This window comes from Malus sylvestris, chromosome 15, assembly GCF_916048215.2.
Source record: "Malus sylvestris chromosome 15, drMalSylv7.2, whole genome shotgun sequence".
Lineage (NCBI taxonomy): Eukaryota > Viridiplantae > Streptophyta > Magnoliopsida > Rosales > Rosaceae > Malus > Malus sylvestris.
The window spans coordinates 20,811,055-20,882,354 of record NC_062274.1 but is presented as its reverse complement, the minus strand read 5'-3'; the positions used below and the strand labels follow the sequence as shown (position 1 = coordinate 20,882,354).

At 37.7% G+C, this 71,300-nt stretch overlaps 5 protein-coding genes across 8 annotated transcripts; 2 read left to right on the top strand and 3 right to left on the bottom strand.

Moving 5' to 3' along the window:
• Positions 1–8,863: 8,863 nt before the first annotated feature.
• Positions 8,864–14,430, top strand: LOC126603394 (beta-galactosidase 3-like). Its single transcript, XM_050270223.1, has 19 exons — positions 8,864–9,253; positions 9,387–9,482; positions 9,614–9,726; positions 9,844–9,910; positions 10,049–10,141; positions 10,256–10,399; positions 10,579–10,667; positions 10,767–10,872; positions 10,970–11,057; positions 11,185–11,303; positions 11,395–11,559; positions 11,714–11,892; positions 12,190–12,299; positions 12,376–12,485; positions 12,574–12,684; positions 12,768–12,881; positions 12,965–13,167; positions 13,302–13,638; positions 13,733–14,430. Exons 1-19 carry the CDS (start codon positions 9,083–9,085, stop codon positions 13,877–13,879), a joined length of 2,562 nt encoding a protein of 853 aa, XP_050126180.1. The 5' UTR covers positions 8,864–9,082; the 3' UTR covers positions 13,880–14,430.
• Positions 14,431–15,201: 771 nt separating this feature from the next.
• On the bottom strand, positions 15,202–17,010 carry LOC126603395 (thioredoxin H-type). The gene is made up of 3 exons (XM_050270225.1): positions 16,844–17,010; positions 15,637–15,759; positions 15,202–15,526 (listed from the first exon to the last, which is right to left on the bottom strand). Exons 1-3 carry the CDS (start codon positions 16,931–16,933, stop codon positions 15,383–15,385), a joined length of 357 nt encoding a protein of 118 aa, XP_050126182.1. The 5' UTR covers positions 16,934–17,010; the 3' UTR covers positions 15,202–15,382.
• A 990-nt stretch (positions 17,011–18,000) lies between these two features.
• On the bottom strand, positions 18,001–20,368 carry LOC126603408 (protein RTE1-HOMOLOG-like). 4 transcript variants are annotated; one of them, XM_050270238.1, is made up of 3 exons: positions 20,132–20,368; positions 18,591–18,880; positions 18,001–18,456 (listed from the first exon to the last, which is right to left on the bottom strand). In XM_050270238.1, exons 2-3 carry the CDS (start codon positions 18,858–18,860, stop codon positions 18,088–18,090), a joined length of 639 nt encoding a protein of 212 aa, XP_050126195.1. In that variant the 5' UTR covers positions 18,861–18,880; positions 20,132–20,368; the 3' UTR covers positions 18,001–18,087. The 4 variants fall into 4 exon arrangements, with proteins under 4 accessions (XP_050126195.1, XP_050126194.1, XP_050126193.1 ...); XM_050270237.1 differs by having other exon boundaries at positions 18,001–18,510; positions 18,591–18,877; positions 20,132–20,363; XM_050270236.1 differs by having other exon boundaries at positions 18,001–18,510; positions 20,132–20,362.
• Positions 20,369–20,685: 317 nt separating this feature from the next.
• On the top strand, positions 20,686–32,302 carry LOC126603407 (uncharacterized). Its single transcript, XM_050270235.1, has 13 exons — positions 20,686–20,921; positions 21,032–21,190; positions 21,271–21,519; positions 21,623–21,742; positions 22,282–22,362; positions 28,917–29,012; positions 29,303–29,398; positions 29,777–29,830; positions 29,932–30,135; positions 30,217–30,342; positions 30,452–30,517; positions 30,791–31,090; positions 31,343–32,302. The coding sequence occupies exons 1-13, from the start codon at positions 20,859–20,861 to the stop codon at positions 31,814–31,816; spliced, it is 2,088 nt and encodes a 695-aa protein (XP_050126192.1). The 5' UTR covers positions 20,686–20,858; the 3' UTR covers positions 31,817–32,302.
• A 14,729-nt stretch (positions 32,303–47,031) lies between these two features.
• Positions 47,032–49,623, bottom strand: LOC126601251 (protein SHORT INTERNODES-like). The gene is made up of 2 exons (XM_050267936.1): positions 48,395–49,623; positions 47,032–47,794 (listed from the first exon to the last, which is right to left on the bottom strand). The coding sequence occupies exons 1-2, from the start codon at positions 49,080–49,082 to the stop codon at positions 47,391–47,393; spliced, it is 1,092 nt and encodes a 363-aa protein (XP_050123893.1). The 5' UTR covers positions 49,083–49,623; the 3' UTR covers positions 47,032–47,390.
• Between the last annotated feature and the right edge of the window lie 21,677 nt (positions 49,624–71,300).

The following is a 71,300-nucleotide window of genomic DNA, read 5'->3' as shown; positions in this document are numbered from 1 at the left end:
TTTATCTACTAGTAAGCCTGAAGTTTTTTTGTTTCCTTCTCTCGATAAAAAATAAATTAGTTTTTCCGTGTTTCTAAATTACTGAGTTTGAAGTGATTTTCTAAATATAATTTTATCGATGTCTTACGTGTAAAAATAAATATTTTTTTTTATATGAAGTGAGGGCACATTTTTTTGCATCGGCCCGAGCCTCAAAAGTATCTAGACCGGCCCTTGTTATATATAAAAACCAATAGCATGAATGTTTACTCATATATATGCATTACTCACTAAATAATCGCCAAGATGGGCCCGACACTCAAGCTCGATGGCCATTTAGATAAAATAAGAAGAGCGAACCATTTCTTCTTACTCTTTTTCAAATTTGATAAATGCTGGTTGATCGTATATTTCATTATAGTTCTATGATTCAGAGTATCATTTCTTATTTGATCCATTTGAATTCCATATTCGAAGTTGTGATTAGATTTATTCATTATAAAGAATCAATCTCCCTTCAACCCTTTGATCGAAATGTGGCAAAAGGAAAAAAAATTCATGAACCAACCCCATCTTCTCCACCCCGTAGGAACTATGAGAACACCCCAAAGACACATTCGACATACAGGGGTCGCAGACCGACCATAAAACCTTATCCAATAAGTGGACCGCCTAACAATGTATTTTCACAAACCAAGAACTACGAGATCGCTCCTTTCATTCTGGGGGTGATGGAAGGCCGTACCATTCGAGCCTTTTTCTTCTTCTTCATGTTTTGGTGTTCAATGTGGTGCTTGAGTATGGTCGAGATACACGTTAAACAAGGTTCTAAAAGACGCTAGGCGTTAGTTAGGCAACGGGTTAAAGCCTAGCGCCTAGGCGGCCAAGTGGGGCTTAGGCGGAATAGGCGGATTTGAGTAAATCTATTATATTTCATGTAAATAAGTGTCTGTTTATACTTAAAATGAATATAATTTCATTATAAACTACAAAATAGAATGACATATGTATTATGAAGTATGAAAACATTGGGAACTAGCATATAATATGTGTTCATTTAAGCATTCAACAAGTGTCTTGCAATTTATTGAACAAAATAAAATGCAAAATGAAAGTTATCTATTTTCTGTCTAAATGACTCACAATTTAGGCAGGTGCATAGGTGAGTCTAGGCGGGCTAGGTGAGTGCCTAGGCGGGCCAGGTGAGTGCCTAGGCGGGCGCCTCAGTAGGTTTAGACGCAATTTCTTAATTTTCAAATGCCTAGGCATTAATTGAGGCAGTGGCCAGCCGCCTAGCGCAGCGGGATTTTTATAACAATGATGTTAAATGCAGCCTCGATATATATCATACATCACGACGTGTCTTAATTGGCAGTTTTTTTTCTCACTAACAATCTAACAACAAATATATAGATATAGTATAATAAATTTGTAGGTTAGAGACAAGGTCGACCTTGAGGGTAGTCCATAAAGAGCCCCGCCTAGGGCCCCCACTTCGAAAGGCCACCAAAAAAATTATATATCTTGTAAATAACATATAAATATAGAAAAAGTAAGATATATCATAATTCATTTGTTGGTGTAGGGGAAATGTTCAGCTTCAATTTTCGTTGGGGTGTTTAATTCAAAACATGGAGCTGCATTTTTAGTCTCTAGTTTTTTCTTGTTTTTTTAAATTTGCTCCCAATCCATCCGTCCAAATGCATATAAAGTTATAAAACTCAAGTCCATTTGCAATTTTTTTTTCTTTCAACTTTCCATATGTCCATTTATATCGAATGTTTAAATCAACTATCACATGGTTTTTAAGATTATAATTTAGGTAATCAGAACTTTGAATTTATATTTTGCTTTTCAATAATGTATTATTTTAATATTTGATTTGTTAGTGTGATGTTGATTTAAAAAAAAAACACAAGAAAAACAATTGGCATTGTTCAATCTATTATACTCGTCAATTAAGTGTTATTGTTCATTACTCTCTTGATCATCAAGTTTTATTGTTCTTCACTCTCAATCTCAGATTCTTGAATGCAAATATTTAGTACATTTGCGTCTAAAAATGTGAGACATATAATATTTAAGTAATGTTTGTATATCTACCTTATTTTGATATTAATTTTTAATTATATTTGATGTAGAAATAGAATTTTTTATGTATTTAGTGAATTATTTTTTATACGTATCAATGTATAAAGAATCGGGAGTTAGAAAACTATAGGGCCCCACTTTGAAGGCTCGCCTAGAGCCCCCAATTCTCAAGGCCGGCTGTGGTTAGAGAGATTATATTCTTAGGCCACATTTTTAATCAAGGTAACTACATTGGTAATGTGATTAAATTGGAACCCATATTCATTAAGAATTTGATTTACGATGTGTCGTAAAGAATGGGGTAAAAATATTTACTAGGGTTCGTTGATGGTAATTAACAAAATTAATGCTATTGATGATTTTGTGCTCGGATAAAGAAGCTTCGAATTTACTTAGGATCATGCACCAGCGAGGATGTATCTAGGGTCCTAGGGATCTACACATGGCCATTTGGATGGATCCCCCACAAGTTATTAGTACGTTGAACCGGAAAAAGGATTCTCGCCGGATTCTTTTTTTCTGGGGATCCTAAGGATCCCGATATCGTTACTATTTATCGTACATTGTGCGGTCAGTTTTCGTTAGATACTATTTATATTTAATTTTAAATTTTGAAATGATTTTTGACCGCATGATGAACGATGAACGATGAATGGTCATGATCACGATCACGGGATCCCTCATATCCTTTTCCCGTTGAACCCTTTGGTGGGGACACAATTTATCCCCGCAAGTTATTAGTACGTTGAATCCTTCGAAAATTGATGCAATCTAGCAAAAATAAAAGATAGGGTGCTTTGGTACTCAACAAATAATAAGGTTATTTAACCTATTTTAATGATGTTACTATCACTATGATTTAATTGTATTTCGTTTTTATATAAGTTGAATGTCTTACGTACGATGTAATGAATGAAGAATTCAATATTTATTGTAAAGGAAAACTAATGAAAATGGCTTCAAATCTTTACATTTTAATCAAAAACCATCCACTAATTTTATTTAATGATAAGGACAAAAGAACAAAAACATAAAAAACATAAAAAACCTAACCTGCGATGGGCGTATCCCCCAATATAAACCGATACAACAAGTCCTTCATCCAAACATCCCAGAAACAAGAGAGGGAGAATGGATGCATTACCAACACCAGCCGACTTCAAACTCAACGACATTTTGTTGGAATTTGTGTCGGGCCTGGGGTTCGTATGCGCAGAAGTTGCAAAGGTTGAAACCCAGAAGACAAAAATCAGATTCGTCTCCATATCATGTCCAGGTACTCGGAAGACATAAAAGCAACCTCGCTGGTGAAGTTGGCACCTTGAGTGTAGAGTTGATAGCAATGAGGGTGTGACACCAAGCAACAGGCGTATGCTTTTCCGTCCAAGCATATGACTACCAAATGCTTAATCAACCATTTTGTGTTACTTCTGATCTCGAAACTCTCAAAAAAGAGATCGAATACCCAGAAATTCAAAAGTAAGTAGAGACCTCACTTGAGTTTGAGTTTGAGAGCTTCAAGCTCTCGAGCATTAATGGTGCCGAGGTCCACACTGTACCGATCCCACATGCAATACCACCACTATGATCTTTGCATCCCACATACTTCAAATATGCTAAGTTTGGGGTTGATTTGTGAAGGTAAGTGGGAGAGTGAGAGCCTTCTTCTCTCGATGCTAGAGAGATTGAGTTCGAGATAGGAGACAAGAATACCTTTAAGTTTCATAAACAATGTATTAAGTTTCATAAACAGTATCGTAAGTTTTCATAAAAAGTGCAGTATGTTTCATAAATAGTGTCTAAGTTTCATAAACAATGTGAGGACGTGTGGCTCGGTGTGTCAAATTTTTTTTATTAATTTTTTAATATTAAAATTATGTCATTTTCATTAAAATTTAAGTTCTTTTGTCCTTTTATTACAATTTAAGGATTTTTCATTAAAATTTAAGTCTTTTTAATTAAATAAAGTTATAGCATGGTTTTTTTTATTAAAATAAACTTAGTCCAAGCTTTTTTCATGAAAGTTCCCTTATTGTAATTGGCTTGTTATGTAACTTAACCTGCATTTCTGCCCTTTAAAATAGAATATCTTTAGGGTTTTTTATACTTCAACAATGACTGGTCAGTGTATAGTTTTACTGACCACCAATAAATAAAAGACACATGTCAACCAAAACTCTCTCTAAATCTATAACCAAACAACCAAGTCTAACATTGCACCCATAACCCAACAGTCACTCTCTCCTCCGTCCCTCTCACCTCCTAAGCCTATGTTGTTGTCTGCAGCAGATCTCGTCTGCAAAAACCTCTCCTTCGTTGAGCCTTCCCTTCCGCCAAAACATCTTCCGTCAAACCCAGCCTTGCCCACTCATAATCCAACCCTCTCTTTCGTCATCAAAGGATGTTTGCACCTACCCACTCATAGGTCGCGACTCGCGCCACCTTTCTCTCCTGGTTGCCATGGTTGCACCTGAAAAAAAAATGGTGGATTGAGGTTGGGGTCGAGGAAGGAGAGAGGCAGGAGGAAAAGACGTGAATGTTGTCGACGGAGGATTTGTCATCGATTTGGTATCATGGTCTAATTCGGGGTTTGAGGAGAACTCCAATGAAGGACGTTTGGCCGGTGGGAGCGGACGGTGAACAGTGCAAGTGACTAGTGGGAGATGATGGTCGCTGGAGATTTTTGGCGAGAGAGAATATGACATTTGATTAGAAAAATAGAGGTGTTAGGCTATAAGTTTAGAGAATTAAAATGGACAGCTGTCGTTATCTAGTTGGGCCACGTGCAACTGTCAGTGTATTGGATCCTGACCAGTCATGACCCACTTATCATATGTTGTTAACTGCATGTTAAATACCTACTACTTTGATGAATAACTAATCGATTTTCTTTCTTTCAGTTATTCCCTTCTCATATCCTAGTCGTTTAATTATAAAACTGATTCTTCCAATGTATAAAATTAAAATTTTTATGGCTTTTGCTATAACCTTCCGGCCACGATTTTTTTTTTCCCAAGGTAAAATGCCTAAGAAAAAAATTGTATTGATATTCACATTTACTTTTTAAATGAAAATATATCAATACATCTCACATACTTTTCAATATTACCCTTACATCCCACACTCTCTATACGCCCCCACATTCCATTTAAATCTCGCACCACTACTCCTCTTGGATGGAATCAATGGGCTGATCCTCCTATTCTTTAAAATCGTATGGGTTAAACAGTTATTTCATATTAGGTAAATAAGTAATTTAATAATACATTTTATGCGGAGTGTATACAACAATGCGTGAGATGCTAATAAAAAAACCTATCTTTGTATCAAAAAATAGAAGTACGTGGGGAGTTTGGCGTTTTATGGTCGTCTTATGGGCGTCTCATTCGCTGCTCATATTGAAATTTTGGCGATGGGGAGTTTGGCATTTTATGGTCGTCTTATGGGCGTCTCATTCGCTGCTCATATTGAAATTTTGGCGATCTGAAAGTTTGAAACTTACGATGTCATATAAAGTTTGTTTTGGAGAGCGATGCTTCGTTCATTGTAGAGATTGATTTTTTCACTTTTGGTTGTGTAACTGAGGAGGTTAAATATTTGGCTTCAAACTTACAAGTTCCATCTTAAATTTCAGGTAGACGGGTTATGGGCCTACTCCAACAATACCGATATTGTCCCCACTTGGAGACCTGCTCAATCCGTTATGTATGAGGTTTTAATACAAAAGGCCTCAATTTTAATTAGAATAGATTAATTTTACTCAAATGGCTTGTTCTCAAATTATGTGGCCGATGTGGGACAGAGGAATTCTAACATTCCAAGAGGTGAGCTTCGTTTTTGTTCCTTGTCGTTGCAATGGAGTGGCTCATCGACTCGTTAGGTTTGCTTTAGGCATTGATAGCGATGTAGTTTGGAAGGAGAACTCTCATGATATCATACAAGACGTTCTTTTGCAAGATTTTAATTATAATCCTTTTTTCTATCAATGAAATTATTATCGTATCCTTTAAAAAAGTTTAGGGTAAAAAGTTAAAAACCAAAGAAGGAAGGAACATAGGCAAAAGAGAAGCTTCCTGTGAATTGGTTGATTAATGAGGCTACTAGTTACACATTACGCATGCCACATGGGGACATATGAATGGACAGAGGATCATTACTTAGATCATGACCAACCCTGTTCCACTCTGGACTCACCAGTCACCACAACGGATTAGTATAATTAAAGAGCACATGAGGATATGATTATTATAGTCATAATTAAACCATTTTAGTAATTAAAAAACGACAAATTAAAGCAGGAGCTTTTGATGTTCACTATTTAATATTTAACAAAGAGAAAGCTGCAACGGCTAACTTTCTCCCGGCAATCAAAAAACAATTGGAGCAGGAATGTGATTTAATGTTGAAAGACGTTTTTTAAGTTTTCATACTTGAAAATATGAGAAGTTTCATTGATATTTCTTTGTTTAAATTGATAAACAAAAATAAAGTTGTTGCCATGGTAATGTTACGTATACTTTTCATTTGAAGTTTGAATTTACAATTTTAAAAGTACACATCGTATAGAAATTATATTGTTTGAAGGAGAATTTTATTTATCAATTTCTTTTATAGGCGTGAAATAAAATATATTATTAAGGGTCTAGTTGAACGGCTCACCGTTGATCCACTGACCGTTTAGGTCCCACTCGACCACAGTGAAAATGTTTCAGTCAATTATAGCTCAATCATAAATAGATAAACCGACGAGTGGGACAGGAACTTGATTCTCCATTAATGAGGTCCGGACAACCATATCACGTGATCGTCCAACCTAAGATACAAAAAAACCCTGTTCAGTTACATTTTTACATTTCCTATATTTTATCTACACTTGCCCACTAAAAATGAAATACTGTACGACAATTTAAAATTATAAATAACCCATTTAATGTGTCTTCAATTGAATGTTATATGGTTTAGTTGTTCGAATCTAAAAATTTCTCTTCTCGAAGTGAAACGGAAAATGGAAATAATAAATTTGACCATGAGAAGGTCACTACTCACTGGATGCAAGCTCTGTAATATAAAATGAAAATAATGAATTTAACATGACCGTAACATTGACGTACAGGAATAATATAAAATCAGTACAATAGCACATTCCTAAGAAGATTTCGCAATTATTTTATCACAATAAAATAATAGCTAGTATTGCTTCTAATCTTGAATGACAGCTGTCTTTGTGAATTGAGATCTTCGCCGACAGAGATAACAGATGTACTGACTACTAGTTGCGGCTCACGGACCAGAATTTTTTTACTGTGTTTGGAACATGATTAAATACGTTAAATGTTATAATATAAGTGGTTAAAAATTTTTTTTTTTATAAATATTCAACCATTTGTAATATAAAACTTGATGTACTGAGCAGTGTTTTCGGTTAGTTGCACATTGAAAAATATCTCCTTAGGAACAACAACATACATCGCAAGACACATTTAAACTGCCACGTGCCGACGTGCCGTTCTATATCAATGGAATAAAGACATTTAAAAAAAAAATGACATATTTTTAGAGCTCATTTATGAAGTGTTTTTGAATGATTGAAGGCCGATAAAATACTTTTGAAACCAATATTAGAAAAACACTTGAAGTGTTTCTTGCAAAAAACAAGTAAATGATGTTTTATGCAAGAAGCATTTCAAGTACTTTTGAAACCTACATCATTTTCTCTTAAAGCGTTTCAAGTAATTTAAAATCACTTTCCAAATAAAGCTCTTATTTATTAACACAGGATGTCACTATTTTTTTCTGCAGTGTAGTGGAGAGATTAAAACTTAGGCTGAGTTGGGAGAGAAAAGGTTTGGAGTCGGTGCGAAGGAAGAAATGTGCCAAAAATGTGACGATGGAGGGAAGGGAGTTTATTAGGATTCACATGAACCAAAGGGGTTTGTGGGTTCACATGGAACTGCCAATGTGTGGGTCACAAGAGAGGCATATAATGACGATATTACCCTTTGGTCATAGTTACCTTGACATGGTCAAAGCCCTCTACAAAAACTTTGGCCAAAGATAGAAAGAAAAAGAAACAAGATGGGTAATTTACCAAGTGTTATTTGTCTTTAATTTTTGAGAAGAAAATGAGTGCAAAAAGAGAAAGCGAGGCTGTGAAAGATAGAACTCTAATTTACTTCATCTGATTAACGTTCTATAAAATCTGAATATCTTTACTAAAATTTATTACCACTCATCATGCCTTGATCGTCTTTATAGACAACTTCACCTTCTATCAATATCCATATAATTTTGATGTATAACTTTGATTACCCAAACATACGATTTAAAAAAATTGATGGAGAACAAATTCGAACACATAACTTTAGATACAAATATATTTACCTTCAAATTCGTGATTTAACATTAAGATTATTGGTGAAAGAGAAAAAAAGGGGTCAAACTTATTATGCAATAAAACAATAGTACTAATGGAAATAAGCGCAAAAGTGGACTTTACAAGATTAAGGTTAAAAGCAACGCTCTACAGTTTCCAGATTAGGTCAAAAGCATGTAATTTCCTCCCCTTTATTTGACAGGTAATACTTGTAGCCAACGGCCACGCAGTGACGAGCCTTGACACTTGTGATTTCTCAACTGTGATCCCCTGCGACCTGTCTGCCTGCGTATGTTTTTTTCTCGGTCAAATCTGTCTGCATATGTTACACTAGTAATAAGTTCACTGGTAAAAAACATTTCTGTAATTTCCCAGTATTTTCCTATTTGATTCCTATATATATATATTTAGAGAATAGACACACAGACACACAGACACACATATTATATAGCTCTGCTGAGAGTCACAGACTCACAGACTCACAGACCTGTGAGTGTGGACACCTTGCTGCTTCACCACTCTCTGAGTTGCTGCTGCCCTTTCTCTCCTTCCTTCCACATTTCACAATTCCTCTCTGCTTTGAGTTTTGTCTACCATTTTAGTTTAGAGAGAGGAGGAGGAGAGAGAGAAGGCAAGGCCATGGAACCAAACTCAGCTTCCAAGCTGGGTTTTTTCATGGGGTTGTTTTTGCTGCTGGGTTTTCAGCTGGTTCACTGTGCTGTCACATATGACAGGAAGGCCATTGTGATTAATGGGCAGAGAAGAATCCTAATTTCTGGGTCTATACATTACCCCAGAAGCACTCCTGAGGTAATCCAAATCCTTTTTACCATTTCGCTAATTTTTCATTTTTTCAACAATTGTTTTAAGAAATTGCATCATTTCCCTCTTAAATTTTCTGGGTTTTTTTTTATTTGATTGGAGAAATGTAATTTTGGTTCAGATGTGGGAAGATCTGATTCAGAAGGCAAAAGATGGAGGGCTTGATGTGGTTGAAACCTATGTGTTCTGGAATGTGCATGAGCCTACTCCTGGCAATGTATCACTCTTTCACTTTTTAACTCTTCATTTTTACTTTTTACAGTCAATGTTTGGTACTTTGTTCTGCTCTGTTTGCTGTTTATTTTCCCCTCTAATTCTGAATGTTGCTGGGTTTGTGCTGGGTTTCAGTACAATTTTGAAGGGAGGTATGATCTGGTGAGGTTCCTCAAGACCATACAGAAGGCAGGGCTCTATGCTCACCTTCGCATTGGCCCTTATGTTTGCGCTGAGTGGAACTTTGGGTACTCTTTTTCTCTAGATCTTATAATTTTGGCTTCTTTTTTTTTAAATTTTTTAGGATTTTCCTAATTTTAGATAAAAAAAAAAGTATTTAATTTTTCTGATTGTGTGGTTTGTAGGGGTTTTCCTGTTTGGCTGAAGTATGTTCCAGGCATCAGCTTCAGGACAGACAATGAACCTTTCAAGGTTAATTTTCTTTGCCTTTTATCTTTTTACCTACTTATGTTGCATAATTTGTCCATGTTGAATTTATGGAGCTTTCTGGGAGGTATTTACTATTTACTATTCAGTAAAATTTCTTAATGTGTTCTTCTGTAAATACAGAGGGCAATGCAAGGGTTCACACAAAAGATTGTGGGACTGATGAAGAGTGAAAGTTTGTTTGAGTCCCAGGGTGGTCCCATCATACTCTCTCAGGTATATGAGCCATTTCAATTTTCTGCGTTTCTCTATGATTTCGTGTTTGACGGTCAATTAAAGTATTGCAGTTGAGTTATAAGAATAGATGTTAAATTTGGTCATTTGGTTCAGATTGAGAATGAGTATGGAGCGCAGAGTAAGTTATTTGGAGCTGCTGGCCATAATTACATTACTTGGGCCGCAGAAATGGCGGTTGGGTTGGACACCGGAGTGCCATGGGTGATGTGCAAGGAAGAAGATGCTCCAGATCCAGTGGTGAGCAATTAACACTCTTTATGCTGCAGATCTTAGCTTGTATAGTTGTATTGCTATACATTTCCTGTTATTTCGCATTCCTGCAATGGAGCACCAATTCTCAAGCTCTTAAAGTGTTTTATGACTTGTATTTGTATTAAAGCGGTCACTCAAATGTTTTGTGGATGGTGATGTGACAGATAAACACTTGTAACGGTTTCTACTGCGATTCTTTCTCTCCCAACAAACCCTATAAGCCTACGATTTGGACAGAGACATGGAGTGGCTGGTATGTTTGATATGCTTGTTTGCTTAGGAATACCAAGTTTGTTAATTTGCTATATGAAAATATATCCATTTGACTCTTTCTTTCAATAAAATTGTCAAGGTTTACCGAGTTTGGCGGTCCAATTCACCAACGACCAGTTCAGGATTTAGCATATGCAGTTGCGACATTCATACAGAAAGGAGGATCATTTGTTAACTATTACATGGTCAGTTTCCATACACTGTTATTTTGAGGCTACGAAAGATGTGCGGTATTAAAACCTATCATGGAAAACTGAATTCTTGTGTTTCCTTGTGAAACAGTACCATGGGGGTACCAATTTTGGACGCACAGCCGGGGGCCCTTTCATCACTACCAGCTACGATTATGATGCTCCATTAGATGAATATGGTGAGAATTAAAATATGCTTAAGCAAACTGATCTGGTGTCTCTGTGTGTGTTGTGAGATACCAGTTTACTGCATGTAAGTTTGGAACTTTGAGAATGTAGCTAACTGCTCCACCATAAATATAATAGGTTTAATCAGGCAGCCAAAGTATGGTCACCTCAAGGAGCTTCACAAGGCTATTAAGATGTGTGAACAGGCTTTAGTATCAGCGGATCCAATCATAACTTCACTGGGGAATTTTCAACAGGTTTGCACCCTTATTGTCAAACTAGCGTTTGGTGTTTGCTTGCATAAGTTAATCTTGTTTACTAAATTCTTGGTATCTTTTGGCATTCCAGGCTTATGTGTACACTTCCGAATCAGGAGATTGCTCTGCATTTCTTTCAAACCATGATTCCAAGTCAGCTGCGAGAGTGATGTTTAATAACATGCACTACAACCTGCCTCCTTGGTCCATCAGTATCCTTCCTGATTGCAGAAATGTAGTCTTTAACACTGCAAAGGTATTTGACATTGAACATGTCAAGGACTATGATGCATCTATTCTGACAGAATCTGAGACCCGCACTTTCGGGAACAGAAGTCTTTATCTCCTTTGAACATTGAAAGATTTAGAAGTTTTTGAGATTGAAACTTTTTGCCGTTCCTTCTTCTTAGGTTGGAGTTCAAACGTCACAAATGCAAATGTTGCCAACAAATATTCCGATGCTATCATGGGAGAGTTATGATGAAGATCTTACTTCTCTGGATGACAGCTCAACAATGACCGCTCCTGGTCTATTGGAACAGATAAATGTCACTAGGGATAGTACTGACTACCTCTGGTACATAACTAGGTGAGAGTTTCCTGAGACTAACTCTTTTGTTTATCACCATTCGTGATTTCTCCAAAGCAGGTCTGCGTTTCCATTTTCTTTGAAGTATTTTTGCCTCACACAAGAAAGATTTAGTAATGAATTTCTTAGGAAGCCTTTCAAAAGGATGTTCCGATTTGACCAGCTTGGTGTGCAATTTGAAAAGACAAACAACCCTCACATATGCCTCAATGCAGTGTTACATATGCCTTCAGTGACATCCTTCCTAACCTTAAAGATAGATATTAAAACATCATCTTTCTTTCAATGTGCCTGCAGCGTCGATATTGATTCATCTGAGTCCTTCCTGCATGGAGGGGAACTCCCGACCCTTTTAGTTCAATCAACAGGCCATGCTGTGCACATTTTCATTAATGGACAGCTTACAGGTACAATTTTGATTTGCTTCTTGCATGGATATTATCTTGAGGAACAATAAAAAAAAACTTAACAAACATATAACAGGTTCTGCCTTTGGAACAAGGGTGAGTAGGAGATTCACATATACTGGCAAGGTCAATCTACGTGCCGGAACAAACAGAATTGCACTGCTGAGTGTTGCCGTCGGATTACCTGTTAGTATTGTTTGCCACAATTATTATTTTTTCTTATTCTATTTGTTCTTCTTCTCTAATTCTGACAAGTTATTGTTGCTTGTTGAAGAATGTGGGCGGACACTTTGAGGCTTGGAATACTGGAATCCTCGGCCCCGTTGTACTTCATGGACTTAACCAGGGAAAATGGGACTTATCTTGGCAGAAGTGGACCTACCAGGTAGTCGATCTTACTTTGAAATAAAATCGTTTTACTTTTCTATGAAAAAAAGACATTTTTCCTTACCCCTGCTACTCTAACAGGTCGGACTGAAAGGAGAAGCCATGAATCTTGTGTCTCCAAATGCTTTTTCCTCTGTCGAATGGATAGGCGGATCATTAATTGCACAAAAACAGCAGCCATTGACTTGGCACAAGGTATGCAACTAAGGAAACTGGAACTCTATGTGGTAATGTAAACCCGGGAGAACAAAATTATTAATACTCACTCAACTTTGCAGACTATTTTCAATGAACCCGAAGGAAGTGAGCCATTGGCTTTGGACATGGAGGGAATGGGAAAAGGCCAAATATGGATTAATGGGCAGAGTATTGGGAGATATTGGACAGCATTTGCGAATGGTAATTGCAATGGGTGCAGTTATGCTGGAGGGTTTAGGCCTACAAAGTGTCAATTGGGTTGCGGCAAACCCACACAACGATAGTAAGTAACGCTATGATGAAAACTTTGTATTTTTACAACAACAATTTTAGTATGAAAGTATGGCATAAACATTTAGAGGATTGCTCAGTAAACAAATTCTCCTCTTAAATTCCATGTGAATTTCATTTTTTCAGTTATCATGTGCCTCGGTCTTGGTTAAAGCCAACTCAAAATCTGTTGGTACTTTTTGAGGAACTTGGAGGGGATCCCTCTAGAATTTCTCTTGTAAAGAGAGCTGTGAGCAGTGTTTGCTCTGAAGTTGCTGAATACCACCCAACAATCAAGAATTGGCACATCGAAAGCTACGGAAAAGTAGAAGACTTCCACAGCCCCAAGGTTCATTTGCGCTGTAACCCAGGGCAGGCTATCTCTTCCATAAAATTCGCTAGCTTCGGAACACCCTTGGGAACCTGTGGGAGCTACCAAGAAGGAACTTGCCATGCCACCACGTCATACTCTGTGTTGCAGAAGGTACTAAACAATGCTATCTGGTTTTCCGAATCTACTAGTATTCATAACCCTTGTACTGAACCGTGTTCTGTCATTTTATCTTTGATCATCACAGAAGTGCATAGGGAAGCAGAGATGTGCAGTCACCATATCCAACAGCAACTTTGGAGATCCATGTCCGAAGGTGTTGAAGCGGCTGTCAGTAGAAGCTGTGTGTGCTCCCATAACTTCAACAAACGTGGAACCCAATTCACGTGGTTAGTGAAAGAATGAGATAACATATCGTAATTGTTGCACCCTAATCCCTTAATTATACACCACAGCAAGAGAAGAAGCGAGTAAACAAGAATAAGAGATCGAGTACAGCAACATAGCAAAAGCGGTTAGGTGGGTGGAGTGCCATAGTTTTTTCTTTCTGATGAAGCGTAGTAGTAGTAGCTCTTGGTGAAGGGTATTTTCATATTCGGAGCCAAGGCGCAATTAGCTGTTAATTTAAGTTTAAAGGACTTGTGTAAGTAGTGATCTTGTTACATAGGTGAGTTTGTATATACCTCGGGGTTCGACAATTCGGACCCTAGGGGGAGTCAGGCTCCGGTACCCGGCCTTTTAACGGGATATATGGGCACTGGGAAATGATGTGTTTTCTGTTTGAGTGTTTTTACTGTTGACGTAGTGTTGGGGAAAAAGGATGCCCCAAATCCAATAAGTAAAATGTAGGTTCATGTTGGGAGAGGATCCTAGTGTGACACCATTTGTTTACGTTCAGTGCAGAGAGTTCATGAATGAAAAGAATCCAAGTCTTTGTGTTGTTCATTTCATGGCGTTACTTCCTCTTGTTTTTGCTTGTGTCTGATCATGACTCGGGACTTCCTCTTGTTTTTGCTTGTGGAAATCACTATCCTTTCATGTATTCGATGAGAAAGTGAAAAGGCACCTTCAACAGTAAAAGTTAAATTTTCGGGCTCTGCTGTGAAGAGATCTTGGGACCCAAGATTTTCATGAGCACAAATTATACCGTCGAACTGTAAAAGTAAAAACATCCGGGACTCATGTCAAACTATTTAAAATTCTATATGCCCCAATCCCATCCCAGGCTGCAGATTGGAGAGAGACTAACATACAACCTAGCATACTCTTTTGTGTGTTTGTTTCTCTCATCTAATTGATATCATGTAAGGAGAGAGATACAAAGGATATCACATTACATATAAATTTCTACCAGCAATTCCGGCCCACTCACAATGGAGTGAGAGTGAGACTTGGTATCAAAACATGTACTTCACGTGTCATAAAATAAGTAAAGAGACACGAACAAAGATATTAGTTCCTCTAATTGCATTATGACATGTAGAGTATCCCTTGAATACTCGGTACGAAAATCTCTCCTTACATGGAGGTTTGTGGGTACACAAGGCCAAGTGGTACCTAAATACAAGGGAGCTCATTTCTTTGTGAGTAAATCCAGCAGTCCACCTGGTCCGACAGTCAGACGATAGAATTCTCACAGTTAGGCCTTGTGCACCAACCTGCCACAACGATACATACAGAATTTCCACATCTAGTAACAACTATCCAAACCATGTATGAGCTAGATAGAACTGCATTTATGTAACAACCATATGAAAAATACCACACACAATACTCAGGACAGAGTCAGGACTCAAAAGGTTAAAATATAAGTCTACATTACTTGCACATCATAAGGTCTGTGGCCATGTGTGCAGTTTGCTATAGTATAGTCTAGATTGATCGGTATTTATGACATTCAGGCAGAAGCAGTGCCCAGATGCTTCGCAATCGTCTGCTGCAGCTCGTCCTTCTTCGCTCCGACCACCTTGTCCACGATCTTCCCTTCTTTCAGGAACATGAACGTCGGCATTGCCTCTACCGCCCAGTCTTGCGCGACCGTCTACACCAAAATTCACTTGCGACTGAGTTTCTCTTACAGTAGGCAGATTCTAAATCAAATTCTCTCTTTTGGAAACAAATGTCTTCATTTTGTTTTTGAATATTACGTACCTTCAATTCATCGACATCGACCTTTACGAATATGACATCGGGCAGCTTCTTAGCCAACTCTGCCAAGAATGGTGCGATGAAGCGGCATGGTCCGCACCAAGAAGCAGTGAAGTCAATAACCATCTGCATTTTTTATTGAAGAGCTCTCACGAGAAAGTAAATGAATAGCATATATGACAAATAACAATGTTTTCCCTCGTTCTGCAATCTTTCTAGCACTTCGTTTAACTCTATAAAACTCCACATTCAACAAAAAAAAAAAAAACAATTTGAGAATGTATAATCATGGAAACACTGTTGTTTTGTTATAAAATATGAAGAGAGACAATTGATAGTAAGTAGCGTCGAAACAAGTGCATGACATACATCGGAGCAATTAATATTTAGATGTGCGGTCAAGACACCATGATCTAATCAACAAGGATTCAACAGTCAAGGATCCTGGTACTTAAGTATGCATACACATGATAAATTAAACAGAGGTGTATACGGGGAGAAAAATTAAACAGAGGTGTATACGGGGAGAAAATGACTCCAAGCCAGAGGCAAATTAATGATGCAGTTCTGAATCCATTACCCTTTTTAGTAAGTCCTTTTCAACCTAGGATTCTTCTTAATTTACAACCAAAAAGAAAACCTAGGATGAACATATATGTGTCCTTTGTCTGCTCCCACATGATAAAACGTTAAAAGAAAATTTCTGGCTCAAATTTCCCAAGACCAGTTACAAAAGAAAGATAAATACGATTGAATTTGTACAAATACAGAAGAAACGAAGCCAATTCATTGAACAATTTCACCAAAATGTTCTCCAAGAACGAATCAAGCTAAGAGATCCATATAATTTCCATGGAAAAATAAAAAAATTTCAAAAGAAAATTCCAAAAATTCGAAAAAAGGCCCTATTTTCTAGGATCTCAATACCAATAATTTAGGACAATCACAAAAATCATAAGCATCTAACAAATATTTACGATTTGAACATAAATCTAGATTAATTAAACTAAGCAAATCAAATCAAATCAGATAAGAAAAAACCAAATCACCAAAAACCAAACGAAACCCAATATTCAGATTCATTAAAAACAAGAACCCAAATCACCAAAAACCACAATGGAAAACCAAATCGAAATTACAAAAATCAAACAAATCTTTCAAGAAAAAAAAAATGTAATGAATTTGTATTTGGTGCAATTCAAAAGAATACCAGCTTCTTGGAGTCGTTGCCTTTTTGGAGCTGCTGCTCCCATGCCTCCACAGTGTGGCAGCTGAAAACTTGTCCCTCCTCCGTTGCCATTTTTCGCTCGGTAAAATTTTCTCGAGAAACAAACAGCTAGAAAATAACACCTCACAAAATAAACGTGATTCCCATGGGTGGGAGATAAGGACTGTGAAAAAGGAGAGATTCCCATGCAACGTACGGACGGGAACGCGTAATGCATGCAGCTGGCAGGTGGGGCTTTTACTGCGAACGTATTGCGCACAAACCCATGGCATCATCTGTGGGTATTTAATTCCAACCGTTGGATCCTAAGAACTTGACCTAATTAATCAAGAGCATCATATCCATTGGTTCATATTTTATTCTTTTGCCAATCAATGGGGGCAAAAAAAAACTAGACTTAGTATCATTAGATCAATAACTAGTTGGTATTATAATCAAAATTAGAAAACGACTTTTGCATTTGTTAGTAAGAATGGTTTGGTTGAGTGTTCCATGGTTAGCTAAGTGGTGACAGAAGGTGATATATTGATATTAAAGACCGATTCTCTTCAATGTTGCAAAGTAATTGAATTGGAATATGTCGCATAATTGGTGTAGCACAAAAAATTCAATCATATCAAAACAGACAGTTCACTTTTTTGCTTTTGGGAAGGGGTTAATAAGAAGCTTTGGTGCATGGAAAATTTGACGAGTAAATGTTGCTAATCACTTAAACTACAACCCCCTTTGACATTTCTTGGCAAAGGGATATTTGGTTAACCATTGTGTCGAAAATTCAATCCTAATTAATTTGTTGAACGCCATTACTACTAATAGGATTGATATGTTTTATATTTTTTAGTACTAATCCATATTTATGGTCCAAAAATTCCACATAACTGTAACGGAATTTACATGTTTGATAATTATAGAGTCCGTTACACCCTTATTTTAGTCTAAGAACTTTCTTAGCACATGCAAAAGAGAGTTAAGCCAGTTAGTAACTACAATATGCCTGTCTCTTGCACCCCAAGTTTAAATCTCGTTCATCGTAAGCTAGAGTATTCTAATCCAAGAACTTTCTTCCGTTATATACTACAAAACTGGACCACGACCACGGAATTTTTTTTTTCGTACATTGGATTCTTGGAACGCATGCCTTCTTAAGAGAAAAGAGAACTGTTCTATACATTTGAATCACGTTTCTGAATCCAAAGTTTTTGTACGAAGACTTCAAATGACAGAATTTACAACTGGATCAAACTCTTGAAACAGTACGTACCAAGAAGAAACCAACCGACAAGAAGGGCGGTGAAGAAACCTAAGTACTTTAGGAAGGTTGAACCTACTAATGCAACTCCGAGACAGAATGTTATTAAAAACGGTAGTAAGGACTGCACCACGGCTGCTGTGCTCACCCACTGACCCTTGAGAAAGATCAGAGCTGCAAGGTTCACCACATTCCACCCACCAGACCGAAAGCCTAACCTGTTTAGGTTGTTGGCTACAAAGGAGAGGCAATTGCAGGTAAAGAGGTTGTAAGCTCGGTGTTGGAATTCCTGAGTGCCCTTCCGGAGCGCATCATCCCATGTCTTTATGTCGCTTCCACGTTCATTCTGCCCATATTGATCCTCACTTAGGTACTCAGACGGATCGGGAATAGCGCAACACTGCTTGTCAAATTTTAATGAGCATAAATGAAACAGGAACGAGAAGGTTATACGGGTTCAGATATGAAGAGGGTATGTACCTTTTCTTTGCTTATTTGGATGTAGCGAGTCGCTGCTCCAAAAGCAAAGTTATCCACGCACACGAAATTGGGCCCCGCAAAGTCCAATATCACACCATCTTCTCTGCATATGCCAATGTGGCCAACAAAAGGAATCAACCATGAAATAACAGGAAGGGGTGTCCACACAATACAGCATGGGAACCGGGATCTTTTGGGGTCAATTTGCAATGTCGGTGAATCACTTCCATCAATCATCAAGTTGTGCTCGGGGCCTGCACTTGTTTTCATTGCCAAAATTGGAAAAGCTGCTGAATTGCCTCAAAAACATTAGACACTTGTCAAATATGAAACTAGTTTATCTTAACTCTCACATCCGAGATGGAAAGACACTGCCAAAATTAAAGGCATCAACTATTAGACACAGAATTTTCAAATCGTGTTGTGTACAAGATAAAATGGAATGCTTTCTGAACATCTTCTGGCCAAACATTTCTCAAGTCATAACTGCTCCGATGCACACTCCATGCACTTCCAAAATGAAATTGTGAATCACATTGTAACAAGCAGCATAGTTCAGCAGGTCAATAAACAGAAAAAATGTAGGAGGTCGCGGGTTCAATGCTCCGGTGAGTCTGCTTGACTGTGGGCACAGGTATGGTGAAATTCCTCATAGCCTCTCTGGGCCCGGAAAAGGTGGATAATCGTGGCTTGCCATGTCCCCCTTTTGTCTTGGCAAAAAATATTAGGAGGCACAAAGAGCTCTAACTAAACTACGCAATAGCGTATTATCAATGAATCACAAACAGAAACGATTGTCCATTATCGAGTTGTGGTTGTCTAGTATTTCTCCTATGTAAAATGGCATGTGGTCGAAATAGCTCTGCATCCAACTCCTCTCCACACAACAAACTTGTCGGAAAAAAAATATGGGGATGAACATAATTTGGAAGCTAGCCCAAATTCAAGTATGTATCATAACCTAGCAATTTCCCAGTAAACATAGAATTCAGGCTACAATACTTACATGTATTTAATACAAGCACCTCCTCGATGGTCAGCCTGAAATATATCCGACGGCCATATGATGATTTCATTAAAAACATGCAAGTATCATAGCCATTCCCGCATTTGAAAACCAACACACAAATTGTTACTAGCCTATTTTGAAAATACCAATGTTTAGCTTCATCTTTACCATACTAAAGAGGACCAATTCTGCGGTAGTCGCGTAAACAAGTTGGTTAGTGCTGTATCCTCTCCTTTTCAGTTCAATTTCGAATCCCACAGTTTAAATTAAATTAGCATATGGCTCGATTAAAACAAAGTTGACCAACTTCCTTATCAGTTATCAATTAGGAACTCTAATTAAACATCTTTAATCACCGTTTCTAGCTAAGTGAAACCACTAAAAGGCGTGGAAGCATCAGAACAAATCAGACACCAAATACTAAGAGAAACCGTCAGGAAAAGTTAAAGCGGTTGAAGAACCGTGGCTAAATGTAAGAGTAGTAACACAAACACAAATCGTGGACACAGAGGAAGATGAGCAGAGGGAGTACCTTTGGATGGGCCGCAGTGGAGAAAATGAGCGCAGCACCGCCGGCGGTTGTTGAGGGTTCGGATCAAATCAGACCCCGGGGGCGTATAACTTGGGTCAAAGGAGAGTTGGGATCTGCGTGTTTCTGGTTATTTTGGCTTGTTTGGTTAGTTGGTTAGTATTAACCCAGGATTACATATCTCGTCTTGATAAAAATGGTAGGGGAATCATTTCCTCCCATCCCTTTTACTCCTTGCACTCTTCCCTTTATAATTATTTCGTTTTTAATTTTTAATTAATAAGGAGATTAGACTAAACTTTGTAATAAGTTAATAATAATATAGTTTAAATTTATCTTTAGTGAAAATCTCAATTATTTTTTGTCGAGAATATTGAGAGATCTTAGGTTGATTCTCCGTCAAAGAAAAATTTAGACCATATTATTAATAATCTATTGTGAAGCTAAGTCTGCTTCCTTTTTAACGTTCATAATATTTTTGGTTAAAAAAAAAAAAAACTTTCGTTTCATAATTTCTTTTAAATTAAAAAAAATAAAAATAAAAAGGCCAAAGCAAGAGGAAGTTCCGGAAGTAATACGCGATTGTCTGGAATACTGGAGGTAAAATCTACCCGAAAGTAACGGTCTCTCACAGTCGGAGAGTCTAGAAGGCTCCACTCACCACTGCAGCTCAACACTCCGTCCTCTCCGTCCTCCGCGAAATTGGATTCTCGGCGGCAGAGACTTCGCCATGAGGAAGCGAGATTTGGCAATTCTCATGCTCTGCGCCTTCGCCATCTTCTTCTCTCTTCAGGTCCCTTCAAAATCCTAAAAAACCCTAACGACGACCGAATTTGTGCATTTCTTTTCAATTGAAATCGAAGCGAATTGTTTCTGATTGGATTTTGATGTTTGAAATTTCAGCACGAGGGTGATTTCTCCTTCAGAGAGGCGTGGATGCACCTCTCCGACGACTACCCAATCAAGTTCGAAGGCGACCGCCTTCCTCCGCCGATCGTCGCCGATCTCAACGGCGACGGCAAGAAGGAAGTCCTCATCGCCACTCACGATGCCAAAATCCAGGTTTCTCTCTCTTAATTTTCATTGTTGCTTGTTAGGTATGTTTAGGGTTTAATGTTATAGGTAATTTCTGTTATTGTTAGGTTTTGGAGCCTCATAGTAGGCGTGTGGACGAAGGATTCAGCAACGCGCGTGTGCTTGCGGAGGTGAGCCTTTTGCCTGACAAAATCCGCATCTCATCCGGCAGACGGGCCGTGGCAATGGCTACCGGGGTTATTGACAAGCTTAGGCCGGGGCAAAGACCTAGGCAAGTTTTGGTCGTTGTTACGTCGGGTTGGTCTGTTATGTGCTTTGATTCCAACCTCCAAAGGCTGTGGAAAGTCGATTTACAGGTTTGTGGAAAGTTTGGAATTTTGTTTCATATCTCTCTAGGGAAATGGTAACTTGGTTGGTGTTATTCGATTGGGTATTCTTATTCTAGTGGGCATTTTACAGGAGGATTTTCCACATAATGCTCACCATAGGGAGATTGCCATCTCAATAAGTAATTACACCTTGAAGCATGGGGATACAGGATTGGTGATTGTTGGTGGGAGGATGGAAATGCAGCCTCATGTATGTTTCTTGTTATATTATTTGGTTCTAATTTGTTTCCATTTGTTCTGGATTTACTAATCAACTTTTCTTTCGAGTATCCGTTATGGAGAAATCATGTGTGGTTACAAGTATATACCCCACTGCCAATATTGTTTGCGAACTTTAAAGCCCACCTTTACAAGCATTATCTACTAGCTTTAGCATCCCTTCATTAAATGTCTTTACAAACTTTTAGGATGTCAATAAAGAAATGCGGACCGTAATCTTCTTTTCACTTTTATGTCAAGATGAATATCGATTATAAAGTGTTCAAATTGGACTTACTTGCGATTGTTACATCTTTCATTTTTCTATATTCGTTGCTTCTGTGCTCCTGGTATTTCACAAGTTCCTTTTGTTGTCCGTTCTTGTTGTCTTAACTCCTTTTTTTGGAGTACTTGATTGAAACCAGACTTCTACATTTTGACCTGTTATTGCCATTGTAATGTTTAAACTGAAGGCTCACATTTTTACTCAGTCTACAGTGCTCTTAAAGGTGATTTCTTGTCATTTTTTAGATTTCCATGGACCCTTTTGAAGAAATTGGGATGGCAGAGAGAAGTGCTGAGCAGCATAGAAGAAATTTAACTGAAAAGGAGGTAAAAAACATTTTTTGGTTTATAGATGAAAAATGGTGAAAGGTATAGAAAGGCGAAGCAAGAGGCGAAGAAAGAGGCGAAGCAAGAGGCGAAGAAAATGGTGAAAGGTATAGAAAGGCGAAGCAAGAGGCGAAGAAAGCTGTGAGAGAAGCTAAGTTAGCGGCTTATGACGATATGTATAAGCGACTAGATACCAAAGAAGGAGAGTTGGATATCTATAAACTAGCTAGAGCAAGGGAAAAGAAGACAAAAGACCTAAACCAAGTGAGGTGCATCAAGGATGAGGATGGAAAGGTTCTTGCTACAGAGAACGCGGTTAAAGACAGATGGAAAGGTTATTTTCATAATCTTTTCAATGAAGGACATGAAAGGAGTGCTTCTTTAGGGGAGTTGAGTAACTCAGAAGAGTGTAGAAACTACTCTTTTTATCGTAGAATCCGGAAGGAAGAAGTGGGTGTAGCTTTGAAGAAGATGAAGCTTAGAAAAGCAGTAGGCCCAGACGATATACCAATCGAAGTGTGGAAAGTTTTGGGAGAGACAGGTATAACATGGCTCACTGACCTTTTCAATAGGATTTTGAAAACGAAGAAGATGCCGAATGAGTGGCGAATGAGCACTTTGGTGCCTATCTACAAGAATAAGGGTGATGTACAAAATTGCATGAACTATAGGGGAATTAAGCTAATGAGTCATACAATGAAGCTCTGGGAGAGAGTCATTGAGCATAGATTGAGGCAAGAGACACGGGTTTCGGACAACCAATTCGGGTTCATGCCAGGGCGCTCAACCATGGAGGCAATCTATCTCTTACGAAGATTGATGGAAAGATATAGAGATGGGAAAAAGGATTTACACATGGTCTTTATAGATTTGGAAAAAGCGTATGATAGGGTCTCAAGAGACATTCTTTGGAGGATTTTAGAGAAGAAAGGAGTACGAGTAGCATATATCCAAGCTATACAGGATATGTATGAAGGAGCAAAGACTGCCGTAAGAACTCATGAAGGACAAACCGAAAGCTTTCCCATAACTGTAGGATTACATCAAGGCTCATCCTTAAGTCCTTACCTTTTTGCGTTGGTAATGAATGAGTTAACAGGACATATTCAAGGTGATATTCCTTGGTGTATGCTTTTCGCAGACGATATAGTGTTGATAGATGAAACTCAGGAAGGGGTAAATGCAAAGCTTAACCTTTGGAGAGAAGTGTTGGAATCTAAAGGTCTTCGCCTAAGCCGATCAAAGACAGAATATATGGAGTGCAAGTTCAGTGCAAATGGAGGCCAAAACGAGTTAGGGGTGAGGATCGGAGATCAAGAAATACCAAAGAGCGACCGTTTTCGTTACCTAGGATCTATCTTGCAAAAGAACGGAGAATTAGATGGAGATCTCAACCATAGAATACAAGCTGGATGGATGAAGTGGAAGAGTGCATCCGGCGTGTTGTGTGACCGTCGTATGCCACTGAAGCTCAAGGGAAAATTTTATAGGACGGCAATAAGGCCGGCGATGCTGTATGGCACAGAATGTTGGGCGGTGAAGCATCAACACGTACACAAAATGGGTGTAGCGGAGATGAGGATGCTTCGTTGGATGTGTGGGCACACGAGAAAGGATAAGATTAGGAATGAGGATATCCGGGGTAAAGTAGGAGTAGCCGAAATTGAAGGAAAGATGAGAGAAAATCGGTTACGGTGGTTTGGACATGTGCAAAGAAGGCCTACTGACGCTCCGATTAGAAGATGCGACTATGGGACAGAGGTTCAGGGCCGAAGGGGCAGAGGAAGACCTAGGAAAACTTTGGAAGAGACCCTAAGAAAAGACTTAGAGTACTTGGATCTAACGGAGGACATGACACAGGACAGAACACAATGGCGTTCTAAGATTCATATAGCCGATCCCACTCAGTGACTTGGATTTTCCAAGTCTCCAACCGAAAAGTTTTCCTCACTCGGGAAATTAAGGGAACACTACCTCAACCTATATGCTCCACTCACAAAGCTTCAACATACAAGCTTCAACAAAAGAAAATTCAAAGAACTTAGCGAAGAAGGCTTTGGTGTATTTAACACAATACGTTGAAATGAAGGAAAGCTTATTTATTGATATTCCCGATAAGTTACAAATATGTACATATACTTGAGTCAAAATAAACAAACAAGAGGGAGCCTTCACAAAGGTTGCTTAGGAGAAGTCTCAGCAGTCGGTAGAGCCCCAGAAAGAGAAGGCACCGGAGGGGGATCATTCGGAGCCTCAGTACTGGACAAAACCCTAGAAGGAGGAGGCATCAGATATTGATCATTTGGAGCCTCATTACGCGGTACAGCCCCAGAAGACGAAGGCAATAAATGCCTTTGGAACAAACCCACAAATCTCTGATGATCAAGTAAAACCTGACCATCAGATTCCTTCATCTGGTCAAGCTTCCTCTTCATGTTTGTAGCATAGTCATGCGCGAGCCGGTGCAACTGTTTATTCTCATGCTTGAGCCCTCTAATCTCCTGTTTGAGACTCATCACTTCAGCCGCCAATGATTCAACTTGGCGGGTTCGAGCAAATAGGCGTTGGGCCATATTAGACACAGAACCTGCACACTGAACACTGAGAGCCAGAGAATCCTTAACAGACAACTCATCAGACCGTTTGGAAAGTAGTCTGTTATCTTTGGGAGTGAGAAGGTTCCTGGCCACTACCGCAGCGGTCATATCATTCTTCATCACGGAATCTCCAACGGTAAGAGGACCAGTAGGGGAGACGAAGGATGGGCGCCATATGTTGTCTGGAGAAGGCGGGGCTGCCTCTTCAACAAGGTTCAAGTCAAAACGACGGTCGGAGGGGCCAGACATTTTCAAAGGTGTTGAAGAGAGAAGAGGTCTGACAAATCAAGATCTTAGAAGTGCAAGAATGGAGCTTCTACTGGTGGATATTCAAGTGTGCTTTGGAACTTAATGTCAGCCCCTATAAAAATCTGCACTCGACGAAGCTTCAGAAATCGAAGAGGCGCCTGCTCAGAAATCGAAGAGGCGTTTGCTTTCTCAAAAGCTGGGCTGCTCAGAGACCACGAGGGTCGATCTCAGAAATCGAAGAGGTGTTTGCTTTCTCAAAAGCTGGGCTGCTCAAAGACCACAAAGGCCGATCTCAGAAATCGAAGAGGCTTGCTTTCTCAAAAGCTGGGCTGCTCAGAGACCACGAGGGCCAATTTCAGAAATCGAAGAGGCACCTACTTTTCCAGCCTTGTCAGCACCTGTCACACGCACACTCAGCTTTGCGGAAATTATGGGCATTCTGTTGAAGATTTCTGGCGAAGTAGAAAGCACATGAATCGTACTGTTCAATCACCCACTTCCCACACGCAACAGTAGCTCATGGGTACCACAGATAACTTTGCCAAAGTTCTCTGACAAAGTTGAGACACGTGAAGCTTGCAGCTCCCACTACATCGCTCTGACCAAGAAGGGTAAAAGAATTGCAAAGAAACAACACTAACAAAGTTTAGACACATAAATTTTGAAGGTCTAGCTACCATATTATTACCCACAAGGGTAAAGGAACAGTACCACTGCTGGATAATTGGAAAGTCCCGGTGTGTCAACCTCTGTGCTTCGTGGCAAGGTAGACTAGCAAACATGCCCAACCTTTACTCACATTCGAGAAAACACTCCTAACAAGATTGCTTGCTCCAAAATCGAAGAGGCACCGCCCTCCGAATCTCGAGAGCCAGACTCCCAATATGATTACTTTCTCAAAAATCGAAGAGAGGGTAAAGGAACAGTACCACTGCTGGATAATTGGAAAGTCCCTGTGTGTCAACCTTTGTGCTTCGTGGCAAGGTAGACTAGCAAACATGCCCAACCTTTACTCACATTCGAGAAAACACTCCCAACAAGATTGCTTGCTCCAAAATCGAAGAGGCACCGCCCTCCGAATCTCGAGAGCCAGACTCCCAACATGATTACTTTCTCAAAATCGAAGAGAGGGTAAAGGAACAGTACCACTGCTGGATAATTGGAAAGTCCCTGTGTGTCAACCTCTGTGCTTCGTGGCAAGGTAGACTAGCAAACATGCCCAACCTTTACTCACATTCGAGAAAACACTCCCAACAAGATTGCTTGCTCCAAAATCGAAGAGGCACGGCCCTCCGAATCTCGAGAGCCAGACTCCCAACATGATTACTTTCTCAAAAATTGAAGAGACACCACTATCCGAATCTCGAGAGCCAGACCCCCAACAGGATTGCTTTCTCAAAAATCGAAGAGGCATCGTTCTCCGAATCTCGAGAGCCAGACCCCCGACAGGTCTGTAATCTTCACACGCAACATCAGCTTTCCAGATACCACAAACCACTTTTTCAAAGTGCTCTGACAGAGTTAAAACATGTGAAGCTGGCAGCTCCCACTACCGTGCTATAACCAAGTAGGGTAAAGGAATAGCATTATTACTTGATGTTAGGGAGACTCCTATATATGTCGACTTCCATCCCTAACGGACAGGCAGACCTGCAAAAATGCTCAACCCTTTCTCTTATCTGAGAGGGCACTCCCAACAAAGCCTTTCGAAATATTCAGCTTTCTTTCCCCCCGATAATACCTCTGTAAACAAGCTATAGTAGAGCAAGAATATCTCATATCATCAGGGTTAAAAGCAAGAGTATCCCATATCATGCTTTTTCCCTGTCTTTTCCTTTGGCCTTGTTCTTACCTGCAAGACAAGGAGAAAGAGAGCAATCAGTCAGCACTTGGAATCAAGCTTCCAGCCAGGAACTGACTGCCTGGAACCCCTTACCTGATTACTTACCTGGCATTGCTCTCGAGTACTCATCTTCAACATCTTATGCTTCCAGGGAAGATACCGCATCTGCCTGAGGAACAGATAGGGCAAGTGAGAAGGATACAAGGAAGCATGTGGAGACAAGCGTAACAGCACACGTGCCGATACATCCACTACTCTACCAAAAGCAAAAGTATCCCATATCAGCAGGGTCGAACGTACTCTAGATTTGATGGACTTGTTTTGACCCTCAAATTCTTCAGTCGGCCTTATACTCTGGAGGAAACCAGAAAACCCTCCAGCCCAGTTCAAGAATAAGCCTGTGGAAAGTTACTTCTTCAAAAGCAAAAGTATCCCATATCATCTCTCCTCATTTTTCTTCTCTTTATCCTTCATGCTGCCTGCAAGATAGGGAGAATGTGAACAATCAGCCGGAGCTCTGATTGCTTACCTTGTCTGTCACCTCTTTCAGCAGATCCCCCAGCTCGGCGACTTGGGGGACTCCTACTACATGGTTTGTATCTCGCTTGACCAAGCATGAAACTAAAAGTAAGCTTCAAGTGAAATTGATACATTACCTTGTGCATCTCCACCAGTTACAGATACCACCCCTGGATGGAGGAAGAGTACTTCCAGAGAAGATGCCACATCTACCTATGAGACAGATAAGGCAAGTCAAGACGATACCACACTCCGGTACTTAGAAGTTTCGTGGCTACGAGATCATTCTCCCACAATATTTCCTAATGTCATTTGTACTAAATCATTCACTTGTACTCACTCAAGGAGAGCTTGAACCTATGTACTTGTGTAAACCCTTCACAATTAATGAGAACTCCTCTATTCCGTGGACGTAGCCAATCTGGGTGAACCACGTACATCTTGTGTTTGCTTTCCTATCTCTATCCATTTATATACTTATCCACACTAATGACCGGAGCAATCTAGCGAAGATCACAAAAAGTGACCGTTTTCGCTACCTAGGATCTATCTTGCAAGAGAACGGAGAATTAGATGGAGATCTCAACCATAGAATACAAGCTGGATGGATGAAGTGTAAGAGTGCATCCGGCGTGTTGTGTGACCGTCGTAGGCCACTGAAGCTCAAGGAAAATTTTATAGGACGGCAATAAGGCCAGCGATGTTGTATGGCACAGAATGTTGGGCGGTGAAGCATCAACGTACACAAAATGGGTGTAGCGGAGATGAGGATGCTTCGTGGGATGTATGGGCACACGAGAAAGGATAAGATTGGGAATTAGGATATCCGAGGTAAAGTAGGAGTAGACAAAATTGAAGGAAATATGAGAGAAAATCGGTTCCGGTGGTTTGGACATGTGCAAAGAAGGTCTACTGACGCTCCGGTTCGAAAATGTGACTACGGGACAGAGGTTCGGGGCCGAAGGAGTAGAGGAAGACCTAGGAAAACTTTGGAAGAGACTCTAAGAAAAGACTTGAGTACTTGGATCTAACGGAGGACATGACACAAATGAGCGCAATGGCGTTCTAGGATTCATATAGCCGACCCCACTTAGTGGGAAAAGGCTTTGTTGTTGTTGTTGTTGTTATAGATGAAAAACTCTTGCATGTTGTAATTAGAGTGGATAACCTGATCTACAGATGTTTGCATTTACTGAGCATTCTCATTTCTTGGTTTGAAGTATGATAATGCATAGATTTGAGCTTCTGGGTGGACAAACTATATGAAACCAGTAATAAACAGCTATTTTCTATTTTGGTTCTTGGTAGTAGTGTGTTTTGAAGGTTTTTCTATCTATCTTGTGTAGGCTTCTGGGAGTTCAGGAACTGTGGATTTACGCCATTTTGCTTTTTATGCATTTGCTGGCAACTCTGGAACTGTGAGATGGACTAGAAAGAATGAGGTGATCTTCATATGTTTTGTACATATGCTTTTTATTTTGACACTTCTCTGCTTTATAGTTCATAGTATACTTAGAAACTAAAAGACACTAATTTTCTGGTGTAATATATTCAACAAATTTATAGCAGGTGTACAAGGTAGAATTTTTTCTCTTAGCATCTTATTGATGCATGTTGCTATTACACTACTACCTGGTGTTTAACTCTTATCTGATTGATGATTCCAACTTTTGGTTAAGAATATTCAAGTATTTGCTTCTCAAACAGCTGATTCAGTCATTTGATTGTTTAGAATATTGAAGAGAATTCTTCAGATGCTTCACGGTTAATTCCACAGCATAACTACAAACTTGATGTTCAGGCTATGAACAGTCGTCGCCCAGGAGAGGTGTGTTATTCTGCCATTTACAAAACTGCATAGTTACTTGTTACAGTCACCCAATGTATGATATGTTAAATCAATTTTTCATTTTTTTTATATAATGCTGTGAAACTCTTATTCTATGGAGTTTTGTAACATATGAAATATTTGAGTTCCGACTTGAAATGGTCCCGAAGAAGCTTATGGAAATCTCTCTCTCTCTCTCTCTCTCTCTCTCACACACACACACACACACACACACAAAGCACTTCTGTACACATTTTTCTTTACCTTCTAAAGTATGGTAGTTTTCATCTTGTCGTCTCCTTATGAATCATGCTTATTTGGACCTCATTTATGATAGATTATTTTGAGATAAGCCCCCTGATACATGTTACATTGTAGTATGAATGTAGGGAATTCAGAGAATCTATCCTTGGAGTTATGCCACATCATTGGGTAGGTTTAAAAACTGTCTTTTACTCCATTAATTGCACTCCTATTCAATTCAATGTATTATTTTGTGAAAAGTGATTTGCCAATTTGCATACCATTATCAGGATAGAAGAGAAGATACTTTGTTGGAACTTGCACATTTCAGGCGGCACAAAAGGAAAACATTGAAGAGAACATCCGGAAAGACTATTAACTTACCTTTCCACAAGCCAGAAGAAAACCATCTTCCTGGAAAGGACTCAACAAAAAAAATTTCAAACTTGATTGGAAAAGCTACACGGTATGCTGGTTCAGCAAAACCTAAGAAGGTGACTTGTGAACAATTTAAATCTAAAATTGTTTATTGTATGCTGAAGTTCCTTTTTGACCTGTTTATGTTGCTGATGCAGCCATATCAATATATTCCTACCATAACAAACCACACTCAGCTTTGGTGGGTCCCTAATGTCGTTGTAGCTCATCAAAAAGAAGGAATAGAAGTTATTCACTTGGCGACTGGCCGCACCTTCTGTAAGGTAAACGAAATGCCCACACAATTTCCCTTCTTGTGTCATAACCAAAAGTGGAATATTTATGTTATATTAGACTTAACCGATGTAATGCAAAATTTATCGATCTCATCAGCTTCATCTTCAAGAGGGCGGCCTTCATGCTGATGTAAATGGTGATGGAGTCCTAGATCATGTCCAGGTTCACATCTCTTGACTTTCTACCTTTGGTCTCTTATCTCAATTCCAGTTGGCTGAACAGCCTAAAAGTTTAATACTCAGTGGATCTGAAGCACAATGATAAATAAAAGATTTATGATTGGTGGACAAGCACAAAGAATAAAAAAAGAAAAGGAAATGTAGGGAATAATGTGACATAATCAACTGGTGGCCAGTGGCCACTTATTTGAAGTGTACATTTTGTTTATGGCTGAATCATGGGTGATAAATGTGACAATGTGTGCCTTCTCTGCAGGCCGTAGGGGGACATGGCGCTGAGCAGACTGTTGCTAGTGGATCCATGGAAGTGCTTCGTCCCTGTTGGGCTGTTGCGACCTCTGGTGTACCTGTACGAGAGCAACTATTTAATGCTTCTATATGTCATCATTCCCTTTTTAACGTATTCCAACATGGAGAATATTCTAGAGGCTTTGGCCGAACTCATGATTTAGCTTCGTTGGAGGTAGCAACTCCCATTCTCATTCCAAGAAGGGATGGCCATAGGCATCGTAAGGGAAGTCATGGTGATGTTGTCTTCCTGACAAATCGTGGTGAGGTATGCATTCTAATCCTGACCTCTTTAGTCTTCTTCCTGTGGTTGTTTTGAGAATGGACTTTTGGCTGGATAACCAAATCAAATCATTTTGATTATCCGATCTGTGAAAATTTATCCTTACTACAAGTTTCTCACGTCATGGATTGGGATGAGATCACTCACAAAATTCATATATAATCTTGTAAGCTGTAAGGTACAGGATACTGTTTTCTTATGCTGAATTGGCAACTTATAAATTGTACTTTCCCTCAGGTAACTTCATACTCCCCTGGATTGCATGGTCATGACGCCGTTTGGCAGTGGCATTTGACGACGGGTGCTATATGGTCAAATCTTCCATCTCCATCAGGGATGACGGAAGCTGGTAACGTGGTCCCTACACTGAAGTCATTCTCGTTGCGAGTTCATGATATTCAAGAAGTGGTCCTTGCTGGTGGAGAACAACAGGCTGTGGTGATTTCTCCTGGAGGAAGTATTGTAACATCCATTGACCTTCCAGCACCGCCTACATACGCGCTGATCACCGAGGACTTCTCAAACGATGGGCTTACTGATCTTATTGTTGTGACCAATACCGGGGTGTACGGGTTCGTCCAGACCAGGCAACCAGGTGCTTTCTTTTTCAGCACCCTGGTTGGTTGCCTCATACTTGTAATGGGAATCATATTCGTGACCCAACACCTCAACTCCATCAAGGGTAAGCCCCGTGCTTCATCTTCTCACTGAAAGCAGCAGAGCTTTCGTGATGAATATACTAACCGTATATCGCCACAACCCCAAAGAAGCAAAAGAGTTGATTGAAATCGTGTTTTGGAAGAGAAAAATTGGCATACGCCGATCGAACCCTTAAGCCTTAACCTGGGAAACAGCATCAGATCGATGAGCTGACAGACTTGCTTCATTGACGTATGTATGGCGATCATCTAGAGTGCTTGAATTTTTTGTAATTTTCAGTTAACATATCGAAAACAGAAAGGATTTAGGGAATAGCATTTCTAGTACCATATTCAGTAAAGCTTATGATAGGTGTAACCTTAGAAGGGATGACACAAAATTTGAGAAGAAAAAAAGCATAGGTTTACTGTTCACGTATGGTTCAGACCAAGACCTGGCATTTCTCTCTTTCAGCTACACTATGCCGAGTAATTAGCATAATTTCGGTTGTTTCCTACCGAAAAGTCTTATATGTGAAGTTAAGAACACCTTTATTAATGTCCCTGTTCATAATTGAATTTTAGGTATAATAGGAAGTATCAAATTCATTAAATTTTCTAGGAATTACAGAAAATTTTGGTGCCAAAAAGTGCACAGGTGGTTAAACTATTCTTTAACTATTCTATCTTTTATGACTAAATTTTGTTGAGTATCAATAATTGATAGCTCATCATTGGTTAGTTAATGAGGCTGGTATGTCATACTAAAGTTGTTAAGTTGTTACAAAGATTAATTAGCCTGTTAGAAGTGTAAGAAGGAAGCTTTAAGTTGGATATGTGTGATAAAAGCTCTGTAATTGTAAGGATCCAATTCATTAAGGTCTAGAAGACAATTCATATGGTTTACACCCTCTCTCTCAAGTTCTTCATTTTCCTACATTTCACATTGCTCTTTGATTCTTTCTCAATGTAGTTAACGCTTGGAACAGTTTACAAAAGTTAACAGGGATATAACTACGTTGTCGAGCAAGCTTTGGTTTTGAGTCCAAATAACATGGTTTAGCTAAGCCGTTGGAGATGTTCCTATAGAAAGACAAGGAAACAAAAGGTTATCTTTGGCTATCTGGTCAGACTCGAGAACATACATTGTACACAAATTTTCTTTGGCTAAAAATGGAGAAAACTTAGGATAAATGATGACACACAATTCAGGAAATACTGCTTTCATGGATATTTCCCTTTTTTTATACCAAAAAGGAAAAATTAATTCCCCAAGAAAATACGTTTTGGCCTTTGTAGATATATTGACTGGCTGCATAAAAATATCATATATATATATATATATATATATATATATATTTAATTATACAGAAATTTTAGACCTCATGATCGACATTCTCTTTGAAACTGAATATTATTGGCCTTCACTTTGATGCATGTCATTTCAGAAAGGTCGTCCATATGCATATATCAATCCATTTCAAAGAGATTTGTTGGGGAAAAGTAAGATTGCTACATGAAAATTCCGTGGGGCTGTGAAAACAAGTGGGAGAGCTCTACCTACCTCTCGCATTCAAGCACCTTATGACTAAAAGTCAATACAGAAATAAGTACATAAATAACCAAGATCATGCCTTCCATCCCTACAATATCATCCCCTTGTTCCTGGATCCAAAACCTTGGGGAAGATATCATTTATTTCGAAATTGTTTACTTATGAAAATTCTACAGCATACTGGTGTATATATGGGATGCACTGACTTACACCGGACCTATTAATTTGTATAAATGAGTATATGACAGGCTCAATCTAACCGTTCAAACACCGATACATCTCATACACTAATATATTATAGAAGAACTATTTTTATTACCAATGCTTCGTGGTTATAATTTGGATGTTTTATATGAAAAAGTACAATTAAATGGACTCGTGTGCAGCATCCCAAGCACTCTTCTAAACACAATACCAAAACAAAAAGATACTATGCTAAACACTAGATTTTGAACTTTAAGAACCCTAATACACTATATGCGTAGTTTTGCAGCATGGTTTATGTTAACCTAATTCCAAAGACGACATGGGTGAGATAAATACATTACAACTAATTAACGGTCGAGAAATCTAGCAACTATAGCTAGCAACCAAAAGAATATTTACTGGTCCATGAAGAGACAAATCATATGCTGATAAACGCTTTAACTTGCAGCCTTGTTTTCTGCTGACAGCAGACACGCACAGCCTTTCAAGTTATGGACTACGGAACAAAAACTTAAACTCCCACCAATTTGCGTTCAGTTCAGCACATACAGATATGTAGAGGTGCTCTCTCTACTGCTTTCTCAGATTTGCAAATAGGGTTTGGGAGGAAACAGCTGATTATCTAACTATATGCATAGTTTTGCCAGTGGCGGAGGGACGAAGAGACAAGGATTGGCCTAGGCCTATCCTGACCTTTTCTTTTCAACCCTCCGCCAATTATCATGCTTCATTCATTTACAGTCATGCTCTTATTTGTCAACAATGCAACAAATTCAAACATTTTCTTTCCTAATTCCAACTTCCAACTTCCAAATCTGGTTACATCCCACCACTATCATTATATTTATATAACATATATATAGTCAATACCAAAGTTCAAATTAATTCAACAACTATAAGATTCGTAAAATCTATCTTGTTGTATATAACTTTTAATTGTTTATCTTCTATCTTACCTCTTATTTACCTGTTAGTGTTTATAATTTTTTGTTGATTCTCCCTATTAAATATAATAGTATACATGACAAGGTTATCATGGAACGATTAATATTGTACATGTTTGGATGTGTTTTTAAAATAACTGAAAGCGTTTTTGGGGAAAGTTTTTGTGTTCCAAAAGCACTGTACGTGAATTTTGGAAGAATCACTAATTATATACTTCTTGCAAGATGTACTTAAGTTCCTTTTTAGGATTCACTTGCATTTTAACTAAGGATTGATTCTAGAAGAACTTTCATTAAAAACGTCTTCAGTCATTTTCAATGCACATTCAAACGCACCATTATCAAGGAATATGTTATTATGATGTTTTAGTTAGTAACTTTGTAATTGTTATCCGCCATTTTATTTTACATTTGTGAAAGGTCTCTCCTCACAAAAAATTTTGGCTCCACCATTGAGTTTTGCACCTGTATATATAATACTTTCCCTCCTTCCTGTGATGAACTCTCAACTTTTTAAATTTATATCACGGTTTTTGAATTAAATGAGTTTATCTAGAAATGATATTTAGATGATTATAAAGATAATGAATTGTTACGATTCTAGCGTTTGTAGGGCAAGATGTCATAGTAAGAGAAATGAGGTTTCACAGAAGTGAAGTATTGTCCAAAAAAATAATTTTTTTTTAATTTTATTTTGGTAGCAAATTGCTTGCTTGTTGAGACCACAGCCCCCAAGCCAACACACAAAACCGCATTGTGTGTTGGGCTCAGCCTACCAACCCTAGAGCTGATCAATTTGCATGCTAACCCTGCCTGCCTATAATTGCCCGAATACACCATAACAAACCCTAGTGCTCCCTTTTGAATTATGCCTTTGATTGTGCTTACTAGGGAATTAATCTACCTAATATGTTATTTAGTTATTGCTCTTGGATCTCTAGAATATCGCAGACACTGCAGTGATGTATATATATTGCAGACACTGCCATAGATTACAATCTAGGATTTCAGACTGCTGCATGTGGGAGTATAGAGACTCTGATAGTAACGGAGTATATGGACTCCCTTTTAAATTTGAAACCTTCCTTGTATATATAGGAGAGAGCAATGTTGTGGGGTCGTTTGGCTATCATGCATCCACCCTTTGGTTGATTGGATGCCTTATACAGGAGAGAGCAGTGTTTGATGTTGTACGTCGACTCTGAGAAGTCTAGAGAACACGTGCTTACTTTTTTTCGAATTTTCTTTTAGTGTGTTTTCCTAGCTACTCACAACAAATATGTTTCTTTGTTACGTTAGTCTACTCACGATAAAGATGATTTGCCCTTAGATAAAATGTTGGTCTGCACATCCAATGGGTAAAAACAAGTATATACTCCCTACATCCCTACATTAACTTACTGAAGAAAAACCCTTTATCAAACTTGGAATAAAATGACATTAGTGGAAGAATTCTAAGGATGCTTCAATAATTAAAGTCATGCTGTCTGATTTTTAATATAGTAGTGGCTGGATAAAATATGATTTTAAACATACTTTCTTGAATGTAAAAGTCATTTTGAGGCATATATAAAGTTGTTGATAAGATGCATTTGTCAAGGAAAACCTCAGACTTAAAAAAAGAGTTTGAATTGAGATTTGACATTTCTACGTAGGATGCATTTTTGTTCATCACCCTCAAGGGGTGACAATGTTTACCACCTTACTTACAACCATTATATGAGTTTAAGTTTTTGAGGTTTGTGTCTAAACTCATCAAACAGTGATAAATTGGATGGTGAGTAAAAATATTCCTTTTCTATATAGATCTGGGATATAGGATTATAATATAAAGTCACTATAAATTTCTATAGGTATGAATTGGTTTCCCTAATACTAGACAATTTTGCCATTTTACTTGGAAGGTAGTAAAATAAAGTCTCTTGATAGCCCCTTAGAGACAAACTGTGGTCTAACTGGTGTACATACACAGCTAGACCGCAGTCTGCCATTGTCAACAACTTCTATGTGTGTATATATAGTTTGAATGGTTTCCCGGTATTATAACGGGGGAATTAAAACCTGAAAAGCGAATAGTTGGTTTGAAGAACCACTGGATATAATCTTAAGACTTATTTATTGAGGATAGTTCTATTTGATTTGTTGGTGCAAGCACTCCATTCTCTTAGACCGGATATCGAAAGCTTTGACAAGGTTATAATGAGGTCATTTTTCACTGCACCGTATTCCATTGTACGTATTCTTTCAACATTTCAATGAATATTGTACTTTTCCGAAGCAAAATTTATGTAATCTATATAGCCATATGCTTGAATATGGCACTAGGGCTCGCGGAGAAAAATTCATAATTCCAGAACAGTTCCGTGCATCATCTCTTTAATCATTGTGTAGAATTATCTTTATATGCATTAATGTATAGTCACATATGTTAACCCGAGTTAATTAGAATGTATACTATAGTTACATCACATTAGAGGTTAATGAGCAAAATTGTTCCCATATCTTAATTGTGCGACTTGTACTAGGGCACCAATTACTATCCCGACTTTTACTCGTTCAGCACTCCTCCCTTGTTATCTAACCATAAGACAACAAAGAAAGTAGTGCAAAAGGAGAAAATATGAGTGAAAATTACTACATGCGACTAATAGCTACAGATCGCAAACCTAATTTTAAAAGGATAATATCCCGTTGCAGATGGAGGCCCTTGATGATTCCCGACAGTCACAGGTGCTTGCCCAGTTGGACTTGTCCAGGGGACGGAATATTTACTGAGCCTCTCCTCTCTTCACTCTTTGTGCTGCTCAAGGAAACATGATATGTACATATTCTGATGGAGTTGGAAGTCTTTTGAGCCAAAAAAAACATGGGCGTTATTCTCATCATTATTTCTGAGTAATATCAAATTATTTCTGCATTGGGAATGTATATATTCATATGGTTTTCTCTTTTTGTTAAGATTTTGTTCATTAAAAAAACAAATAATTAGGTTTAGAAGTTAAATAGATATCCTCACTGCTACTAATGAAGTATTTTTCTTACGGCTACCAACGACAAATTGTGATTCATTTCTTTCTGCCGGTCAACGCTATATAAATTTAGTAATCTTAAGAGGAAAAAGAATCCACCACAAAAAAGTTGCATCACATGGAAACACTGTAGCACCACATTTAGCTTTATTTGTACGTTCCCAGCTGTAAATGTATGAGTATTTTTTCTCTGGTCTACATTAAAAGTGCAAACTTAGGGTAATGCTAGGGAGAGTAAATATGTAGATTAAATTTTATAAAAATAATAATATAGAAGTTGATAATTATATTATTTCTTAAATGTTGATTAATGTGATTATTCTTATTAGTGACACATCATTTAATTTTTAAATTTAGTCTCTTTAACATTACCCACAAACTTAAGTTATTGCTGACCTAAATATTACACAGTTTACGTGGCACACATGCCAAAGTAGCTAGGAGCTAACGTCATTCGGTCGCTTGATTGTTGATGCGGGCATGCCAATTTGTTTCCAAGCACGATTGAGCAAATATCGTGAATGTGGTGATTGTGATGAAATACCCTCCTGACTTCTAAATCGAGGGACTGCAGCCGAGGAAGGAACACTCTCGACCTTGAGTTCTATAACTTGAAGACAAGGTTATGCAAATCACTGTAAAGTTCTGGGTCTTCTGCATTAGGTTTAGCACCTCAACTATATAGTGAGAATATAGGTACTACTGAATCGGTATCAAGCTATATGGACAAAGATACTCAAAGGAGATGAGTGTGTTTATTATAAAAGTGGTTCGGCGGTCTGTGAACTCTAAATGTAACGTAAGAGTAACCAATCATAGGACACTTCACTTTGTCAAGACAACTGATTAATTGACACCTTGCAACAAAAGAATAAAAAATTCTTCGCCGACTGAGATTTAGATAAATAGTTAGCTACAGTTGAAACTCCAAAGGAAATTGACTCCACAACTCTAACCCTGTCTAACCATACGACTGACTTTGCTGGTATCAACACTAACCCGTCAAACTAGCCAAAATTAATGGTTAGTGAATAAGTTAGTTTTTTTCTAGAAGGTGAGATATTTCCATTAGACCGTTGATCTGTGTGTTAAGTTGAAGGTCGAAGGCTCGTATGTTGCAAATCCTCTTGCATTTATAAGAACAAATTCATTAATGCCTAATTCTGCCGAGTTGTAGAATTCCAATAGTACTGCTACTCTTTGGCACATTATCTGAATGCATCTAGAATTATCTTGACAAATCATTTTTCCATCGAAACTTTATCATCGTCGAGTCTCACTCTTTTCAACTTGAATTAGGATTATAAATTAGTCCTCTTATGTGATTAACTCATTTTTTCTAGACACGATCCTCAAGCATTCTAATCCAAATCTCATCAAAACCTATCATGATCCTTCAAAAGCCCTACATCATTTAGGACTCGACCATGCTATAACCCAATCCTGTCTTTTAAGCAATCCTAATTCACTTAGGGTGTGTTTGTTTGGCTTCACTAGCCTTTACTAGACTAAATTAGACTAAAAGTTAGTGCAGTGTTGTTTTTGTTAATCATAAGGACTAACTTTAGTGGGACTAGGTGGGACTCGTCTCGATCATCGACCTCGCTAGAGGGTCTTAGATGGTCCCTCCAAAATGAAGCGAACTGCTAAGACCGCTCTTTGCTTCGTCTACTTTGTTTACTCGCTTCGCGTTCTCTTTCTACTGGACGACCTCGCCGTCAAATCCTCCTACTCTCTCCCCGCATGGATCTTCCCTTGCTATATCTCTGTGCACCGCCAGCCCAACCCACCACTTAAATCCCAAAATCTATTTACCACCACCAATGGGTCGGGCTCGATCCGGTGGATCAATTAGAAAAGAGAAAGTTTACTTGATATTACGATCGGCTGAGGGCTGGGGTTGACAACCGAAGGCTAGGTTTGAAAACTGAGGTTCGAAGGTTGGGTTCGAAGACAATGGTTTGAAGGCAAAAACGGATTGCAAAGATATGTTGGAGAAATTGGATCAATTTGGGTTTTTCCAAGCACTACTCTCTCTTTTGATCTTTGGGATCCAAGCAGTGAACTTGTCATCTGGGATTTTAACAATTTATCTAGATTAAAAGATCTGCCGACCCCACTTAGTGGGAAAATATTTTGTTGTTGTTGTTGTTTAGTTTAAAAGATCTGCTGGAAAATTGGATTGTTTGGGTTTATTTTTAATTGGGTTCAACTGGGTTTTCTGGATTTGAATAATTGGTGATATAGATCGGTTCTTTTGTTTTGGTCATTTTTTGTTTTACATTTATTATTTGAATGTATGTTGTTCTTACATTGAAGATAAAGATTTGGAAATGTTGATTGTGCTGTTCTTCAATGGATATTTTACAAGTTGTTTGGTTGTTGAGAAAACTGACGAAGAATCGTAATTTTATTTGCCATAGATTGTGGGTTATGGATGCATGTTTGATTCCAGCTGTGGTTGCAATGTTTGAAAATTAGTTGAGTTTCTTTCACATAGTTGAGAGCTCAAAAGCCCCCACATTGATAGCTATTTCATTATCCTCCTTTCTAGTCCGACATTGTACCAAACGTTTCACTAACTTAGTCCAGCTTAGTTTAGTCTAAGCTGGTCCAGCTTAGTCCCTGCAACTAACCCAGTCCAAGATAGTCCGGTATAACAAACGCACACTTAGGACTTGAGCGAGCCACCAACATCTCACTACTAAGCGGAACATTTCACTATTAGGCCAAGCACTTGCAGCCTTCTTTCTCAACCTAAATCTATTTCAGGCCAAAAAAGTTACACATCTGAATAAGAGCTGTTAGATATTTTAATCAACGGGATCTAACAACTTTTGTTCAAATGTGTATCTTAAATGTGCACTACAAAAAATTTAGTAAATTTATATGGTCAAAACTTGAACCAATTCGTTGGAACAAAAACCTTCCTCGTTCACCAAAAAATGTGATATATATGACCGAAATTTTATTAAGCTTCAGTGTATGATGTGCATTAAAACAAGGGTTGAATTGTGATTAGGGATTTATGGCTAAGGACCCAATATATACCATACACCGTTGCATACTAGAAAATTTCGATATAAATTGTAACAAAAGTTTAATTCCTGTAAAATGTGAAGGATAATAGAGTAATATTGCACTTACCACATTTCTACCACCTCTATAATAGAGGTAAGGCCCATCTCTATTGAGAGGTGGTAAATATGGAATGAAAAACCCAATAAGCGTAGCATTTTTTATAATGATATCATGAGATAGGCACGTCTATGTGGTGTTACCAAACCATACGTGTATTTATTTATTAATATTAATACTCAAGACTGAGATTTGTTGAATAACGATTTATCATGCATCAATATCTCTAACTGGTGAAATGTTAACACCACGTGGTGGGTTTACAAACACCAAAGTGATATGTGAGCCTCGCAACTGTGGAAATTATGTGATAGAGATAAGCGAATTCTTATCAAATATATGCATAGATAGATGTACAGTGAAAACCTCTCTCAAGTAATATTCTATAATGGAATCACTTCCTTAATGTAAATAATAATAATAATAATAATAATAATAATAATAATGGATCTAACTTGGGACCAATTATGTATTGGAATAAACTCCATATTGTAATAAGTTCTAAGTTTTCTTGGTTCCATCTTAAGGAAATAGATAATGTTAGGAAGACCAAATTTTTAAACTAAATTTGCAAACCAAATGACAAATGATGTGTCACCAATAAGAAATAAACACGTTAATCGACACTTAATTAGTAATCTAATCATCTACAACCACATCATTTGATTTACAAAACTTAGTTTGAAAACTTAGCCTACCTAGCATTACTCTAAGGAAATATGCCTTCACATGGGTATAATTGTCAATGAGTACACAAATATGCAAGAAATAATATACTTGGTGTCCAAGAATCCTACTGGAAAATATAGCATTAGTTTAGAATAAAGAAGTCAATAAATAATAAGGAAAACTAATGAAAAGGGCTTGAAAACTTTGAGTTTTAATGATAAGGACAAAATAAAGGGTAAAGTGAATAGTACCAGGATTGACTTTTTAGTGTAAAAATGTGGTTTTTCGTTAAAGTGAACAGTACCGGGTGCTTTTCGTTAAAGTTCCCTAAATAATATTCAATTGTGTATTTGAATAAACTGTATATTGTAATAAATTATTTAGAGATAAATATGACAATAAATAATATATTTTAACCACACCTACATGTCTCAGAGTGAGGTTTGATCCCAATCGTATAAGGTTTTACCAGTATATATATGTGAGTGAACCCACTATAATGCGTAGTGATGTGTTACCATGAACGCCATGTGTTTGCACGATTTTAACATTAATTACATTATTTTAGGATAATATTAACCTCATTAAATATTGATAAATCAATTATGCCCATAATAACTCTTCACACTCAACTTTTCTTTTTCAATTTTATTCCTAGTAAAAATATATACATAATTGTCTCTAAGTTTTTGTTTGAACACGATTTTGCACCCACGCCCTATATACTCTCAATATTAAGGATCATGATTAGTTTTCGAATAAAAGTTAGATCAATCGCATAATCAATTTAGATTCAAAGTCCTAATCAAAGACAGTAAGAACTAACGGAATTAGGCTGAAAATAATTCCGAGAATACATCGAGAAATTAAAATATCATTAGAGTTTTACAACTCAACAAACTTGTCCATCACGAAAGTCACCCCTATAAATACAAGGTTTTGCAATGTAGAGTAATCCTTCAACTCAACACACACTCAAATGCTATACGCGAAAGCTTCTCACGTCCCTGCGAAAAATACCATCATAACCCTTCATCAACACATCTTCAGTTTAGTTTAACAACACTGTGTTGGCAACTACAAACATCTCAATTTGGGTTAACAACATTACTTCTAATTGGTTTGTTGTCTATGCAAGTCTTTGCAAGTGAAGAGTTTGCAATTCTTTAGTCAAAAGATGCCACTTCATAGCTTCCTAGTGAAGTATAATGTTCTCCAATCGGTTACTCTTAGGTGCACTTCAAAGTTCCGCATTCAAGCTATCAACACACCATAAAAGTGTTTATATCCTTTAAGTATCTTTGCCCCTATAGCCTGATACCGATTCAGTGCTCATTTTCTCACAAATATAGTTGAAGTTGTCGAGCCTGGTGGAGATGATCCTAAACTTCACAGTGAATTAAGTAACCTTATTTTCATGTTCTAAAACCTTAGGCCGAGAGTGTTCCTTCCTCAGCCATAGTTACTAGGGATGGGCAAATACTCATTGGTTATGGGTAACCGCAGTTACCCGTCCATTTAAATTAAATGGTTACGGTTATGGGTAACCGTTTAGATAAATAAATGGTTATGGGTATAACCGTTTATCTGTGAAATTTAAATGGACGGTTATGGGTATTAACCGCAGGTATAAACAGGTAACCGTTTACCCATTTATTTTATATATGTAAAACTAACACAAACCATGTTCTCGATCCAATAATACTTAGCACCCAATAAATTAGCAAGGAATTCATCGATCTTTCTCTCAATAACACTGCTACAAGAATGATGATTCTCATCATCAAGGAATTGGCCAAATTAATTTAAATTCCTTGCGGGTAACCGTGAAATTAACAGAAATGCTTTGACATAAATATCTTCTAAACAATTTTTGTAACCCAATAATACTTGGCAAATATTATATTTACCTTCATTGATAACAGTAAAAAATATCGTCTGTAAACTATTATTTCAATTATTGGAATGGTATAAGGACTTAAAAAATTAAAATATGAAAATCTATGATGAATGTACCTATAACGGTGTTTAATTGTCAAAAAAAAGAAAATTATTACAATTTTTTTTAATTTTCAAGTTATTAAAAAACATGTTGACGGGTGAAAAAAGGGTAATGGTAAAAAAAAAAAAAGATAAACGGGTTAAAAAAGATAAATAGGTAAACATGTATTAAATGGTTACGGTTAAATGGGTATGCGGTTATGAGTATAATTAATCGTTTATAAACGGTTATGGGTATGAATATAATCATTTAGGCAATTACCCAACGGATAAACGGTTATGAGGGTATGAGCATAAACGGTTATGAGTAAATAATCGCGGTTACTCACCCGCCATAACCGTTGCCCATTCCTAATAGTTACCCAAGTGCAGAAGTCATCAACGCATTTGACTCCTCACTACCACGTCCATTTTACTTGCCCAACCGTGCTCGATTGCAAGTTAACATACTCACATTACCAGAAAAACGTAGTTACCTCATTAGTACCTTGGTCTGTGCACCTTGTAGGCTTTGTAATTTATAGGATCAACAATTTCTCAATTAGTTTCTTATCTCTACTAAACATATTTATAAAAATTGTATTTCCCATCCCCTAGAAAATGACGAGACATTTATGAGAATGTATATCTTTCCGCATATCAAATAGTCTTCCCAAAACGGAGAATACAAATGTCTTGTTTTATTCATCGCATGCATTGAGATTTAATCTGGACAATAATAAGAGTGGAGATTGTCCTAACTTCTAACAAGGTAAAAAATGTTTAGGATTACAAGATGATTCAGTTCATCAGAGGGCTAACTTCTCATCCAAATAAATAGCTCTACACAATCTAAACTGCTACGATCCATCCATCCATATCCATGCAGGATTACTCAAAAGCTAATTCAGTTTCATCAGATGGCAAACATTTCAAGCTCCACAGCAAGAATAAATTTTCAAGCAATTCGGTCATAGTCGTATACTACTTTATAGAATTTTATCAACACAACTAAAAGGAAATAAGCACTGTTTGGAGCCTTCTTATTTTCTATCAGAAATTTCTTGTAAGAGGTATGTAGCTGAATTGTTTTAAGATCATTCACTCCTGCATCCGAGGTCTTGAGTTCAATTCCCCCTCTCCCAATTCCATTTGTATTATAAAAACTTACAAGTAATTTCAACTGCAATTATTTTCTATACATGAAAAGCATTACCTCAATGAAGGTCCCAGGTTAGAAATTTCACTGAATCACTACAAATCTTTTAATATTTCCTGCGAAGTCCTCATTATATATATAGCTTATAAGCTATCAAATTAATTATAAACAGCAGGACAATACACATAATTTGGGTTACGAATCTAGACTCATTTCCATGGCAACTCCATGTATGGACTTCTTAAATGAGTAACTAACATGCTTGAAGCAATGACAACAAAACCAGAGAGAGAGAGAGAGAGAGAGAGCGAATTGCCACCAACCTGCCTAAACTCCAAACACTATCGTCATTCGAATTATGCAATTACAACTTTTATGATTTCTTAATTATCAAAAAATCAAAAAAAAATTATAATGCAGAACCGAACACAGGCAAAGTGCTTCAACTCAATTGCAAATATTTGGTACTCTTCAAGACAGAAGTTTCTATATATTCTTTACACCCCAAGGTACACATATTCAAGCCTAAACCTATATTAAGTAAGGGATCTCTCAATTATGTTCAAGAAGAAGACAAGAATTGGAGCCAATGACGAAAAGACTGATTTCGAGGCATGGAAGACAGCCCTTCGTTAGGATTAGTTACTCATACTTCACCAAACAAAAGATAATTTTTCTCTTCGTCTACAAATGAATTGCAGTGTAATTTTAGGTGACTCCTTATCTATATTAGGTTTAGCCTTTAGAGTTTGAACATGTGTTCGTGCATTCAAAAATCTCTTAGCAGACTTTACCGGGATTAATTGATTGATTTACATTAGATGACTCCTTTAGAATATAATTCTTAATTCTTGTTTAATTCATTTCTAATGCTTCGTTCGCTGAAAGATCTCAATTTTATTTAGTTTATCAACCCAAATTAACTACAATAATTCTGATGTCTCTACCTAACACCCCCCCCCCCCCAAAAAAACATTTTAATGTCATTCCAAATTAGTCTCAACTTTTTTAAACATTCCAAACAAGTACTCAACCGATTAAAAATGTCACATCCGTTAAGCCCTTGTTAATTTTTCAATCATTTATTATATTTAGAATCTACCAAAATTTGGTAGATTATGGTCAACATTAATAGTAGTTGCCTCTTTGAATTTCAAATATAGATTATGTAATATAGAACCTAATTTACAAACGAGTTTTTGAATTGAATAAAAATATGGACCCAAACTGAAATTACATTAGGAGAGTAATCTTCTAACAAAAAGGAGAGTTAAGAATTCAGATAAGATTTCAAGGAGTTTGCGTCGGCTTACATAATTTTCTCATACGCCGGTTCTGAGCTCGTAAAACTTCCAGCTCTTCTTTGTGGGCAATGAAGATGGTGGTGGCAGCATCATGACAGTCCATACCATTTCAGCAACCTCCATGATTTCTTTCTCGATGTTGGCAGTTCAATAGGGTGGGTTGGTGGTTTTGTGTTGGGTTTGGAGATGATGTCATGATGGAGGTGGTGGTGACCGTTAATTCGTGGAGCCTATGTTTCCTTGGCCTTCTATTGATTTTGATGACAAAGTAAACCCTAATTAATTTAACAGATTTTTATCTCTTAACAGATGTGACACTTTTAATAGCTTGGGTATTTGTTTGGAATGTTTAAAAGGTTGTCGGAATGTCACAAAAAGGTTGGGAAGATTTAGGTACTTAATCCAATTAAAAATTTATCTACATTCTTGAGGTAAATTAAACTAACTACCAGTTTCATTACAGACACAAGCTCCTTCACAGTAAATTTATTTATTTGGAGAATAAAGCTTATACTTCATACTGTTGATATTTTATGAACTAGTAGAGATAACTACATATCAATATTATTGCCTAACTGTGAAATTATGTGGCAGCATTAAAAGGTTAAAAAAGAGTTGTATAGGGAAGTGAGAAATAGATAATTGCAGAGAACATGTCAAAGATCAGATTGTTTGTTAACCAAGGAAAGTCTTTAAATTTTCTGCTATGGTTACAATTCCTAAATTTTTCATTTCCTGCAGCTGCATTAAACCACTGCAGGTGAAGATTAAGCAAAGCTTACAGTTTTCAACATCAAAGTCACATCTATGCATTTCAAGATTTAGGAACAAATGAAGAAAATATTGAACAATTTTCAATATTCTATGAAAATCTAGAGAGAGAGAGAGAAGAGAGAGAGAAGAGAGAGGAGAGGGAGGGAGAGAGGGCTGCTTGACCTTTTGAACTTGGATGCTGGTTCACTCATGCATGGCTGGACCGCCCATACCGAAATAAAAAGGGAAAAGTCTTTGTAGTTTGTCCAACAAAAGACGAAAACTTTCAAGTTTTCGTGATCCATTCAAACGGGCAGGCATACAGGTAAACAGGAAAAAAGCAGATCCCAAGTTCAGATCCAACCAAAAAAGAGGTATGGGATTCAACCCAGCAGAGGAAAAATAAATACATAAATAAAAACACCTCCATTCTTTTTGTTTACACTAAATTCATCTAAATTACTCGATGGCAAAGTGTTTTAACCCTAGACGCACTAGGTTGAAGAGAAATACCTGTCCAGGGCAAGCCACTAGCAAAACACCACCACTCTTTAAGATCTCCAATATTCAAACAAAATGAAGAAGATATGTAGCCACTAAACATATTTGAGTTTGAACAAGATATTAGTCATAATAGATGATGACATTTAAATTAACCAATTAACAAGCACTAGAAACTGTCAACAAAACAAATACGTTCCTCGTCGCGCATCAATATTTTCTTTCTGCTCTCTTTTTCTAGCTTCCTAGCTACAGCTAGTCCAAATTTGGGGGGGGGGGGGGGGGGTTCAATTTTTGCTACAAAATATTATCAAAAGATGAGAGGACACACTTACGGAATAGTTGGTCGTTGTACGTGGGTAGTCAAGAAGAATAAGAAGAATGTGGGGAGTGTAACTTTTTGTTCCATCAAGATCTTGGTGGTAGGAAGAATTGCGTACCCATGTATGTGTTAATTGGAGCTGGGTATAGAGAAGAAGGATCTATAACAATCGTCGAACCCGCCACTGCCACTCCCTCATGGCCTCCACCACCGTCAATGGAAGCTGTGTTAACGGCGGTGGTGGCTCCCGCGACGAGATTGAGCGGTTGGAAATTAACTCCACCAGCAGACGAGGTTTCAGCTGCCATGTTCATATTGTAGTTAGGGGATTCGGGTCCTTGGTCGTAAAGAATTCCTTTGAACAAATGGCCTGCGATGTTCACAGCCGTCTGGTACGCGTACTGATCCTCCTCGTCGATTGCGCTCACTTTCACGCAGCGAAATACCGCCGGCGAGCTCACTTCCGGCGGGAAATTCACCACATCCAACTCTACATACACAAACAATTGTAAATCCCAAACCCCAGTACATAAAACTATGTAGTTTTCATGAGAACAAAAGACCCAAAGTTGGAATATTAAATTAAGAAATTGTTTATCTTCTTTAGATTTTGTTTCTTTTAACAAAAAGAAAAAAGAAAAAGAGAAAAAGGCACACAAAAGCAAGCAAAACGGAAATATACATGAACACGGAGTTTTTAGAGAGAGAGAGAGAGAGAGAGAGAAACAGTGTCTTTCTTTCTTAGTTTCTTTCTTCCCTGTCAATGTTATAAACGTCAAGACTACTGAAGAACAGTATTTTTTTTTTTTGGGAAACGAAAAGATGAAAAGAAAGAAAGCCGATGATTTCTGATGGGGTTTCTGGAAGAATTGAGTTTTTTTACTATGGAGTGTTCGACCTCTTCCTCACACGCAATCGATATTCTCCACTATTTGTTGGGCTTTTTCAAACGCTACCTTCCAAAACCCTTCCCCTTTTTTCTCTTCTTGTTCCATTCTTTCATTTTTTCACTCAAACCCTCCTTTTTTTTATCTCAAACTATCAAAATGTCTCAGGAAAAAAATGTGTATGTATATAACATATAGTATACCTGAAGTGTGTGTGTTTGTGAGAATACGACGAGAGGGTTTCGAGCTCGGATTTTCTCTCAGTCTTTTCGAATTTTCTCCTCGAATCACTTGAAACTGCTGCTGTTGTTGGTGATGGTGGTGTTGCATATGATCTTGCTGTTGGTGTTGGTGATGGTGTTGCTGCTGCCGCTCACGACGTTTCGACGCCGGGACCCACGTGCTCTTGACATGGGTCGGACAGTCGAACCCTCGGCTCTTGCAGCAAGTCCTGCACCTCATGTGTATGCAGTCTTTCTTCGCTTGGTTCCCGCAGTCTTGACAGCTGGCGACTCCTCCGCTTCCTCCTCCTGACGACGACCTCATCGTCGTAAACGCCGCTGCGGCCGACCTTGACGATGAAGTGTCATCCGATCCCCTGCTGCTGGGACCCACCCCTAGAGCAGCCGCAGAAGCGTAGAGATCTTGATGGTGGTGGGGATGAGGCTGGTAGAGCCGCTGCGACGGCTGGGTTTGGAGCTGAAGGAGCTGCTCCTGTTGCTGCCACAGCTCGAAGCCCTTGTACGGCTGGTTTGCCACGTCCTCATTTTTGTACCAGAACAACGTCTCCGGAGGAATTTGATGGCGGTGGTGGTGATCAGGCGGCGGCGGGTTGTTGCTGTTATGTTGGTCGTCGCTGCCGCCTCTGCCTAATGAGAAAAAACCAGCCATTGCTGCTGCTTCTTCCTTAACCCAGACCCAAATTGTGACAGAAAATCCATATCAAATTCAAACTCCGACCCAATTCCTCTAATGGGTATTTACTATTCACCTTGAAGTTTTAATCTTTTTGTAAATGTTTGAAGAGATTGCAGTGAAAAATGAAAAGTTGAAGAGAGAGAGAGAGTGAGAAAGAAGTAGCTACGACTCTGTTTGGCAGCGTTAATCGCGCTTTTAATTCCTCCCCTTCACTGTGCTACTCTGTTTGTCTGTAATTTCCAAGCATTTATGACTCCCGCAGAAGTTCCCTCTCTCTGCAACGCCGCCATACCCTCTCTCTCCTCTGCGCTCTCTACTCACACAAATTTAAGTCTCTCTCCTCTCTCTCTTCTCTCTCTCTCTCTCTCGCTCTCTGATTTGTTTGCAGGTGATGAGCTTTTTAGCTCTGAGCAGTGCCTATTGTTTCTCTCTCTGTGTGTGTGACTGTGTAACATAAAACCTCTCTCTCTCTCTCTTCTTTCTCTCTCTTGGTTGGCTAGGATGTCATAATCTCATCTTCAAACGGAAGAAAGAATGAGATCAGATCACTGTTAAATTCGCATGCTAATCCAACGATCGTCCTCCCCGCCACGTGTCTTAGCGCCAGCTTTTGGCTTCTTCAGTCCTTTTTGCACCGGAAAACCCGCCACTTTTCTTTAATGACTCCCCGCCCAATTTTTTTTTTTTTTAAAGTAAAATTTTGAGTTTTAATTAAAAATAAAAAATAAAAAATAAAGTAAATAATATTAAAATTAATTTTTAATATAAAAATATTATCTTTCGCTAAAATTAATAATATCGAAAAATTTTCATTAAAATTTGCTTTTTTTATTTCCATTTTTACTGCTCAAAATATTAGTTTTTTAATAAATCCCTCCAAATCCAAACTCACTTAACTAGAGAAAGATGATATGGAGACATTAAATGTTACTTTGTTGTTTTTACCAAAAAAAATATTAATTTGTTGGATTACCCAATCATTAATCATCTATATTGCGTAAGAAAAAAGGTTTGTGATTATCATTTTTTGAGTTATATTTTCCTTTGTCACCTAATAATTTTATTGTTAGTATGCATTTGTCTCTATTTTCAACGAAAAATCTTAAATTTGACGCTATTAACAATTTTGATATCAATATATTATATAGTAGACTCATTGAGAAAAATCATATTCATTCTTTATATTATGAATTTACATTTTCTTATCCACCTTTCCTTTTGACCAAATTGTTTATCCTTTTTTTGTGAAAATTATGGTCATCGTTACACCAAACTATAGCTGCAAAGCAAATTCTCCCCTACTCTTCTACTCACATGTGCCTTTGGAGGGTAATTTAGTAAATTTAATATGATTGTCTCTCAGTAAAATTCCATGCTATATCTTGGTACACAAAGCAGTAAAAATTAATGTGTTGTCCAAGTAAAATTTTTACCCAAAACCAGGTCAACAATACGATATTACTTGTAAGCAGTGGTTGCTGTTGTAAATAGAGTCTTCCTTTTTTAACTTACGGCGTTCCGTGTTCAAACTTTTATCTCTTTCTTTTGTACAATTTTTTACTCTTTTTTAAATACAAGTGATTTTTTTATTTTAAACTAGTCTAAAGAGAAGGAGATGGTTTGAACCTAGAACAAACCACCATTGTAATCTGCCACTTAGGCCTTTCATATTAGATAAAAAACTGATTGTGATACCGATATTATAGGAATCACATTTTTACATTGAATTAGAGAATTCGAGTGCAATGAGAGTGATGCATAGTGTAGAAATTTCGTAAAACAATATAATTAGTGTAATAGTAGTGTTATAAGAATCAAACTTAAACATAGGTAACTCATTGTAACCACTAAGGGAAGGTGTATTTTTGCATGCCGCCATCAATTGGTGGTAACGCTCACCACCTTATTTATCACTATTAAATCAGTTTAAATTTTAAGATTGTTGTATATTCAGATCTTAAAATTTAAATTTATTTAACAATAATAAACAGAATAATGAATATTGTCATTACTTGTGGTAAACAAAAGTATTCTCAAGGAAGCCTGATACAGTTGAGATTGTTAGAATAGTAATAAAAAATATTATTTAATTTTTTAACTAGTTTATTGAGGTAGAGAGATTTGGGCAGTGAAAAAGAGAAGTAGTTCATCGTATATCTAGAAAATAATCATGTTTCTCTCCCATTGTTTTATTTTAATTTATTTTTCTCTTCCAGCGCCACATCCTCGTACTTTTTTTTTTCTCTTCCATTATTATTTTAATTTATTTTGTTTATTGTTTCTCTCCCATTGTTTTATTTTATTTTTGGTTTTCACCCAATTTTACAGCATATTCTTCACGGGAGAAGCATGGTAGTTGACTCTTTGAGTACAATAGTTTCTCTCTCTATAGTTAATAACACTCTGGTTGTATAGATCTTCGAGCTCAACTTTGGACTTAAGTTATATATAGAAATAAAATTCATTGTAATAAGTTATTTTTTTTTAGATTTCGTTTTAAGAAATTTTATCTTCATATTAATAATTAAGATGAAATAAAATATTCATCATTGAGTTGAATTGAGCTTGTTTACATCGTTACTCGTAAACATGGACTTCTTGTTATTGAGCCAAAATGTATCTAGCTTACCACGCAAGTGCTAGACTTAAAAATATGGGTGTTATTGGAACTTGTGTGGGACAATTGTCCTACATCACCCATACACCCTCACAAATCCATCTTTATAAGTCTAGTGTGGTTTTATTGCTCGAAGGGTAAGCCGTAGGCAGTTTTCCAAAAATCATAAGCTACCTTAGTGCACTCAGTAGCAGCTTTATGTTTCCAGGGTAGCCGTCCATAGGGCGTACTGCGTAATGTGCCCCCTTCGTCTCTAGGGCCCTATTCCTCACAGATTAGGCCATGAGACCCAAAATCCTTCAATTAGTTAAGCCTTGAAAAAGACCATTGTGGCTATTTCTAGGAATCCCGGCACAAGCCATCGTGCATTTAATTATATTAGGGCAGCCATGCTTATCCACGTCTAGATATTCGGAGTGTAGAGTTTATCTTCCCGCTTTGGAGTGCAGACCCATGTGGGTGTCGGGGAATTAGTTTACCCTCTCGCACTAGAGAGCATAGTTGGTCCCTTGAGGGGTGCAATTCCTGCGATGAGTCCTTAGGTAGGGTGCGATCTTCTTTTGAAGTGTAGGAGAGATAAGTTGTTGTAGACATATAGTCAAGCCAAGTTGTAAATTACTTCTGAATTCCCCATTGAAGAACGAGTGAAACGAACGAATAACTTAACTGTAAAAACTACATAACAACTGGATAGTCCTTGGCTTATGAGGTGGTGCCCAATGAGCTGCTTGAGTCTTCAGATCTTGATATAATGGAAGGTTACACATGGTACTTCCTCAGGTTATAGGCGTTCCACTGTTTTTCGATCTCTTTGTCGTTCATAGTGGCGAGGGTGTAATTACCAATACCATCTACTCTGCTGATCTTGTACAGACCATCCCAGATGGGATTCATCTTTTTGGAGTCTTATCTACGGGCAGTGATGAATGCCTTTCTTAGGACTAAATCTCCAGGTTAGAACTACCGTATTTTGGCCCTTTTGTTGTAGCTGGAGATGAGTTGTTGCTGGTAAGCTGCGATACGGGTGATGGTCTGCTCGCGCTTCTCCTTTGCCAGATCTAAGCTTATGGTCATCTCCTTATTGTTCTTCTCAATGCTTGGCAATAAAGTGCTGATGCTTGGCACGATGATGTTGGAAGAAATAATTGCTTCCGAACCAAATGCTAAAGAGAAATGAGTCTCACCAGCTGCTCGTCTTTTAGTGGTGCGATATGCCCATAGACATCCGAGGAGTTCGTCTGGTCATTTTCCCTTCTTGTCGGTGAAGGATTTCTTGAGGCGATCGAGGATCGTTTTATTGGATGCTTCGGCCTGCCCATTGCCTTGAGGATATCTCAACATGGACATGTGCTGCTTGATGCCATATTTTTGGAAGGACTTCGCCAAATCTTTGCCCACAAATTACGGGCCTTCGTCAGTGATAATAGACTGACGGATGACAAATCGGTAAATAATGTTCCTCCATATGAAGCGCTCTATGTCTGTCTCAGTCGTGGTCGTCATGAGATCTACTTCTACCCATTTGGTGAAGTAGTCGGTTACCACAATCATCATGTCTCGTTTGCGAGTGTAGCTTGCTAGCATGCAGTGCTGGTACCGGCTTGTAGTGTTGGCAGCGGTCGCATTTTTGTACTAACTCCTTAGCATCTTGGTGCATGGTAGACCAGTAGTAGCCTACGTTAAGATCCTTATGTGCTAAGGATCGGCCTCCAGAGTGATTTCCACAAACGCTTTCGTGGATTGAGTTTAGAACCTTTAGGTCTTCATGAAGCTTTAGGCTGGGGAGATGTGGTCTAGTGTAGGATCTTTAGACGAGAATGTTGTTCCACATGTAGTAGCGTGCTGCCTTTATTTGGAGCTTTCTAAACTCCAACCTTTCTGTGGGGAATGTGCCATTGACTAAGTAGTCTATAACAGAACTTTGCCAGTTTGGAGTTGTACTAACCTGTGACATTTTGGCTGCTGGCTCCGCCTCTATGCTTGGCTTATCTAGATACTCCATCGGAATATAGCGTTTGAGTTGGTTGTTAAGGGCGAAGCCTAGGCCGACTAGTGCATTCGTTTTAGCATTGTTTGCCCATGGAACGTAAGTCTGAAACGCCTCAAGTAGTCTGGCTAGTGATTAGCTGGGAATCAGAATGAATTACGAGCTTTTTCACCGCCAAGTCTTTTGCCATTCGGAGGCCTGCTAGTAGGGCCTCGTACTCTGCTTCATTGTTGGATGCTTTGAAGCCTAGAGTGATCACCTACTCAAGCATTGAACCGTGTTGGGTGACAAGGACCACGCTTGCCTCTGACCCTTTGTAGTTGGATGCATTGCCGACATGCAAATGCCAGAAGTCTCAATCGGGTAGAGCAAGCGCTGTTAGGGAGTGCTCTGCTACCTCCGGGGCTTCGTTGGGTCACCCTGTTGCGTCGCAAATGCGCGGTAGGGAGTCGTGGAGCTGGGCCATATTATACGTAGTAGGAGATACTCAACTACCGATATTGGGCAACTCTAGAGTTGAATTATGGAGCAAGGATCGGCTGGGCCCTTATGACATGTAGCAGGAGGTGATGTTCAATTGCCGGTACATGTTGCTCCTATGTAGAATATTTTGGGGTGATGGACAAAACTTGCTTCCGAGTGTGTCCTTTTAATGTTCGTTTGCCCTTGGGGTTCGTCAGAAAACTTTGCGTCCACTAATGTCTACGACTTTATCGTCGCGCTTCAGGATTGGGTGGAATAATGCGTTATGAGGATGACTGCGTGAGTCTGAAGGTAAAACTTGAGCTTTCAGGTTGCAACAACTATTACCAAAGTTAGCTTTTGAATTTCTAGTAGCATCGATGAGAGCTTTTGTGACACACCCCAACCCGGAAAGTCTACTAGGACTCCGAATCGAGCTGTGCTAGCCAACACCTGGAAGGTGACGAAGCCATAAAGTGTAATGATGTGGAAAAAGTGAATAAATTTAAACATAAAAGTGCCTTAATACAAGAGTGCGCTGGTGATGTGATAAAAACTAACACACAAATTAAACCATTTTTAGACAGTTATAATATGAGCAAGTAGGGATCGTTCTAGGCCGGGGATTAGAAAGGTTTCTAATCAACACAAATTAGACTTAAAAGCTGAAAACTAGGCTAAACTAACATAAATAAGAACTAAGGGGTTTTTTGTTTTACGAATTTTAAACTAAAACAACTAAATTGCAAAAACAAAGTGAATTTGGAAGAAAATTGGGTGAAAGGCTAGTTAGAGGATTCTTCTCCACACATGAAACATATGCACACAAATCGATTTCAAGTTATTATTCCTATAAACCATGAACGACAATGCCCTAAATTAATTGTGAACAACACTAATTAACACTCAGATTTTCCTAATTTCATTGAATTGGACTCAGCGAGGCAACCAAATTATTCTTATCAAGTTCCCTATATGAACAACATGATAAAGATACATATCAAATATCATTAAGTTCTGTGAAAGTCATAAGCATTGACAAGGCATTCGTAACTATAAACTACATGATACTCCTGCCAGGAATTTACTTAACACAATCATGACTAGTGACTTTTACTACTTGTAAATATAAGTTCATAACGATTAGGTGAAATTCCCTTAGATTCTAGCATCAAATCCTTGCATGCAAACTAAGTGTGCACCCTTAATCAACACACAAGAACAAGTTCTTAATAAACAGATAAGTAAATCACATTCATGTTTTATGAAACAATAATTAGATGTAATCAACTCATATAAAACATATGATCATGGCTTCGAATTCACCTCTAGCTAATACTAAATTAGTTCCACATGTTTGCAATTAAACAAAACCAATCTAATTTAAACATTAAACTAAAACTAAGGATAGAAAGAACCCAGGAATGCTCCAGCACTCCAATGGCTTTGGATGGCAGGTCACGGCACAAAACTCTTCTTCTCCTTCTTTCCTTGCAAAGTTGAATCACTATTTATATTTTTTTCTTTTAAACTTTTCCAAAAACCTGCGACAATAACTTGTATTTATAGGGCTAGGGCATGGCCTACTTTGTGGTGGAAAAAGATTGAGTTGTTTGCAGTGTTTTAGGACTCCTTAAATCAGATTAAAAGTGGTTGAATGTGATAAGGAATCCCCCTTGCAACTTGAGATAAGGTAAGGTAGGATTATGATATGATAAGATAAGATAAGATTGAGATAAAACAAGACTGGATAAGATAAGGTAAGTTTGGATAAGGAAATGATAGGATTAGATAATGTTTGTTAAAGATAAGGTTTCCTTTTAATTTCTGATTCCTTGTCTCCCAAGCCTCACTCTAAATCCTCCAGATTGTAGCACATTTCTAGCATTATTTAAACACCAAAAACATCCATCCAAAGTGCTCCCCACGCATATTATCCAATCCAAGTCCAAAACTGCTCCAAATTGCTCCATTTAGCCATTTATTGTCATCTTTGCCAATTGGACCTACAAACACACGAAAATAGCATAAATGACTATAATAAACAGAGACTAACTCACTAAATGCAAAGAAACAAGCTAACAAAGTAACATAAATATGCTCCTATTAGCTGGTGAGCGGGAATGAACCCATTTCACATTCGATGTCAGAGCATAAGTAAAGTACAGTAGTGTGGGTAAAGATCATACCCTCATAGGTAGCCACTTATACTGAGATTTGCCAAGATTCCTCTTTGATACAAACGTTCAGCAGCTAAAACCTGGAGGGGCGCAAAACAGAAAACTTGAGTGGGCAAAAACAAAGCTTTCATAACCATTTCTCCTTTTAGAAATAATAACCCCTCACCGTAAAACGCATATAGTTTCCCAGAAAATAATAATACATACGTATATAGAAATCATGCTTGAGAGTAGTGAAAATCAAGTGTATGCCATGTCAAGCATCTCAGCAATGAAATAAGTAAGCTAGGAGGAATAAATCAATGTAAAATGATATGTCAGCTGGAGTCACCTAACATGACCTATGTGGCTAAGCCTATAGCTCATATACCAATTCCTCCACATGAGTCAGAACTACCTAATATGGTTTGTACGACAGGCTGGGTGTAAATAAATACTCTCAAGTGCTACGATCACGTGAAGGTTGTGCGAAGTATTGCAAGTCACCTACGAGTCAGAACCACCTAATGTGATCACGTGAAGGCTGTGTATTATGTTTGGAGGGAGCGGAACAACCGTATATTCAAGAACTCATGTCAATCTGCTGCGGTGGTTCTCAACTCAATTATGTCTACCATTAGACTTCGGTTGAGTTCTTTGAAAATCACTCATTCCACTGCTAATGACTCTACTTTACGAGAATGGAATACAACTATGAATAGTTAATGCTTGTTTTTGCTGCTTTGACGCGGCGTTGTTAGCTTTGTTGTCTTTTTTTCTTATGGATGCATCTCTTGTTGCGTGTTTGTATTTTTAGCTACTCTTTGTAGCTTGTTTTCTCTTTTTTCTCATCAATATAATTTATTTATAAAAAAAAACACTATAATTGAAAGACAATACAAAGCTCTTCCAAATGACATCTTTCAAGAGTAATTTGAAAGTTCTCTTAAAATTATTGTGTCTTATTCTCAAGTCCCTTTATCTAATTTTTGTAACTTTTCTTTAACAAATTTAGCCAACGTACGATGAACGTTTAAAGATTCCAAATGCAAATTTTAAACTAAAAAAATAACGCAAAATTTAGATTTGCTATTTAACTTATTTAAGGGCAACATAATATTATTCACATGAAAATATTATTTGACACAACTATGTTGCAACCTGTACCTTAAAAATATTTTATTTTATTCTCGAATGATGTGAAATGACCAAAATGCTCCTGGTTGGGTTTCTTAAGTAATTAACGAGCCTCGAGCTTAAATATCATTTTCTCGTATTTTCTTAGTTCTTAAATTGTTTTCATACTCACAATTATGTAGGCGAAGACGGAATTAGAATTTGAGTTACAAGAGTTAAGTTACGAAATTAAATTTTCGATGGCATTTTAGTAATTTCTAAGAAAGGAAATTATTGAGTTGGATTAACCTACTCCGTCTCTCTTACAATCCGTCTTTCTCACTCTTTCATTCTTTCTACACTCTCTCTCTGCAACTCACCCTCACTCTATCTAACTCATCGAGAACCACCACTCACCCCTGTTAATATTGATGAATCCTTGAGAGGTTCACATAATGCAAAAGAATAGAGATGGAGAGAACGAGAGAGAGAGAGAGAGAGAGAGAGAGAGAGAGAGAGAGAGAGAGAGAGAGAGAGAAAGAGAAAGAGAAGAGAAAGTGAAACTGTATATTGATTTCTTGATGAATAAGCTATGATTACAATGGTAGTTATATCTCTCTTCCTTACTTAGCTGATATTTAGCTAAAAACTAATTCTCCTCCTTATCTCAACTAACTTGTAACAAGTTATAATAGTTCATTCATTAATTCATTGACAAGTGTCATTTAGTTTGACCATTGATCTTCTCTTCACTTGGATTAACCTCTTCACTTGGATCCTTGCATCCCCCCTCAATCGTATGCTCAAGTGAACTGAGCATAAGATTGCCACAGTGTTGTTGAAACAAGGGTGCTAATCTAGAAACTCCAAGTAAGATAGTTTAATAGTTAGAGTCATCCATCAACAAACCCCATGATGTCATGGTTTTCAAGTAGCAACATGATCTGGAAACTCCAAGTAAAATAGTTAGAGTCATCCAACTTCACTATAACCGAAGTAGAAACCGTGGAAATAAGGTTTGTGATCGGAGACTAAACAATTCTTAATTGATTTGTAGTTACCATTGTTGAACTTTTGAGAAGAAACTTTCACTGAGACTTTTGATCAAACACATAGAAGGCAATCGAAGAATAATAGAATCGTGAAAAACTCGGAGATAAGATAAGATCCCAATTTGTAGAATCATAACAGTATGCAAAACAGAAGATTAGAGAAAGAAAGCAATGCTTTTAATGAATGTGCAGAAGCGCCAGTTCATTCTCCGGCTCTGATACCATGTTAATATTGATGAATGTGTTCTTGAAAGGTTCACAAAATGTAGAAGAATAGAGAATGAGAGACATGGAAAAAGAGAGATAGAGAACATAGAGAAAGTGAAAATGTATATTGATTTCTTGATGAACAAGCTATGATTACAATGGTAGTTATATCTTTCTTCGTTACTTAGCTGATATTTAGCTAAAAACTAATTCTCATCCTTATCTCAACTAACTTGTAACAACTTATAATAGCTTATTCATTAATCTATTGACAATTGTCATTTAATATGACTCTTGATATTCTCTTCACTTGGATTAACCTCTTTTCTTGGATCCTTACAACCCCCAACCATTTTTCGTTCAATATTTAGCCCCACACCACTATATTTAGACTTATCGTGACCTAAGGATCATGAGGGTGGTCTTGCATGTACGATCAGTGGCTGGGAAAGGATTGAGCTTGAGAGCTTCGAGTTCCATTTTGAACTCAGGTGAGGTTGTTAGCTATATTTCTTATAAATTTGAATGATTATGTGTCTTAAGATATTGCGTGGTGAATTTTGAGCTCCAATAGAGGGTTTTTAACCCTGTTTTCTCATTGTGCATATTTTCAGTTTCTGGTAAAAGGAAACGGACAGGCTCCAGCGAGTTTAAGGTGCAATCCGTTCTGAAATTCTTATGCGTTTGACTTGGGTAATTTCCTTAAGCCAATACTCATGTTGTGGGGTGAAATTTGGGTTTGGATTTGAGGTTTTAACCTCCTACATGTTGTGTTTTTGGCATTTCCAGATACCAGCGATGAGGTTCGGGGAGTTCCTATTGAATACGATAAAGGTTCAACATCTTTTGGGCCAATATAATCGTAGGTAAATTCTTAGACTTGTTTTTGTGATTTTGGTTGAATGAGGAGTATAAATGCGTCAAATTTGAGCTTAGAACTAAGCTTGTTCGTGTTTTAGAATTTTGCAAATTTCGGCGAAGGTAAGCTGTGAATGCCATTCACTTTGGCACCGGCAATGGTGAACCTTTTAGAAATAACGGTATCTCCCAATGGAAAAGGTATTTTCCGTCTTCCTGAGTCAATCTTTCAGATGATTGGCGTGTGACTCCTGAGATGACGATTGTGGTGTCTAATCGCTGAACTGTGGCGGGGCGTCACACCACTGCAGTGCGTGGTTGGAGCACGCAACATGTGGTGGTGTGTGGGCAGCACATGTAGGACTTGTGACTTAATCCTAGCTTTTTCGATGTCCTATATCATGTAGCACCCTCCGTTTGTGCAAATTCAATGTCTAAATGATTGTTTTGGATGAATGTCCAAAAGATGTCTAGAAATGCTTAATTAAGCTAAACGTTACATTCCTAGGTTAGCAAGGTAAAAAGGGAATCTGGCAAGAAGCCTAATGAGAAGTTACACTAAGCATACCTGTGAGTGGATCTCTTCAAAAGTAAATGTTTTCAAGTAAACTATTTGTGGATACAAATTTCTTCCTCCTTGATCTTGGACAAAATTGCACCTACAGAACAAATAACACCTTAGGTCAAGGCCAAGAGCCTCACGTGCCCATGATGAGTGGGGGGGGCTTTGGTTGAAGAACCTCTGATGCCAAAGTTAAAATTTTGAGAGAAAAGTGTTTGGAGAATTTAGAGAATTTAGCAAGAGATTTGAATTGAGTTTTGGAGATATTGAGGTAGTATTTATAGGGGTGTGGCCGACCCCTTTATGAGGCGGAGGACCGGCCACTTGGTTGGTATTTTGGCTAAGGTTCATGATTTGTAGCTAATTAGGAATAATTGAATAATAAATCAATTAATTAGCTAATTAATAGAATAATTTCCTAATTGATTAGCTAATTAATATAATAAAAGAGGAATGATTTGGGAGTTACCTTGTGGACAGAATTTGATGGGGATGGATGAAATAGGTTTTGAATTATTACCTATTTTGGGCACTTTTGACTTGGTTGAGGGATGATTGCCCACTGCTCGCGGATAGGAATCCCGATGTGCCTCGAGGCTAATTTTGTCATTTTTATCCAAAAATCCATGTGTCGCCTTGTGATTATTTTTGGCTCCACAAATGCCCACACCCCTGTTGGGCTGCTCATAGGAAATGGCAGCAGGTGTAGAGATCTCCAGCTTTGATGCAGATTCTCAGGTGGACTTGGAATTAGATTCTTCTAGGAAAGGGAAATAAATCACATCCAAAGCCTATTTAAGCCTACCTTAAGTAGAGGATTAAATCAACTTCGGAGGGCAATTATTGCAATTATTTATTCCTACAAGAAAGAGAGAAAACTAGAAGATATTAGTTCCCCTTCCCCTAGCATTCTTCTTTGCTTGCCCGTGCAAATAACCGTCTTCTGTTGATTTCTTTGTCTTCTCCGCACTGCACCGATGTAAGAAAAACTTAATTCTCTTTGTCTTCTTCTTGGGTGGTGTTGCCACGGGGCAACCGTCGGGTGGTGCGGCACGTCGTGTGGCAGAAGCCATTGCTTGTGCTGCTCGGTTTGACTGACGCTAAGGATGGGCTGAGGAAGTAGCGTGGCATGGGCCATAGTTTGGGCTGCCTCGTTTGGGCAGCTTACAAAAAATGAGAAAACTGCTTGAGTTTGATTTCTCAGTTGCCGTAGATGGAGCTGCCAAGATCGAAGCTGCTAAGATGAAATGTCGGATGAGCAAACTATTGAGTGCAAAGTGGTTGCTGCTCCCTGACCATTCGCAGCCTAGTTGGTCTTCAAGCATTCGATCTTTTGAGCTATATGGCCTTTTTGCACTGGAAAGCTTACCCAGATGGGTGTCATAAAATCAGTTTACCCTTTTTGCACTGGAGAGCAATTGGTTTACCCTCTCGCACTGGAGAGCAATTAGTTTACCTTTTCACACGAGAAAGCTATTAGTTTACCTTCTCGCACTGGAAAGATATTAGTTCACCTTCTCGTACTGGAGAGCAATTAGTTTAGCATCTCATATTGATGAATAATTAGTTTACCATATCGCACTAGAGAGCAATTAGTTTACCATCTCGCATTAAAGAGCTTACGCAAATGGGTGTCAGGGAATTAGTTTACCCTTTTGCACTGGAGAGCAATTAGTTTACCAAGAAAGCTATTAGTTTACCCTCTCACACTGGAGAGATATTAGTTTACCCTCTCGCACTAGAAAGCTATTAGTTTACCCTATCACACTGGAGAGCAATTAGTTTACTCTCTCGCACTGAAGAGCTATTAGTTTACCTTGGAAGTCGTTGTCGTGAGTGTAGTTAAGGAAAGCTAGACTACTGGACAACTGAAATAATCTTCAGCATGCGAGGTCTTGTTTGGCAAACTACCTGTGGAACCCACGTAAGGGTGTAAGCGCAGTGAGTTGCTCCCATAATTATTGCGCCATCATTAGGTGTTTCATCGTGTGCCATTTTGAGGCTTGGTTGATGCAAGCAACATGGAAAAATCGGCACGGCTGGGAGCCGTGGTGTTGGTTTAACACAGTTATGAGCCATAATGATAGGTCAATGGCTGCCGGGAGTCGTGGAGTAGGTAGGCACAACTGTGAAAATAGAGTTGGGGTTGGCTTAGGCCAAGTTGTGTGTAGTAAGAGGAATATAACCACTAGATCTGTGATGTTTGGCTACTGGTGATATGCTGTTTCAGTATTGAATTGTCTGGATTGTTAAGATCAAAGTCTGCCCCCGGTTCTTGGTAGTTGGGCTGATGTGTCATTATGGTACTTGTCTGCCCCCGGCACGCCATTAGGGTGAGCTGCTGTGTTTGTCGGAACAGAAGTAGTCTTTGTATCCCATAATCTATGTGGGGTAGTTTCGTCTGCTTGATCTTGTCATTGAAAGATGACTCGCTTATGTTGGTCATGTCTCATTGGAACACCTTGTCAATAGCTTCGCTGCGCGAGAAATTACGCAATCATTCGGTCAAGAGCATTTCTACTTCTTCGTAAATTTACCTTTGTTGCAGTGGTGGAGCTCTCGGTTACCCCCAGTCATTGCATGCTGGTCTAAGTTGTTCTTCCATGTGTTCGACTCGTCTATGTCACGAGTACGGTGCATGTAGTATATTCCTAGCAGGAGAACGGGTAACTCGCAGGCTGCTGGTTGAACTTAAGTTGGATTGAGTGATTACTTCTCTTCGTCCGCTATGCTGCCTACTCTGATGTGAGATAGAGGATGCTCCTTGCAAGCCTTGCCACGAATGAGCACTTTGCCTGAAAGGTTGCTCATGTTAATTATCGGAGTGTGGCCCTAACTGTGAGTGAATGTTTGTCCGTGGGCCTAATTGAGAATACACGTTCCTCCACGCGCTAAGACAGGAGTATACACTATCTCGGGGGCCTAGTAGGGAGTGTACTCCGTTAAAACGCTCGGTTTATAACTAGTCAAAAGTGGCTGCTTGCTGAGACACTGCTGGAGAGGTTATTCATCTACCTTTGTCCTACTTCGGGGCACGTTGGATCTCGATGTGTTGCAATAGCTGAGTCACCAAGGTCGTCTGTTATGCAATGACACTTGTCAACTCTATGACTTGTCAGGACAAGTGTTGTTCGTCATCCGGGTTGGAAGAGCTTGGAAGAAATGTGTCTCATTGAGAAGTGGAAGGGTGGTAGACTCCGGGCATGAGATTTGAGTTGAGAAATATCAAATCCACACATAAATGTGGTGAGAATGCCCCGGTTCGATCGTAGGTCCTGAAATTTAAAGTCGGGATGGTTTGGGAAGCCACATGAGTAGGCTAGGCCGCAGGAATGGGCTGCTCGGCGTATGGCGCACGTGGGTGCGAGGCTTGGGCTTGGCTTAGCAACACATTGGGCTTACGTTGGATTTGGGTGGCACGAGCCGACTCGACTAAGGCTAAGGCCTTTAAAGGTTGAGATTGCACAGCTTGGGCTGTGGCTTTGGTGCCGTGGGCCTTGCATGGCATGGCAAGCTTGGATGACACGACTTGGGCTGTGGTGGTGGCACCATAAACCTCGCCGTTGGTGGCCACCGCGGTAGTTGCCATGGTGGAGCCTTGTGGTGGTGGTGCCGCTCCACTTATTGTCACGTTTAGCCTCGTGGATCGCCGTTGTCTTAATCCTTGAACGTTGGAATTTCCGTTTGTAGAGGTTTCCAAATCTCTTACCATTGTACTTTTCTTTTACGTATTATCAAAGGATTTTTAGAAATAAAAATTCCTAGGACAAGTACGTACGAAAAATCTACAAATAAGCAAGGAAACGAAAAACCTTAGATGCAAGAGTCTTCTACGAGTGTGTGACTCAACTCTCAATGAAAGCACCAATTTGTGGATGCAAATTTTTTTTTTCCTTGATCTTGGACAAAATTGCACCTACGAAACAAGTAACACCTTAGGTCGAGGCCAAAAGCCTCATGCATATTATTATTATTATTATTATATTATTGCCACTCGCAAGTGCACTGTATAAGAAATCTTTTTAGTGTGACCATCATACTATTAAATATTATTACTAATTCAGTGTTATAGTATGAATGGACGATTGCGTTGTGATGATGTGAATTAAGGGTACAATATTAATAAATCAATAAGTGGGTTATAATGATATGATTAGCAACACTATACGGTAATGTGGCGGTGATACTATAAAGTTACTCTCTAAAGTTAGGCTATTTAGACCATCTCCAAATGAGGTGTCAAATTACAATTGATGGCTGATATGGCAATCTGAAGCCTTATAACAAATTTTGTACTTCTCCAACCGAATTGTCAAATGTTATTTTATTATTTAAATAGAGTTTTAAATGGTTGTAATTATTAAAAAAATATTGAAACAAAATTTTTGTTGGTTGAAATGTTAGTGGAATAAGGGATCCACCATTAAAATGAATTAAAAATAAATTTGACATTGATATCAAATTTGACTCCAAATCACAAAACCTTTATATCTAGTTAGTAAATAACGCTTCGGTTGGAGAGATTTTTTATGTCAAATATGCACAATGGCATTCCACCTAGGATTTTGACATCTCATTTGGAGATGCTCCTAAACTAAATACATTGCAGTCAATTCCAATTCAATTCTTTTCCACAATGGACATGATTTACTTATGGGAAATTTTATTTGAACCCATATAACCTCTTTCTACACTCAACTTACTATCCACACCCATATTACTTTTAATTGAATTCTTAATATCTCTTTAAACCCAATTTACTACCTAAACTATCCTGACAAACCCAATCCAATATATAAGTTTATCTTTACACCCATTTAGAAAATAAAACCTCAAAATCAATGTATTGAAGCTCATTCTATGCGGTACATGTCACTCAATCTTTTATGAAGATTAGCATTGAATAGCACCGTCAGCCACATCATGCACTTGAAGTGTTCATTGAATTTTTCCTCATAACAGTCGAAGGAGACAAAAATTATCTCAAACTCTTTGCCCTTCCACTCAAAGCATTTCATAAAGTCTCACCATCTGAGAAGTAAGAGCCTTGCAAGGCCTACACGAATTTGCAGAGAAGCACAAGCACGCCATCTTCCCATCACATGACGATAAGGGTACCTAATAATCTCGTAACTAAAACAAGATTATGATAAGGATTATATTTTAATTATCATAATCAAGATAAAAAATTCACCTATGAAATTGAAGGCATGTTTTTCTATGCTACGGACCTACTTGAACCTCATGTTCCTATATTTTCATGAAATTGAAACATTTTCGACATCCAACAACCGAATTAAATTATGATTGATTCAAACAAGAGGAAGATGAGGAAGCTTTTGGAGACTACATACTAACATACATTTGTTTAACCCGATAGAAGGAACTCAACACCTTCAAATTCAAGGACAATCGCTATATTGCTGCTATGCACTGCCATCAAAATTACAAGCAAAGTATTGCCTCCACTCTTCACGAATGAAATGAAAATAAAGCGTGACATTTACACAAGTAGCTAAACTTTAAAATTTTAAATCCCATATATGTTTCTGTGAGTAATTATGCTATGAAAAAAGGTTGATTATGAAATTAAATGAAAAAAAAATTGCATAAATCGATTCATACCTTTGTTAGAGGATTCAAAACTTCAAAATCATTATCCATCGTTCAAAAAAAAACTTGTCTTTCTCTATGGGAACGTCTTTGAGTTTTAGCTAGAATGAACAGATGATGAAGAATCAGTTTAGGTTTGATGATTGGGTATGAGTTTGTTGATAAATTTTTGTTTTATTGTTAATTTGATTTTGTACTTAATAGTAATTATGCAATAGAATAAAAAGACAAGTCACATTTAAAATTTAAGTTAAGTGTAAAGATAGATTAGATAGGTCAAATAAAACTTTCCTTTACTTATTTAAAATAGATAAGCAAGGTATGTGTTTCACATTTACCCTCAACATATATATCCGGCGTTTACTAACAACATCCCAAAATAAAAAAATAAGTCCATATATAGATTTTTTATTTTGGGTCGAATAAGTCCATATATAGATTAAGTGGGAAAAGTAAGTCCATATAAATTATTCTAATTAAGTATTGTATGAAAAAATATACTCGATCGTACACTTGAATTTTTGAAGTGCTGTTATTTTTGTGTTTTGGGTTTGTGAGGTGGGATAATGATGGATGAATGGATGAATGGATGGATGGATGTGTGCTAGTCCCAATAATTATTGTACTGCAGTGCAGGCAGCCCGCAGTGGGTCTGTCACTCTGTTATTCTCGAGCCCTGTGTTTGTTCCCATGGTTGACTACCGCCTTAGCAACTACTTTATGCTTCATTTCTTCCTTTCATCCCTTCCTTTTTTTTATTAAAAGACTAAATTTTTTAAATTAAATAATATATTTTAAATAATTAAATTATTAATTAAATATCAATTAACGTATTCATTATTTATTAGTAATATATTATTTAATTTACAAATTTAATCACCCTATCATTATTTCTAACTTACAATACTATACAAACTTACAAAGCATAGAGAGAGAGACTTTTTTCCATCTCTCTCACAATCCAGAGAGAGAGAGAGACATGCAACGCATAGAGAAGAGAGAGTAGTACTGTGCCGCCAACAAAACGGTATTATTTCACCTCTTTAAGAAAATGAGCAGCGAAACTCCATGTTTTAATGAAGTGTTTGATTGAGTAGGTAATTTTTCTACTTTCTCAAAATAAGTAATATTTTCTACAATAACATGTGTAAGTAAATCGGGTCTCATATCTCTTTTTATAATAAAATACTTTATATAGATGAAGATGACAAAAAAAAGAGTAGTTGCATGTTTAGTTCGCAATCTCTAATTTATTGGAGTGACAAACTTTGTTCACAAAGCAATTGAATAAGCAACATGTCAATACTAAGAAGATTGTTTTAAAATGAAACTTTTCATGGGCTATTTGTTACCTTACAATTTAATATCAATTTTCATGCCAATACTAAAAAATATTATGTCAAAACATAAAGTGGCAGATAATTCATAGATAATCTCATTTTTGAAGAGGCATGTATCTCAGCTTTTATAGTACAATTTTATCTACTTTAATTGCTTATGTTATTGGAGATGCTCCTGGTTTAATGGTGTGATAATGAAAATTTTGGCTAATTTTTTCTCCCAATGTTATTCCAACTGTTCACTTAATAAAGTAAAGCCGTCAAGTAAAATATTTTCTTAAAAAGTTTTATTTTATTATTATTTAAATACAAGGCCGTCCCTACTGAGTATTACGATATAGTGATATTCCTCTTTACTTGTAATTACGAAGTCTTAAGTTTGATTCTCGCCAAAGGAAAATTTAAACCGCATTATTGCTAGTTCATTGCGAGGCGAAACTCACCCTCTCCCCTTAATGTAAATAATATCATTTGTTAAAAAAAAAATTGAAAGGCCGGCCTAGATAGGAAGGAAACCCACACACAAGCAATATTGCAAAAACTACACTATTATATATCCACTCCATATTGTCATTATTAACATTCAAAGTAGAAAGGTTAACACAAATCAATGCAGTCGATTTATGGTGGACTCGGCGTAAAAACAATAAGAATCTTGACAACAAGGATTAAGTGGTCCATTCTTAAAAACTGGGCATATCCACTGAGGTGCTCGTATATATTGTATAAAGGTTACAAGAAGCACTCGAATAGTCTAATATCTTTTTTCTCTCTTATGTCTAACCTACTATAAGAGGTACCCATCCCTCTTATATAGGCCCTCAATGAGCCCCAAAAGTTTCTGAGCTTGATTACTCCACCGCCATTGTTTAGGCCTAAATGCATGTTTTCCAGGGCCAAAGCATACCGAGCCCCTTGCTCGGCTTTGGATTTTGAGGAAACCCACACTCAAGCGCTTGATCTGACAGCCTTTATATCCCTTTATAGGATTTTGCTCTTGTTAATGACCAACACGTGGCATATGGTTAGTGTCCGAGTAGGGCTGCCCATGAGACTTTGTGCTCTAAAGTTGTCGGTATGCCCACTTGCCGCATGCAGCCGAAAATTACTTTATGATGAGATGCTCGGCTTCTTTGCTTGCAGGCAAACTAGATCGGTGAACGGTTATTTGTAGCGCTCGGCATTGCCCCTTCTAGTCCTTTTAGGCCTTAGTCTTCCTTTCCTTCTTTGGACCTATCTTTCTTTCCTTCTTTGGATTGTCCTTAGATCTTTACTGGCCCTTTCTCAAGCTATACTATTTTAGGCGTCGAAAAGGACTGTGCATTAATAGTTATCAACTTTCATTTTTGGCAAACCCTAACCCCATTTAGACAACTCTTTCATTTCACACAATTCATTCTTCTTATTTTTGCCGATCACAAGTAGGTAGAGTTCAAAAGAAAAAGAACATATGAACCCTTCAAACCGAAAAAATCAATTCAATCTAAACGGTTGTATTCATCTTTTGCACTTAAAATGTGTCGTCTTCAACTTAAGTTTTATTTTTTATTTTTAGGTCAAGTAGCACTTATTTCAACTTTTGCTAAGAGGAAGTGTGAATTGTAAAGGTAATGCAGGTGGCAGTGGAGAACGTATAACAAGGAATTATTTGGATGCATCGAAGTACCCGCTACTTTACGTGTTTCAACTGTAAAATTTTTATTTAAAATATAAAATACAAATCCAACTATTAAAATTTTTGAATTACTGAATATTTTGAAGTAAACAAATACACCGAAGCACTTAAGAATTTTGGGTATGATAAAACTAAGAGGGGGTTTAGAGGGAGGAGTCAGTGTTAAGGCAATAAATTTGAGAGTGACAGGAAACTAGGGGTGGAATTTTTTGCCAAATTACCATACCAAAGTTGTGCCAAAAAATTTGTACCATTGATAATGGTACGGTACCATACATTTTCGGTATGGTAATGGTATTCAAAATCATACCAGTGGTATACCGTACCGTACTACTATTATTAATATTATATAATTTATTTATTCATTTATACATATATAATTATGTATTATTATCATTATATATGCACTTTATATTTTTTTTCTAATTATTTATCCAATCATCTCACTCTCTAACCTCTACTTTCCCAATAAAAAAACTTAAGCCTTCTTGCACTGCGACTCTTCTTCTTTTCACTCATCTAGCCATCGGCTTCATCTATGTTGCTGTCGTTCCGGCAACTCTCTCTCTCTCTCTTCGCAGTCCATCTCATCTTCTTCTTCGTCAAATTGGGATGTCTTTCTCCCTGGCTTCGTCTATCAACTTAATTTTTGTACAATTTTAAAGAATGTAGAGATGAAATTTATGAATCTTTGTACTATTTTTTTAGGGATGTTGGGTTCTTTTAACAATTATTCTATCTATTTACTTCTTGTTTCTTAAATGAATCTCTATAAAATTCTCATAATTAAATAAAAAAGTTTTAGAAACCCAAAAAGAGTGGCAAAACACGTTTGGACCTTGAATTGGGTTGAAAAAAAAAACAAATTTTGGCCCAAAATAAAGAGGTAATTACAATTACTATATCATGCTAACCGAATTATTTGGCATGCCGAAATTTGATATACCAAAAGTTTGGCACATTGATGGTAATAAATTTTATCATATCAAAAATTTGATATGGTAATTGATACATGGGTTTTGGTACGGTAATAGTACCGATACCACCCCCACAGGAAACGGCATGTGATATATGGGGGAAGTAAAAAATTATGCTAAATGATTTGGTTGCCTCCTCTCAGTCTCTCAGTTCGAATGAGTTCTCTCTCTCTCTCTCTCTCTCTCTCTCTCTCTCTCTCTCTCTCTCTCTCTCTATATATATATATATATATATATTTGTTCATTTATATTCTATTGTTCTTAATTCTAATAGCAGAAGTAGGCCAAATGTTACCATTTTATTCCTTGGGTTTGTTTTTTTGCTTCTGTCTGTCTCTCAGCAGAGCTGGTTCTGGCTGTTGCTCCTCATGATCATGAATATACAGTGCATGGTGTTTGGCGATGATGAACTGAATTTTGGGCCCACCATTTCTCATCATACATGCATTGTTTGTTTTGGAAAAGTATTTTATATTGTTTAAAGGATGAATTTTTTTTATATTATTAAGTGATGGTAATATTTATAACTATATATATATATATTAAGAAATAAGTTTAAATGTTAAAAAAATTATTTATTTACTAAATAATTTTTAAAATTTAAATTCATTGAATGATGTTAAACAAAATGATGAATTTGAGAGTTGTTAACAAAAATACTTGTTGAAAGGACTGTTGAAGTCAGACTGGATCAGTGGATTAGACACTTGGTCCCATTTCTAAGTTGACCAATTGAGTTAGAAAGTTTTATTTAAAACAGTACTGAAAAGGATTGTAATAATGACCAAAATTTCAATTCTTAGAATTTGAATATTCCAATCTCAATGGTGATTGGTAAAATGGTAAAGAAAAAAAAATACATAATTAAAATTTGAGTTATAAAAGAGTGAATGGAGGATGATACGAAATATGTAAAAAGATGCCTAAATAAAGTACCAAATGTTGTAGGCATAATTTACTGAACAATTATGGAGGCCTTAGAGAGAGAGGGGGTGCGGCAATAGAGAGAAGAATAGAGAGATGTGTAATTGTGGGTGTGTGTTATCTCACCCCATTGTGCCTTTATTTATAATAGTAGGAAATGTAAAACCTTTCCCTTTAGGATTACAACATTTAATAGGTAATCTAATCCTAATAGGAATATAAGATACATTCTCATATTTCCTAGGATTTACACAATCACATTCTTATTCTAAATAGGACTGCAACACTCCCATTTGAGTGTATAAATACTAAAGTAAATGGCGCATCAAGTCTTCATTGATGAAGTAAGAACAGTTGATGAAGTCGTCGGCATAATAGGCAAATGCGAGTCTCAAATCAACAGAAGAATGCATTAAAAGTAAAACTCACAAAACCTCGCTATGGTAAAACCCAAGATGAGAGAAAAACCCATAGTTTAAGGAGAAAAGTGAGAAGTTGCATTAAGTCAAAACTATACGTCTTTTGGACGCAAGTAGAAGAGCTCTCAAGGGTATGATCAGCCCAGGATGGGTGCCTCATTAAAACCTAGTTAGGTAGCAAAAATCCAGTGGGAAAAATGCTCCTAATCGTAAGGAAAAAGAG

Bases quoted from the DNA above. Each gene is read 5' to 3' on its own strand.
- LOC126603407 (XM_050270235.1), top strand. From the start codon at position 20,859: ATGAGGAAGCGAGATTTGGCAATTCTCATGCTCTGCGCCTTCGCCATC. The intron at 21,520-21,622 runs GTTTGTGGAAAG...GGCATTTTACAG, and splicing joins TGTGGAAAGTCGATTTACAG to GAGGATTTTCCACATAATGC. The intron at 22,363-28,916 runs GTAAAAAACATT...TATCTTGTGTAG, and splicing joins GAAATTTAACTGAAAAGGAG to GCTTCTGGGAGTTCAGGAAC.
- LOC126603394 (XM_050270223.1), top strand. From the start codon at position 9,083: ATGGAACCAAACTCAGCTTCCAAGCTGGGTTTTTTCATGGGGTTGTTT. The intron at 9,727-9,843 runs GTACTCTTTTTC...TGTGGTTTGTAG, and splicing joins TGCGCTGAGTGGAACTTTGG to GGGTTTTCCTGTTTGGCTGA. The intron at 13,168-13,301 runs GTAAGTAACGCT...TCATTTTTTCAG, and splicing joins GGCAAACCCACACAACGATA to TTATCATGTGCCTCGGTCTT.
- LOC126603408 (XM_050270239.1), bottom strand. From the start codon at position 19,062: ATGTTTGGCCAGAAGATGTTCAGAAAGCATTCCATTTTATCTTGTACA. The intron at 18,881-18,992 runs GTCTAATAGTTG...GAGGCAATTCAG, and splicing joins ACACGATTTGAAAATTCTGT to CAGCTTTTCCAATTTTGGCA. The intron at 18,511-18,590 runs GTACATACCCTC...TTTGACAAGCAG, and splicing joins TCCAAATAAGCAAAGAAAAG to TGTTGCGCTATTCCCGATCC.
- LOC126603395 (XM_050270225.1), bottom strand. From the start codon at position 16,933: ATGGCAACGGAGGAGGGACAAGTTTTCAGCTGCCACACTGTGGAGGCA. The intron at 15,760-16,843 runs GTATTCTTTTGA...TAAAAAATGCAG, and splicing joins GCAACGACTCCAAGAAGCTG to ATGGTTATTGACTTCACTGC. The intron at 15,527-15,636 runs GTACGTAATATT...ATTTTGGTGTAG, and splicing joins TCGATGTCGATGAATTGAAG to ACGGTCGCGCAAGACTGGGC.
- LOC126601251 (XM_050267936.1), bottom strand. From the start codon at position 49,082: ATGGCTGGTTTTTTCTCATTAGGCAGAGGCGGCAGCGACGACCAACAT. The intron at 47,795-48,394 runs GTATACTATATG...TTGTGTATGTAG, and splicing joins CACAAACACACACACTTCAG to AGTTGGATGTGGTGAATTTC.